Source organism: Lolium perenne, chromosome 1 (assembly GCF_019359855.2).
Source record: "Lolium perenne isolate Kyuss_39 chromosome 1, Kyuss_2.0, whole genome shotgun sequence".
NCBI lineage: Eukaryota > Viridiplantae > Streptophyta > Magnoliopsida > Poales > Poaceae > Lolium > Lolium perenne.
Genome location: NC_067244.2, coordinates 73634504 through 73706592, shown reverse-complemented (window position 1 = coordinate 73706592; position 72089 = coordinate 73634504). Strand labels below are relative to the sequence as shown.

Genomic DNA, 72089 nt, shown 5'->3' with positions numbered 1-72089 from the left:
CTTGCCACCACATGTATGGAAATTCATATCGCGGTTGCGCGTAGTAGACATGCTAGAACCACTTGTACTTGCAGCAGGTTCGGGCTTATTTGTGTTGGACACATTGGAGACCGGCTTGCTAGAGTGAGTAGAATAAGGTGTGGAGCGCGTAGATGGAGCCGGCGCCATGGATGGAGGCGCCCTAGGCATGTAGCGCCCAGCTCCCGTAGAACGACCTTTAACTTGTGCTTCTTCAGCCAGATGTGATTCAGCTTCTCTTGCATGATGTAGCAACTCATTCATAGTGGTGTAACTGTGATGACGAACAGTGCCTTTGATATCAAACTTTAACCCATGTAGAAAGCGAATCATTGTCATCTCAAGTGGCTCACGGACACGGCCACGCTGCATAAGCATCTCCATCTCCATGAAATAAGTGTCAACAGTCTTCACACCTTGTCGCAATAGGGTCAACTTATCATATATAGATCGCAAATAATTAGTGGGCACAAAACAAGCTTGCATAAGAGCCTTCATCTTTCGCCATGTACGAACGGGCAGCTCGTTATCTTCTTGACGAGTGTGTGTCACTCCATCCCACCAACGCAATGCATAACCATCAAATTATGAAGAAGCAAGGTTGACCTTCCTATCTTCAGTATAAGTATGTAAGCGACATAACTTCTCAATCTTCAGCTCCCAAGTGAGGTATTTTTCAACATCAGCACCTCCTTCAAATTTGGGTATCGAGAACTTTGGCTTACCCAATCCGTCTTCTTACTCAAACCCACGACCTTGACGTCGGAGTTCAACAAACTCACGAGCGCGGTTACCACGCTCAGCACCACGACCAGCGTCAGGTGCTTCATCTTGAAGCTCAGGGTCTTCTTCTTCTTGTTGTTGTTGGGTGAGAATATCAACACCTAGTTGCAAAACTTAAAGACTGCGCAGGATATCCGTCATTTGATCTTTCATTGTAGTGACGGTCGCACTAGTAGTATCCAGCTTTTGGGAGATTCCCTGAACAGTCCCCCTAAGTTCATCGTCCTGAGTGCGTAATTCATGTCGCATCTCATTACGAAGAGCTTCATACTCCCTCCATGTCATCACATCAGCGGCATCCTTGTTTTTCTGGTTAACAATTTTCTCATCACTAGAAGACATGGTTAGTAGGTTAGTGCACTAAAACAAATATATATGGTGGTACTCTCACAACTCACTCAAAACTGATAAGAAAAGGAAATCTTACCGCTCCAAAGTGAATTAATATTGCTTACCACTTGTAGTGAAGACTAGTACACGGATGTAGCGAAGCAAATATCAAGGGTATAAGAACAATCACACGACAAAGCAGGGTATATGTGGGGTTGTAGGTGGGCTACCTATTTGCACCAATAACAAGCTCTAGCGCTGACCGTAGACAACCAATGATACTCACACAAGGCAATAAATGTGGGAATGCAACTATATGGATGAAAAGGTTGCAATGCACTCGAGAGACGCTAGCAAAGCTCAACGGGACAGACACAAGATTGCTCAACTATGGGTGCAGTTAAAGAAAAACTTAGGCCTTCACTTGATTCTACTAGCACTTCACTTTTCTTTTTGGAATTTCCTTTTTATCACACGCAGCTATGTAGCTCCTTTTGCTTCTTTTCAATTTTCTCCTTTTTTTTTGATTTTATGACTCAACTCCTTGATAACACAGCCAACAGATAATGCAAAGCACCAAAACCCTAATGAGCAGCCTGTCGAGCGGTAAAACTAGTCTCTTCTGGGGAAGTTCCTAGTCACTTATATCGAAAGGATGTGGCTATGGTTTGGACAAACACACTGTATGCTATGTGGACTCGGAGCAACAAAAACCGACTCTAGATGAAAGCGGAAACAAAAACCCTAACAATAATAGATGGAAGAAAAAAGATACGCAAAAACAACTACGAAAAGCAACTAAAAATCGAAATTAGTGCAATCTAAGGCTATGGCAAACCCTAACCCTAATATTTTTAGCTTTTTCTGGATAGGAAAACACTCAAAACTCAACTATGGGGTGGATTGTGGATGGCTTACCGAGGAAACACTGAAAATCTGATACCAAGATGATAAGGGGTGGCCCGATCTTCTCAGTAAGCAACGATGGTGATGATGATCATGGGGCGAACACAGCAGAGATAACTTGATGATGAGTGGATGATAACTTGTATGACGCAACGAGATCTATCGATTGGTCCCTGTCGCCAATGCAACATCTCTCAACCCTGCAAGATATTCGCAACTCTACACACTTGCGCACGTAGTCGCCGATCACGAAGCGGTAAGTTGCAACCTTCTAATTCCCAATAGAACAACAGATCACACAAGACTTTCAGATTTACACCAAATCAAGGCAATATGGTGTAGGGATTCAATAGAGTTGCAAAGCAATCAACTATGAACTAGGGTTTATCTTAAACGTGGTCTAAAGCTATTGTGGGGGCGTCCTTGGCACTTATATAAGGGTTCAGGACGACCTCAGGTTGAAAAGATACAAAAATAACCGACCCAGAATAGATCTGGTCGAGACATACTCGGACACGGCCGGCCTGGGGGCCGATCGACCGGGCCTGGGACCAGCCGGTCCGGTTTGGACCGGGCCAGGGACCGGGTGGCAACTGGGCGGGGCGTCCAGACTTACTGGGCATGGCCCGGTTGGCTCAAGTGGGGCACCCGGTTCAGCTTGAGAATTGGATGATCCTGCATTTCCTTCAAAATAGTTCTCTCGATTGATCTTCGTTGCCACCAACATTCTATAAGCTGACCTCACAAACAAAACATCCTTGCGATCGTAATTCCATGCCTAGAAATTGAATGTCTACGGGTACACAAAGGGATACTTATGATAGCCAGTGCATCGGTAGGAAAAAATCTCGCCGATCAGGACTTCCTTCCATGCAGCTATGGTCTCATCGTTCAGCTCGCAAACAAGTTCAAACGGATTCATCAATCTCAAGATCCATCAGATCAGTTTTTTAGACTCATCTCTTGGAGTTGCTTATACATGTAGGGCATGCATGTATAGGGATAAGTATATGTATATACTACTACTATGTACAGCAGCGCATAATGTAGAATGAGATGCAATACTCGATATATTGATCGGATGCATATGGCGGTACATATATAGGCTACGTCCTCGACTATACAAGGAAGGAGGCAGGTCCAATAATAAATACAAAGATATGTATCGCTATACATTACTACACAAGATACACATCCAGATATACAAATATATGTATCTCAACACCCCCCCGCAGGTCGAACGCATAGACTGGACCGGAACTCCTCAAATGATGCCGTAGGGAGACCCTTGGTCATGATATCTGATACGTCTCCGACGTATCGATAATTTCTTATGTTCCATGCCACATTATTGATGTTATCTACATGTTTTATGCACACTTTATGTCATATTCGTGCATTTTCTGGAACTAACCTATTAACAAGATGCCGAAGTGCCGATTCTGTTTTCTGCTGTTTTTGGTTTCAGAAATCCTAGTAACAAAATATTCTCGGAATTGGACGAAATCAACGCCAGTGGTCCTATTTTGCCACGAAGCTTCCGGAAGTCCGAAGACGAGACGAAGAGGGGCCACGAGGCAGCCGAGCATAGGCGGCGCGGCCCCCTGCCCGGCCGCGCGGCCCTATGGTCTGGGGCCCCTCGTGCCGCCTCTTGACCTACCCTTCCGCCTACTTAAAGCCTCCGTGACGAAACCCCCAGTACCGAGAGCCACGATACGGAAAACCTTCCAGAGACGCCGCCGCCGCCGATCCCATCTCGGGGGATCCAGGAGATCGCCTCCGGCACCCTGCCGGAGAGGGGAATCATCTCCCGGAGGACTCTACGCCGCCATGGTCGCCTCCGGAGTGATGTGTGAGTAGTCTACCCCTGGACTATGGGTCCATAGCAGTAGCTAGATGGTTGTCTTCTCCCCATTGTGCTATCATTGTCGGATCTTGTGAGCTGCCTAACATGATCAAGATCATCTATCTGTAATTCTATATGTTGCGTTTGTTGGGATCCGATGAATAGAGAATACTTGTTATGTTGATTATCAAAGCTATGTCTATGTGTTGTTTATGAATTTGCATGCTCTCCGTTATTAGTAGATGCTCTGGCCAAGTTGATGCTAGTAACTCCAAGAGGGAGTATTTATGCTCGATAGTGGGTTCATGTCTCCGTGAATCTGGAGGGGTGACAAGAACCTCTAAGGTTATGGATGTGCTGTTGCCACTAGGGATAAAACATTGGTGCTATGTTCAAGGATGTAGTCACTAGTTACATTACGCGCAATACTTAATGCAATTGTCTGTTGTTAGCAACTTAATACTGGAGGGGGGTTCGGATGATAACCTGAAGGTGGACTTTTTAGGCATAGATGCATGCTGGATGGCGGTCTATGTACTTTGTCGTAATGCCCAATTAAATCTCACTATACTCATCATAATATGTATGTGCATGGTCATGCCCTCTTTATTTGTCAATTGCCCAACTGTAATTTGTTCACCCAACATGCTGTTTGTCTTATGGGAGAGACACCTCTAGTGAACTGTGGACCCCGGTCCAATTCTCTTTACTGAAATACAATCTACTGCAATCGTTGTTCTCTTGTTTTTCTGTAAACAATCATCTTCCACACAATACGGTTAATCCTTTGTTACAGCAAGCCGGTGAGATTGACAACCTCACTGTTTCGTTGGGACAAAGTACTTTGGTTGTGTTGTGCAGGTTCCACGTTGGCGCCGGAATCCCTGGTGTTGCGTCGCACTACATCCCGCCGCCATCAACCTTCAACGTGCTTCTTGGCTCCTCCTGGTTCGATAAACCTTGGTTTCTTTCTGAGGGAAAACTTGCTGCTGTGCGCATCATACCTTCCTCTTGGGGTTCCCAACGAACGTGTGAGTTACACGCCATCAATATCTGCAAATTGTTGGGAGGTGGGCACATGAAGTACTCGAATGTGTCCAAGGGCCACCTGTTCCCGAACAAAGTGGATGTCCAGCTCAATATGCTTGGTGCGGCGTTGGTGGACCGGGTTGGCGGAGAGGTAGACGACGGAGACGTTGTCGCAATAGACCATGGTGGCTTTGGCAACAGGACATGAGAGCTCAACGAGGAGTTGCCGCAACCAGGAGACCTCGGCAACCACGTTAGCAACAACTCGGTACTTCGCTTCGGCGCTGGAGCGAAAGACTGTGGGTTGTCGCTTATACGACCAGGAGATGAGCGAAGGTCCGAAGTAGACGTAGTAGCCAGACGTGGAGCGACGCGTGTCGGGGCAGCCTGCCCAATCGGCGTCCGAGTAGGCGACGATGTCCGTGGTGGTGGAGGCGTGGAGGGAGAGGCCGAAGTCCATGGTGCCACGAATGTAGCGGAGGATCCGCTTGACTGCAGCCCAATGAGGATCCCGTGGAGCGTGCATGTGAAGGCACACCTGCTGGACAACATACTGTAGCTCGGGGCGGGTCAAGGTGAGGTACTGCAGGGCACTGACGATGGAGCGATAAGATGACGCGTCCGTGGCCAACCAACCATCCGTGGCGGAGAGCTTGGACTTCGTGTCGACAGGCGTGGCCGCGGGTTTGCAATTAAGCATACCAGCGCGGTCCAGGAGCTCGTGGGCGTACTTGCGCTGATGAAGGAAGAAGTCATCGGTGCTACGTATGACCTCGATGCCGAGGAAGTAGTGCAAGGGCCCCAAGTACTTGAGGGCAAACTCAGCGCGAAGACGCTCGGTGATTTGTCGCAGTAGGTCCGTGTGGCCGTCAAGATGATGTCGTTGACGTAGAGCAGCAGGTACGCGGTGGTGGAGCCATTGTTGTACACAAACAGCGAGGCATCGAAGCGGGTGGAGCGGAAGCCAAGTTGGTGAAGAAACGCTGTGATGCGCTGGTACCAGACGCATGGGGCCTGCTTGAGCCCGTATAATGAGCGCGAGAGCATGCACACATGGTCGGGGTGGGCGCTGTCGATGAAACCCGTGGGCTGCTGGCAGAAGACCTGCTCCTCGAGATGGTCGTGAAGGAAGGCGTTGGAGACGTCCATCTGGTGCACGGGCCATGCACGGGAGACCGCGAGCTGAAGGACGGTGCGGATAGTCCCGGGCTTGACAACCGGGGCGAAGGTTTCGGTGAAGTCGATGCCGGCACGCTGGCGAAAGCCACGAACCACCCACCGTGCCTTGTGACGGTCGAGAGTACCGTTCGGATGGAACTTTTGCTTGAAGACCCACTTCCTGATGATGATGTTGGCGTGAGGGGGTCGGGGAACAAGCGTCCATGTCTGGTTCCGCTGCAGGGCGTCGAACTCGTCCTGCATGGCCGCAAGCCACTGCGGGTCGCGGAGAGCAGCCCAGGCAGAGGCGGGGCAGGGGCGACGGCGTGGATGGTGAAGACGCGGAAGTCGACGCGGTGCAGACGTACTCATCCGAGGGGTACCGCGTTCTCGGGACGCGAATTCCTGCACGGGTGCGCGTGAATGACCTCGGTGCAGGGGTAGTAGCCGAAGGGGTTGCTGGAGTGAGTAGAAGACATCGCGGCGGCCAGCTGGAGGGGGGCGGCGCGGCGGGCAGGAGAAGGACCGGCCGCGGCGCCGCCAAGGGGAGAGGCGGTGGCCGGTTTTGGGAGGTTAGGATCGTGGGGAATCTGATACCATGTAGAATGAGATGCAATACTCGATATATTGAGAGCATCTCCAGTCGCGTCCCCCAAAGCGTCCCCCAAAGCAATTTGGGGCGCGCCGAACCAAAAAACGGTTCCAGCCGCGTCCCCCAAAACCCATTTTTGTCCGGCGCCCCCCGATACGGCGTCCGGCGCCCCGAGGCCGTCCCCGTCCCACTGGGGACGCTCCGGGCACGCCGGATGATACGCGTACAACACGCGTCCGTTGGGAACCCCAAGAGGAAGGTGTGATGCGTACAGCGGCAAGTTTTCCCTCAGTATGAAACCAAGGTTTATCGAACCAGTAGGAGCCAAGAAGCACGTTGAAGGTTGATGGCGGCGGGATGTAGTGCGGCGCAACACCAGGGATTCCGGCGCCAACGTGGAACCTGCACAACACAACCAAAGTACTTTGCCCCAACGTAACAGTGAGGTTGTCAATCTCACCGGCTTGCTGTAACAAAGGATTAGATGTATAGTGTGGATGATGATTGTTTGCAGAAAACAGTAGAACAGTATTGCAGTAGATTGTATTTCAGTATAGAGAATTGGACCGGGGTCCACAGTTCACTAGAGGTGTCTCTCCCATAAGATAAACAGCATGTTGGGTGAACAAATTACAGTTGGGCAATTGACAAATAAAGAGGGCATGACCATGCACATACATATTATGACGAGTATTGTGAGATTTAATTGGGAATTACGACAAAGTACATAGACCGCTATCCAGCATGCATCTATGCCTAAAAAATCCACCTTCAGGTTATCATCCGAACCCCCTCCAGTATTAAGTTGCTAACAACAGACAATTGCATTAAGTATTGCGCGTAATGTAATCAGTGACTATATCCTCGAACATAGCACTAATGTTTTATCCCTAGTGGCAACAGCACATCCATAATCTTAGAGATTTCTCGTCACTTCCCTGCATTCACGGAGACATGAACCCACTATCGAGCATAAATACTCCCTCTTGGAGTTACAAGCATCTACTTGCCAGAGCATCTACGAGTAACGGAGAGCATGCAAGATCATAAACAACACATAGACATAACTTTGATAATCAACATAACAAGTATTCTCTATTCATCGGATCCCAACAAACGCAACATATAGAATTACAGATAGATGATCTTGATCATGTTAGGCAGCTCACAAGATCCGACAATAAAGCACAATGGGGAGAAGACAACCATCTAGCTACTGCTATGGACCCATAGTCCAGGGGTAGACTACTCACACATCACTCCGGAGGCGACCATGGCGGCGTAGAGTCCTCCGGGAGATGATTCCCTCTCCCGGCAGGTGCCGGAGGCGATCTCCTGAATCCCCGAGATGGGATTGGCGGCGGCGGCGTCTCCGGAAGGTTTTCCGTATCGTGGCTCTCGGTACTGGGGGTTTCGCGACGGAGGCTTTAAGTAGGCGGAAGGGCAGGTCAGGAGGCGGCACGAGGGGCCCACACCACAGGGCCACGTGGCCAAGGGGGGCCGCGCCGCCCTAGGGTGTGGCCACCTCGTGGCCCCACTTCGTCTCCTCTTCGGTCTTCTGGAAGCTTCGTGGCAAAATAGGACCCTGGGCGTTGATTTCGTCCAATTCCGAGAATATTTCGTTACTAGGATTTACGAAACCAAAAACAATGAAAACAACAACTGGCACTTCGGCATCTTGTTAATAGGTTAGTTCCAGAAAATGCACGAATATGACATAAAGTGTGCATAAAACATGTAGATAACATCAATAATGTGGCATGGAACATAAGAAATTATCGATACGTCGGAGACGTATCAGCTTCCCCAAGCTTAGTTCTGCTCGTCCCGAGCAGGTAAAACGATAACAAAGATAATTTCTGGAGTGACATGCCATCATAACCTTGATCATACTATTTGTAAAGCATATGTAGTGAATGCAGCGATCAAAACAATGTATATGACATGAGTAAACAAGTGAATCATATAGCAAAGACTTTTCATGAATAGTACTTCAAGACAAGCATCAATAAGTCTTGCATAAGAGTTAACTCATAAAGCAATAATTCAAAGTAAAAGCATTGAAGCAACACAAAGGAAGATTAAGTTTCAGCGGTTGCTTTCAACTTGTAACATGTATATCTCATGGATATTGTCAACATAGAGTAATATAATAAGTGCAATATGCAAATATGTAGGAATCAATGCACAGTTCACACAAGTGTTTGCTTCTTGAGGTGGAGAGAAATAGGTGAACTGACTCAACAATAAAAGTAAAAGAATGGTCCTCCATAGAGGAAAAGCATCGATTGCTATATTTGTGCTAGAGCTTTGATTTTGAAAACATGAAACAATTTTGTCAACGGTAGTAATAAAGCATATGTATCATGTAAATTATATCTTACAAGTTGCAAGCCTCATGCATAGTATACTAATAGTGCCCGCACCTTGTCCTAATTAGCTTGGACTACCGGATCATCACAAGGCACATGTTTTAACCAAGTGTCACAAAGGGGTACCTCTATGCCGCCTGTACAAAGGTCTAAGGAGAAAGCTCGCATTGGATTTCTCGCTATTGATTATTCTCAACTTAGACATCCATACCGGGACAACATAGACAACAGATAATGGACTCCTCTTTTATGCATAAGCATGTAACAACAATTAATAATTTTCTCATATGAGATTGAGGATATATGTCCAAAACTGAAACTTCCACCATGGATCATGGCTTTAGTTAGTGGCCCAATGTTCTTCTCTAACAATATGCATGCTTAACCATAAGGTGGTAGATCTCTCTTACTTCAGACAAGACGAACATGCATAGCAACTCACATGAAATTTAACAAAGAGTAGTTGATGGCGTCCCCAGTGAACATGGTTATCGCACAACAAGCAACTTAATAAGAGATAAAGTGCATAAGTACATATTCAATACCACAATAGTTTTTAGGCTATTTGTCCCATGAGCTATATATTGCAAAGGTGAATGATGGAATTTTAAAGGTAGCACTCAAGCAATTTACTTTGGAATGGCGGAAAATACCATGTAGTAGGTAAGTATGGTGGACACAAATGGCATAGTGGTTGGCTCAAGGATTTTGGATGCATGAGAAGTATTCCCTCTCGATACAAGGTTTAGGCTAGCAAGGTTATTTTGAAACAAACACAAGGATGAACCGGTGCAGCAAAACTCACATAAAAGACATATTGTAAACATTATAAGACTCTACACCGTCTTCCTTGCTGTTCAAACTCAATACTAGAAATTATCTAGACCTTAGAGAGACCAAATATGCAAACCAAATTTTAGCATGCTCTATGTATTTCTTCATTAATGGGTGCAAAGCATATGATGCAAGAGCTTAAACATGAGCACAACAATTGCCAAGTATCACATTACCCAAGACATTTATAGCAATTACTACATGTATCATTTTCCAATTCCAACCATATAACAATTTAACGAAGAAGAAACTTCGCCATGAATACTATGAGTAGAGCCTAAGGACATACTTGTCCATATGCTACAGCGGAGCGTGTCTCTCTTCCATAAAGTGAATGCTAGGATCCATTTTATTCAAACAAAACAAAAACAAAAACAAACCGACGCTCCAAGCAAAGCACATAAGATGTGATGGAATAAAAATATAGTTTCAGGGGAGGAACCTGATAATGTTGTCGATGAAGAAGGGGATGCCTTGGGCATCCCCAAGCTTAGACGCTTGAGTCTTCTTAGAATATGCAGGGGTGAACCACCGGGGCATCCCCAAGCTTAGAGCTTTCACTCTCCTTGATCATGTTGCATCATACTCCTCTCTTGATCCTTGAAAACTTCCTCCACACCAAACTTAGAACAACTCATTAGAGGGTTAGTGACAATAAAAATTAACATGTTCAGAGGTGACACAATCATTCTTAACACTTCTGGACATTGCATAAAGCTACTGGACATTAATGGATCAAAGAAATTCATCCAACATAGCAAAAGAGGCAATGCGAAATAAAAGGCAGAATCTGTCAAAACAGAACAGTTCATATTGATGAATTTTATCGAGGCACCAGACTTGCTCAAATGAAAATTCTCAAATTGAATGAAAGTTGCGTACATATCTGAGGATCACTCACGTAAATTGGCATAATTTTCTGAGTTACCTACAGAGAAAACAGCCCAGATTTGTGACAGCAAAGAAATCTGTTTCTGCGCAGTAATCCAAATCTAGTATGAACTTTTCTATCAACGACTTTACTTGGCACAACAAAACACTAAACTAAGATAAGGAGAGGTTGCTACAGTAGTAAACAACTTCCAAGACACAAAAATAAAAACAAAGTACTGTAGGTAAAAACATGGGTTGTCTCCCATAAGCGCTTTTCTTTAACGCCTTTCAGCTAGGCGCAGAAAGTGTGTATCAAGTATTATCAAGAGACGAAGTGTCAACATCATAATTTGTTCTAATAATAGAATCAAAAGGTAACTTCATTCTCTTTCTAGGGAAGTGTTCCATACCTTTCTTGAGAGGAAATTGATATTTTATATTACCTTCCTTCATATCAATGATAGCACCAACAATTCGAAGAAAAGGTCTTCCCAATATGATGGGACAAGATGCATTGCATTCAATATCCAAGACAACAAAATCAACGGGGACAAGTTTATTGTTAACGGTAATGCGAACATTATCAACTTTCCCCAAAGGTTTCTTTGTAGAATGATCAGCAAGATTAACATCCAAATAACAGTTTTTCAGCGGTGGCAAGTCAAGCATATTATAGATTTTCTTAGGCATAACAGAAATACTTGCACCAGGATCACATAAAGCATTACAATCAAAATCTTTAACCTTCATCTTAATGATGGGCTCCCAACCATCCTCTAGCTTTCTAGGAATAGAGGCTTCGCGCTCTAGTTTCTCTTCTCTAGCTTTTATGAGAGCATTTGTAATATGTTGCGTGAAAGCCAAATTTATAGCACTAGCATTAGGACTTTTAGCAAGTTTTTGCAAGAACTTTATAACTTCAGAGATGTGGCAATCATCAAAATTCAAACCATTATAATCTAAAGCAATGGGATCATCATCCCCAATGTTGGAAAAAATTTCAGCAGTTTTATCACAGGCAGTTTCAGCAGTTTTAGCAATTTCAGGCAGTTTCTCGCGCTTTGCATTAGAAGTGGAAACATTGCTAACACCAATTCTTTTATTATTAATAGTAGGAGGTGCAGCAACATGTGTAGCATTAGCATTACTAGTGGTGGTAATAGTCCAAACTTTAGCTACATTCTTCTCTTTAGCTAGTTTTTCATTTTCTTCTCTATCCCACCTAGCACACAGTTCAGCCATTAATCTTATATTCTCATTAATTCTAACTTGGATGGTATTTGCTGTAGTAGTAATTTTATTTTCAATATCCCTATTAGGCATAACTTTCGATTTCAAAAGATCTACATCAGCAGCAAGACTATCGACTTTAGAAGCAAGTATATCAATTTTCCCAAGCTTTTCTTCAACAGATTTGTTAAAAGCAGTTTGTGTACTAATAAATTCTTTAAGCATGGCTTCAAGTCCAGGGGGTGTGTTCCTATTATTGTTGTAAGAATTCCCATAAGAATTATCATAACCGTTACCATTATTATAAGGATATGGCCTATAGTTGTTACTAGAATTGTTCCGGTAAGCATTGTTGTTGAAATTATTATTTTTAATGAAGTTTACATCAACATGTTCTTATTGTGCAACCAATGAGGCTAACGGAACATTATTAGGATCAACATTAGTCCTATCATTCACAAGCATAGACATAATAGCATCAATCTTATCACTCAAGGAAGAGGTTTCTTCGACAGAATTTACCTTCTTACCTTGTGGAGCTCTTTCCGTGTGCCATTTAGAGTAATTGATCATCATATTATCAAGAAGCTTTGTTGCTTCACCAAGAGTGATAGACATAAAGGTACCTCCAGCAGCTGAATCCAATAAATTCCGTGAAGAAAAATTTAGTCCTACATAGAAGGTTTGGATGATCATCCAAGTAGTCAGTCCATGGGTTGGGCAATTTTTAACCAGAGATTTCATTCTTTCCCATGCTTGTGCAACATGTTCAGTATCTAATTGTTTAAAATTCATTATGCTACTCCTCAAGGATATAATTTTAGCAGGGGGATAATATCTACCAGTAAAAGCATCCTTGCATTTAGTCCATGAATCAATACTATTCTTAGGCAGAGATAGCAACCAATCTTTAGCTCTTCCTCTTAATGAGAAAAGGAACAATTTTAATTTTATAATGTCACCATCTACATCTTTATACTTTTGCATCTCACACAATTCAACAAAATTATTAAGATGGGCAGCAGCATCATCAGAACTAACACCAGAAAATTGCTCTCGCATAACAAGATTCAGTAAAGCAGGTTTAATTTCAAAGAATTCTGCTGTAGTAGCAGGTGGAGCAATAGGTGTGCATAAGAAATCATTATTATTTGTGGTTGTGAAGTCACACAACTTAGTATTTTCAGGGGTGGCCATTTTAGCAACAGTAAATAAAGCAAACTAGATAAAGTAAATGCAAGTAACTATTTTTTTGTGTGTTTTTGATATAGCAAACAAGATAACAAATAAAGTAAAACTAGCAACCAATTTTTTTGTATTTTGATTTAGTGCAGCAAACAAAGTAGTAAATAAAACTAAGCAAGACAAAAACAAAGTAAAGAGATTGAGAAGTGGAGACTCCCCTTGCAGCGTGTCTTGATCTCCCCGGCAACGGCGCCAGAAAAAGAGCTTGATACGCGTACAACACGCGTCCGTTGGGAACCCCAAGAGGAAGGTGTGATGCGTACAGCGGCAAGTTTTCCCTCAGTATGAAACCAAGGTTTATCGAACCAGTAGGAGCCAAGAAGCACGTTGAAGGTTGATGGCGGCGGGATGTAGTGCGGCACAACACCAGGGATTCCGGCGCCAACGTGGAACCTGCACAACACAACCAAAGTACTTTGCCCTAACGTAATAGTGAGGTTGTCAATCTCACCGGCTTGCTGTAACAAAGGATTAGATGTATAGTGTGGATGATGATTGTTTGCAGAAAACAGTAGAACAGTATTGCAGTAGATTGTATTTCAGTATAGAGAATTGGACCGGGGTCCACAGTTCACTAGAGGTGTCTCTCCCATAAGATAAACAGCATGTTGGGTGAACAAATTACAGTTGGGCAATTGACAAATAAAGAGGGCATGACCATGCACATACATATTATGACGAGTATTGTGAGATTTAATTGGGCATTACGACAAAGTACATAGACCGCTATCCAGCATGCATCTATGCCTAAAAAATCCACCTTCAGGTTATCATCCGAACCCCCTCCAGTATTAAGTTGCTAACAACAGACAATTGCATTAAGTATTGCGCGTAATGTAATCAGTGACTATATCCTCGAACATAGCACTAATGTTTTATCCCTAGTGGCAACAGCACATCCATAATCTTAGAGATTTCTGTCACTTCCCCAGATTCACGGAGACATGAACCCACTATCGAGCATAAATACTCCCTCTTGGAGTTACAAGCATCTACTTGCCAGAGCATCTACGAGTAACGGAGAGCATGCAAGATCATAAACAACACATAGACATAACTTTGATAATCAACATAACAAGTATTCTCTATTCATCGGATCCCAACAAACGCAACATATAGAATTACAGATAGATGATCTTGATCATGTTAGGCAGCTCACAAGATCCGACAATAAAGCACAATGGGGAGAAGACAACCATCTAGCTACTGCTATGGACCCATAGTCCAGGGGTAGACTACTCACACATCACTCCGGAGGCGACCATGGCGGCGTAGAGTCCTCCGGGAGATGATTCCCCTCTCCGGCAGGGTGCCGGATGCGATCTCCTGAATCCCCCGAGATGGGATTGGCGGCGGCGGCGTCTCTGGAAGGTTTTCCGTATCGTGGCTCTCGGTACTGGGGGTTTCGCGACGGAGGCTTTAAGTAGGCGGAAGGGCAGGTCAGGAGGCGGCACGAGGGGCCCACACCACAGGGCCGCGCGGCCAAGGGGGGGGGCCGCGCCGCCCTAGGGTGTGGCCACCTCGTGGCCCCACTTCGTCTCCTCTTCGATCTTCTGGAAGCTTCGTGGCAAAATAGGACCCTGGGCGTTGATTTCGTCCAATTCCGAGAATATTTCGTTACTAGGATTTCTGAAACCAAAAAGCAGAAACAAAGAATCGGCACTTCGGCATCTTGTTAATAGGTTAGTTCCAGAAAATGCACGAATATGACATAAAGTGTGCATAAAACATGTAGATAACATCAATAATGTGGCATGGAACATAAGAAATTATCGATACGTCGGAGACGTATCACCGGACACAACGAAAAGCGACGCGGGCTCCCACATGTCGGCGATGTGTTGCATAAACCGTTGATTCGCGCCTTTTTTCTCGTCGCTCCTTCCTTCCCGCGCCTCACACCCCTCCGCCGCCGCTGGATTTGCCGGCCATTTGAGCATCTGATCTCTTCTGAGAGTCGGCGCCGTCGCCGCGGCTGGCGCTCCCGCCGGTCTTTTCGCCGCTGCCGCTTGGCCATCGCGTCCTAGAACGCGGCGTCAAATCCGGCCCACCTCCCCACGCACAAGGTGCTCGACGACTTGCCAGGTATGCGCGATTGGCCGTTGTTCGTTGCGTCGTCTACCTCGGCGCAATTTTAACCATTGATTTTGCTTTTAGACATGGATAGCGACGATGAGATGGTTGCCCTGCTGCTGGAGGACGAGCAAGCCTTCGACGACGACCTCCGGGAGAATTTGCTGATCATCGCGTCCCTCCAGGACATGCTTGACGCCGAGACACAGAAGAGGAAGAGGCCGCGCCGCGGAGGATCAAGGCCGGGGAGAAGGAAGTCCAAGCCCCGGCAGAGGATGGAGGGGCATGCCATGCTGCACAATGACTACTTCGCCGACGATGCAACACATGCCGACAATTTTCGGCGGTGGTACAGGATGAGCAAGGGGCTGTTCATGAATATCCTCCACGGCGTTCGAGAGTTTGACCCCTACTTCAAGCTCAAGCTCGACGCTGTAGGCGTTGTCGGGTTCTCGTCGATTCAGAAGTGCACCGCCACCATGAGGATGATTGCATACGGAGCACCTGCCGATACACAAGATGACTACCTTCGCATGAGTGAGTCTACTGCCATTGAGTGCATGTATAAGTTTGTCGAGCTGTGGTGGGAAAGCTTGGCAAATACTAATTGAGAGGGCCAACTGAGGAAGAGACTGCAAGGATCATGGCACAAAATGCTGCCAGAGGATTTCCTGAAATGCTTGGAAGTATCGATTGCATGTACTGGGCATGGAAGAACTGCCCGTTTGCTTGACAAGGTATATACAAAGGGCGTCATGGATATTGAAGTGTGGTGCTTGAAGTTGTGGCAGATTATGACATGTGGATTTGGCATTCTTTCTTTGGCATGACGGGATCACACAATGACATCAACATGTTGCAGCTGTCTCCGATGTTCAGCAGACTAGTGGAAGGGCATGCTCCACCATGCAACTACGAGATCAATGGCCACGAATATACCAAAGGCTATTATCTAGCCGATGGTATATATCCAAAATGGGTCACTTTTGTCAAAACAATCTCGAATCCATCAGGTCTGAAGAATTCCCACTTTGCTACGCGACAGGAGGCTTGCAGGAAGGATGTCGAGCGGGCATTTGGTGTGCTTCAAGCTCAATTTGCCATTGTCTGGTACCCTGCTCTAAGCTGGTCTCACGACCAACTGTGGGAGGTGATGCAGGCTTGTGTGATCATGCACAACATGATCATAGAGGATGACCGCAAGAATCATGCCAGGACACATGTTGGTCCCTATGAGTGTGAGGGCCCTTTTGCGGAGGTTGATCATGAGTTGCTTGCAGTTTGCTGATTTCCTCACCATGCACGCAGAGATCCATGACAGGAATATTCATGAACAACTTTAAGCTGATCTCGTTGAGCATTTGAGGAGGATCAAAGGAAATACCGTGGCACCCTGATGTAGCATCTATCCCTATTTGTTCTATTTATTTACTTGTTTTATTGTTTGTTGTATTTTAATTTGAAAACAATCCCCGTAAACATTTTTTATTCATATGCTATATTTGATAAATGGTTTTATGTTAAAAAAATAAGTATTTTTAATGTTTGGGGTTGCGTTTGGGGGATGCGCTGGGGAGCAACCTCCTCCAAACGCGGCACGAACAAAACACATTCCCAAACGCTCAATCCGGCGCGGTTTGGTGAACGCGACTGGAGATGCTCTGATCGAATGCATATGACGGTACATATATAAACTACGTCCTCGACTATACAAGGAAAGAGGCGGGCCCAATAATAAATATAAAGATATGTATCGCTATACATAGCTACAGAAGATACACATCCGGATATATAAGGATATGTATCCCAACACATTTATACCGAGTTTTGAGAAAAAAAAGATGATGTCATGTCGTGCACAGGCCGGGGTCAGCTCCGACCCGGCTCCCGAGTGCGCATTCCCGGGGCGACCCTAGTCTCCTCGATTCCCGCAGCCTTGCCGCTCCTCCACAACCATAAAGCCCCACTCTTTCTTTCTGGCGCCAAATCCCCATCTCACACGCGCGCTCGCCGCTCGCCTCTCCCGCTAAAACCCCCAACTTTTCCCGTCGCCCGCCCGCGCACACATTCCGCCGAGCACCTCGTCTGCACCACCACCCCTCCCTCTCCCGGCGGCGTTCGGGGCCCATATGGACGGCGACGACTTCCTGCCGGAGGGGGGCAAGCTCCCGGAGCTCAAGCTAGGTGCGTGCGCTCGCGCTCGCTCTCTTGCTTTGTTCCGTATTTTCTGTCCGCGTTAGGGTTTGGCTTCCCCTTTTTCTGACTGGTTCCGTGGTTGGGTAGATGCGAGGCAAGCGCAGGGTTTCATCTCCTTCTTCAAGAAGTTGCCCAAGGTGCCTCTCTTCCCGACCCCCATTTATCTTACCCTTTTCTGGATTTCTAGCGACTGTTTGGGGGGATTTTTTTCTGATTTTTTTTTGCCGCTGTAGGATCCTCGGGCCATTCGTCTCTTCGACCGCCGGGTAAGTGCTTCGACATCAATGTTGCGGCTGTTTTCTTGTAGCACTACGTGTAGATGTGGGCCGGTATTTGTTTGTTGCTGATTGATTCCGCAAACAAAACCAGCGAGTAGTGGAAATGTGACATAATACTTCCATAGCTGATATGAGAGAATACCTATTACGGATGTTCGTTATATAAGGCTCTTGGTGTTAGTTTAATTTGTTCGATATTTAGGTAAATCATCTCTGTGAAATAATTTAGGTATCATGTCCAAATTTTGGTCTTACCTTGACCAAAGTTTGTGAAGCTCATAGTAGTTCCAGTTGCTATGCTATGTTGACGTGTTATCAAAAAATTCCATTCACTACAAAAGTGGGCCACTAATTGAGGCTGCAATTTTAGTCCCTGTTTGGCATAAATGCAGTTCTAGATTTTTGCGGAGCTAGATATTTAGTAAAAAAAGTTCCTGTGGGATACCATTTCTAGTTTGTTGAAATGCAATTAAGTAGGGCTGAATATTCAGAAATGTTCCATCTTACGAGTTTTTAGGGGATTACAGTAATGCTACAGAGAGCCTTAGGAAAGGCTTTGGCTTCTACCTTTATGTGCATGCCCTTAGGTAGTTCATGCAAATGTACGGGTCTTTCTTGACAAACAATTTTAATCTATATATGTTGTTCCAGATTTTTTTTAAACACTTGTTATGAGTCCCTATATCGCAAGAAAGTTGTCTTTATTGTGTAGAAGTTACAACTCTTGAGATATACCATCCTCACACAGGGCTAAATCTTTACTGTTTGATCTTAAGAATATTTAAACTTTGCTTACTCATATGCATCAAAGTGCTGGGGATACTGTAAACTAAAGCTTAATTGTTTCACCAGGATTATTACACCGCCCATGGTGAAAATGCTACGTTTATTGCAAAGGCGTACTATCACACAATGACCGCCTTACGCCAACTAGGCAGTAACTCTGATGGAATCTCAAGTGTCAGTGTGAGCAGGGCTATGTTTGAAACCATTGCACGCAACCTTTTGCTTGAGAGGACAGACCATACACTGGAGCTCTATGAGGGAAGTGGGTCAAGTTGGAGGTTAACAAAATCTGGAACACCTGGAAACATTGGCAGTTTTGAAGATATTCTGTTTGCAAACAATGACATGCAAGATTCTCCGGTTACTGTTGCATTGTTTCCTGTCGTCCGTGAAAGTCAGCTATATGTAGGGCTTAGTTTTGTGGATATGACCAACCGGAAGCTTGGGTTGGCTGAGTTCCCTGAAGATAGTCGATTCACAAATGTTGAATCAGCCCTGGTTGCATTAGGCTGCAAGGAGTGTCTTCTTCCAGCAGATTTTGACAAATCAATAGATTTGCAGCCTCTTCAGGATGCTATTAGTAACTGCAGTGTTCTACTGACCGAAAGGAAGAAGGCTGAATTTAAATCAAGAGATCTTGTGCAGGATCTTGGTAGAATAATCAGGGGTTCTGTTGAGCCAGTTCGTGACCTCCTATCTCAGTTTGACTTTGCTTTGGGTGCCCTTGGAGCTCTAGTATCATATGCTGAGTTGCTAGCAGATGATACTAACTATGGAAATTACACAATTGAGAAATACAATTTGGACCGCTACATGCGACTTGATTCTGCCGCGGTGCGAGCATTGAATATCGCTGAAGGGAAAACTGATGTAAACAAGAATTTTAGTTTGTTTGGTTTGATGAACAGAACTTGCACTGCTGGAATGGGAAAGCGGTTACTTAACAGCTGGCTGAAACAACCTTTGCTAGATGTAAACGAAATTAATAACAGATTAGATATGGTTCAGGCTTTTGCAGAAGACCCGGAGCTTCGTCAGGGTCTTAGGCAACAACTTAAAAGGATATCTGATATTGACCGCCTAACACATGCTCTCCGGAGAAAATCAGCCAACCTGCAGCCTGTTGTTAAGCTCTACCAGGTATTCGCTTGTACCTACAGTTATTTTGTTGCAAAGATGGTTGCTTGGCTAAAATGTGTACACAGATAAACTTATCACAATGTCATATTGGCTTCTTAGCAGTTAGTATAAGGTTCCTATAACATATTTTTGAAAGAAGGCATTGAACCTTTCTAGTGCTTGTGTTGCTGCATCTTTGCGGTATATCTGTATGTGCTTCTAGTAAAATACAACCCCCTTTAACACATATGAAATCAAAAGCTGTTTATCTATTTACGTAGATGTGTGTCCTTTGTCATTTTTTTCCTTTTTGAATCTACTTGCTCAAGTAAAATTTCAATATTTTTAATCACATTTTTGCAGTCCTGCCATAGGATCTCATATATCAAGAATGTTCTTCAACAATACAATGGACAATTTTCTACATTGGTAAATACAAGGTTCCTTAGCTCTTTAGAAGAGTGGCTGGCAGAGAATCGGTATGGCAAGTTTGCTACTCTTGTCGAGACAGCTATTGACCTCGAGCAAGTTGACAATGGCGAGTACAGGATATCTCCCCTATATTCTTCTGATCTTGCTGTGCTGAAGAATGAGCTTTCTGATGTTGAAAATCATATAAGCAACTTGCACAAGCATACCGCCACTGATCTAGATCTTTCCGTTGATAAGTTGAAGATAGAGAAAGGGCCATTTGGACATGTGTTCAGAATCTCAAAAAAAGATGAGCAGAAAGTCAGGAAAAAGCTCACGAGCAACTACATTATCATAGAAACTCGTAAAGATGGTGTGAAGTTTACAAGCACCAAGCTTAAAAAGCTAGGTGACCAATACCAGACACTGTTCAGTGAATACGCCAGTTGCCAGAAAACGATTGTCGATGATGTAGTGCAAGTTTCATGCACCTTCTCAGAGGTACATTTAGACAAATTTTTTGTAGTTACCTTTTTGTTTGTTTGTCACTGTGATTCTAACAGATCTTAAATTCTTTATGCAGGTATTTGAGAATTTTTCTGCAATCATATCCGAGTTGGATGTTTTGCAAAGTTTTGCTGATTTGGCAACAAGTTGCCCAGTTCCTTACGTAAGACCAGACATCACAACATCTGTAAGGAATATTATCTAACACCCTTCTAAAAGGAGCAATTTCACTTTGATGTTTGCGCTACAGTTCTAATCCTGCAAACTTAATACAGGAGGAAGGAGATATTATTCTACAAGGTAGTCGACATCCTTGCTTGGAGGCCCAAGATGGTGTTAACTTTATACCAAATGATTGCACTTTGGTAAGCATATCTTAAATTACATTCATCATGGCATAACTTAGTTACTGAGGTTTGTGATGCTTCAAATGCTTGTTAATAGGTGAGAGGGAAAAGTTGGTTTCAGATCATCACCGGGCCAAACATGGGCGGAAAATCAACCTTTATACGACAGGTCAGATTTGCACTTTTATAAGAACATCAAGGGCAATTTATTGAAGGCATCTGTTTGACATGCATGCATGTTTTTTATTTTTTTACTATTTGCTGAAAAGTTTTTGGTACTTTGGATGATAAATAAGTTTATTGGTGTCATTGATAGCAGGCCAGTATAGTGCATTATGCATACTAGTAATTATGAGTGGTCGCATTGCATGCTGATATAAGCACATAATACTCTGTAATAAGTAATAAGGGTAAGGCTGCAACCATGAGATGCAGCTGCAGAAAATTATTTGATCCATTTCTACAAATTTAGTGAAACTGAAGAATTGGCCAATAAAGGATATGGGGAGGTTTTTACAAATCAACTGTAATCTACATAGTGAGACTGAGAGGGTTGTCATGTAGGCTGCTCATCAATATTTGGTGGTTGGGTCATCAAGGTCTTTGTACTTGGCCCTAGCAGACAGCTTGAGGTAGAGCTGTGTCACGAAGAGGGGTGTTATGTTATCATGTGGGCTGCCACATGCATATATCTGACAGCACACACAGAAAGATAGGATTACCTTCATCTTAGTTACCAATTGCATGCAATTTAGGCGTTAGGTAGGATAAAGTAAGATCACCTTAGATAAAAATTGTTAAGATTTGGGTTCTTTCTCTCATGGAGATACATTGACCCTAGATCCTTAATAGGTGTAGTTTTAGATTCTAGCAACAAAAGGATCCATCTAAAACAGATCTTGATTAGTATTTTTGACAAGTCAAAGCAAACCATATTTACTCAGGTCGCTCCCATATGATTCTAAAACCAAAGACTTGCTGACCTGCTTTCTTGATCCTTTTATATTTTTCTTAAATCTCTTGTTTTATTTATTTCATAGCATAGTAGTTGACAACTTGACATAACACATGTTGCCTTTAGCTACAAATGTTCTCTTGTAATTCTTCATTTTATCATCTTATCTGAAGCCCTTTTCATTTTGGAACCAGGTTGGCGTAAATATCTTGATGGCACAAGTTGGCTCCTTTGTTCCTTGTGATCAGGCAAGCATCAGTGTGAGAGATTGTATTTTTGCTCGTGTTGGTGCCGGTGATTGCCAAGTAAGTTGGTTCAATTGTCAAGCTATTTTATTCTGAAGTTTTTGTTGGAAATTGCTTTTGGTTGTAAGTTTCTTTTATGCTTCTGTTAGAATCAAGTAAACTGCAGCATATTTGCTCTTTTAGATGTTGGTTCATAGTTTGCTAGCTACAGAGGCATGCACACTGGACAAACTGGACTGAAAAACACGATTAGATGAGTCACACATTTGCAATATTGGTTAAGGGTTCCTGGAAGAAGATATAATTTATTTTAATTCCTGTTTTAGAGGAAATCGTGTTAAAATAATGGTTCTAATTCCATCACAATGAAACAACATGTGTTGAGGGAAATCACACCAAAAGAGTTTGGTACACACTAAAACCATCCAAAGTGGCAGTGGCAGTGCCTAGATGCAGTTTTAGGTTGAGATATAGCATTGATAGCTGGCAACACTGTGTGGGGGACGTGACAGGGCTCTAGGAGGGATCAGCAAGGGGAGATCTAGTGTCAGTGAGGGGAAGCAATGGTGGTGCCTTGGCAGTGGCACACATGACATGCCTCTTTTTTGTTTTGTTTGGTAAGAGTTGTAACTACAATTAACACATCAAACACATGAGAGGGCAAAACTGTCTTGTTGACGCAAATGTTTGCTTTAATTGATGAAGTGGGTACAACCTATAAGGCTTCCAATCTTATTGAAGTGCACTAAATTTTTTTGGAATGATTTTTCTAAATACATGATATCAGTGAGGTGTGGCATGAAGGGGTATTCTTGTAAGATTAGCATAAAAAGTGGGAGCTATAAACTGGAACCGAGAGAGTATTATAAATGGCCACATTTTTTTGCGGCTCGCAAATCTTACTGTGTACGCACATATATACACATGCAGTTTGTTTTGGAATTTTGGGAACTCAACCGTTCACTTTTTTGACTTTTCCAAAGCAAAGGGATCATTGGAGCTTGAGAGCCAAAAGCAATTGCCGAGCTTTGTTTCCTTTTCTTTTTGAATAATACGACTGTCACATGGAGGGGGATTTGGAGGGAGGGTAATCCTCATACTTGTGGTTTGGATATTTTCCAAAGGGATGCTGAAATTTGCTGTTTTGAACAGGCTTCGGCCTATGACGTGAGACATGTACAGACACAATTGGCAGAGTAACCTAGTAGAGGAGTGAAAAGGGGATCTCATATGTCAAATTGTCAATGACTGTTGTCTGTATAGATGTTACCCATCTAGTTTTAGTCAATAACTGGTGCTGGGGATGTTTTAGGTCGAAACTTGTGTTACTTTTGAACAGGCTTCGGTCTAGGTAGTTTGGCATAATCTTGAAGTTAGAAAATATTGCCTGCCTCATTCAGGATATCCTCAGAACCAGAAAAAAAAGGAACAAAATACTCAGGATCTTCTTAGTTCAGTCTTGGTAAAGGAGAAGGGAGGGCTAAGACAGTTCGACAATTTTATGGCCACATAAATGGCAGAGTAACCTAGTAGTAGTGCAGGGAGAGAGTAGTTCACATGTCAAATTGTCAATGACATGTAAATCTTCATAAATGTTACCTATTTAAATTTAACCAATTACTGATGCTGGGGATATTGTAGGTCAAAAATTGTCACTTCTTGAACAGGCTGTCTATGTAGTTCTGCCAAACCTTAAATTTATAACTAATTTGTTTTGTATTTTGTTGGCAGCTCCGTGGTGTTTCCACCTTTATGCAAGAAATGCTTGAAACAGCGTCCATCTTGAAAGGTGCATCTGAGAAGTCCCTTATAATTATCGATGAATTGGGACGTGGAACTTCCACATATGATGGATTTGGTTCGTCTCGAACATTTCTTGATTTCTGTCTTCCTACTTCGTTAAAATGTTTGGACCTAAGATTAGATGAGCATCTGCAGTTTGCATCTTTGTTTCCTACTATAGTTTTGCAATATTAGTTTCTAGAATCATATTTGCTGCAACTTGATTTGAACTAAATATCTTACGTTTGGTATTCTACAGTTTTATTAACTTCTAAAATGATATTTACTGCATCTTGCTTTAAACTAAGCATTCTCCATTTAAACGTTTTATTCTACTGACAATGCATATTTTACACTCTGCAATTGCTTAGATTTATGTGTTGGACTATTCAGTGTATGCACCCTTGGCACAAGTATTTTCACATATGATGGATTTGGTTCGACTTGAACATTTCTTGATTTCTGTCTTCCTACTTCTTTAACATGTTTGGACCTAAGATTAGATGAGCATCTGCAGTTTGCATCTTTGTTTCCTACTATAGTTTTGAAATATTAATTTTTAGAATCATATTTGCTGCAACTTGATTTGAACTAAATATTTTACGTTATGTATTTTACAGTTTTATTAACTTCTGAAATGATATTTACTGCATCTTGCTTTAAACTAAGCATTCTCCATTTTGAACTTTTTATTCTACTGACAATGCATATTTTACACTCTGCAATTTCTTAGATTTATGTGTTGGACTATTCAGTGTATGCACCCTTGGCACAAGTATTTTCGTCTTCCGTTTTCTTGACAGTTATACTAGTCAGCGAACCTTGGTTAATAATTAAGCTGCATCATTTTGACAGTTGCTTTGTGGTTACCACCAGTACTACAGTATAATATTTTATTGTAACTGGAAATCTAACTCATATTTTGGACTGTTGCATTTAATTAATCAGGTCTTGCATGGGCTATCTGTGAGCATCTTGTGGAAGTGACGAAGGCACCTGCATTATTTGCCACCCATTTTCATGAATTAACTGCATTAGCAAATAGAAATGGTGATCAGAACCAACATCTTCCAGATTTGGGAATTGCAAATTATCATGTGGGTGCACATATAGACCCATCAAGTCGGAAGTTGACTATGCTTTATAAGGTACCCTGCGCTGTGAAATTCTGACCCACATTCTGAATTATCAGTTTACTAAATGCCTCCCTCCCTTCCTTTTTGCAGGTTGAACCTGGTGCCTGTGACCAAAGTTTTGGTATCCATGTTGCGGAATTTGCTAATTTTCCAGAAGCTGTCATTGCTCTTGCGAAAAGCAAAGCAGAAGAGTTAGAAGACTTCTCTACTGCACCAAACTTGAGCGATGAACGCAGTGATGAGGTATCTGCAATTTAGTTAGTGTTGACATACATGACGTATCTTCTTTTCAATAAGAATTAAAATGTGTATTGTTTCTTCCTCCTTTCCCATTTCATGACTGTTTCCTAGGTGAACCCAATAGAGGGTGCATTTATGTTAAAATTCTGTGTGATTAGGAATCATCATCAGAAAGATAGCCCATGGATTGAGCAGTCCTAATGGCATTTCTGGAACTAGTACGCTCTTCCTGATTGAGTGTCATCTCTTGCAGGTTGGATCGAAGCGCAAAAGGGTGTTTAGCCCAGATGATGTGACCAGGGGAGCTGCTCGGGCTCGGCTTCTGTTGGAGGATTTTGCTGCACTGCCTCTAGATGAGATGGATGGGAGCAAGGCCATGGAGATAGTCGCCAAATTGAAATCCGAGTTCGAGAAAGATGCAGCCAGTAATCCATGGCTTCAACAGTTCCTCTGAAGGAAATGAATCTCTGTTTGGATGATGAATGTGTTATTTGCAGTTAGAATCACTCAGAATACTACGTGTCTACGCCGGCTAATGTGGTCATCCTGAATCCTGATCCTTTTGTTAGTACTATGCATCAGATTAGGCCAACTGGGGGTTATTCGAAGCGAGCCTTTAATTAGTGCAAGCAAACAGAAACCATGTACTCCCTCCGTACCATAAAACATGTCTCAACTGTTCCTAAATTTGGATGTATCTAGACGCAATTTATTGTATAGATGCATCAAAATTTAGATGAAGTTGAGACATCTTTTGTGGGACAGAGGGAGTACATATGTTGGCACAGTGCTGCTCTGGTTGGCTGCTGATATTCCCTTTTACCTGATCTGACCTCACGTCATTGAACTGCTGTGTGACTCATAAGCTTAACTGTGATACTTCTCGATGGCCACATGATCCTTGATGTAGAGATGTTGTAGTGTTGTGTGTGCAGCAGACGGCTTAATCTCAACATCAAAATTTATCGATGGCTGAGGTAACATGGGCATGTTGGATTGCACTCATGCCTGGGTAAAATTGTTGTATACCCTGGCTGGAGCAGCAGTAGGTTGCTACGGCTGTGTTTGGTTGCTCGCAGCGATTTTGGGCATATGGGGAGCTTGTCTCTGGCCAAGTTGAATGGGAGAATGCAAGCTCCAAGGTTTACCACTAGTTCGGTTCATGTTTTGCCACTGGTTTGGTTGCCAAATTTTTTCTCATCATATCAGAAGCCAATCTCAAAGCCGTTTGTCGTTTGGTTACATGCAGTTTCTCTGATACGGTGTGGTGAGCTTACCTAGCTTGGAGAAGATGACAGAAAATGTGTTTCAGACAATTGCAATTCAAGAACAACTAATATATCACATAATTAGTAGAACTAATATAGTAGTAGCAGTGAAACACAGTCACGACGTTAGTGTTGCACCATGAGTTCGTGAGCAATTGCTCGTGATGCAACACAAGTTCATTAACCGAGAGGTACATATCACCTCACAAAATGTATAGACATGGCATTAGTTTTCATCAAGCTTAGCTACTCCTAAAATGTGCATTATCATCACCACCAACACCAGCCTGTAAGCAATTAGAGGTGCTGCTGATCTCAAATGGTGGCTCCTGGACTGCTTTTGCAACTTGGGCTCAACAGATATGGAACTTATGTGCATGATGATGTACCAACTCTGGTTGGCGCGTAATGAAGCTAGAGATGGGGCAATGATCGAAGGGTCAGTGGCTAGAAAAACTATCTTGCTGACCAAGGAGTGGCATCAGGTGCATGCTAAACCGCAGGCCGTACCCATCCCCCGTCCAAGGGAATGCTGGTGCCCTTCAGGAGATGGAATATGCAAGATTAATACTGATGGGTCCTTTTCTTCCTCTGAAAAATGTGGCGGTGGTGGTGCGGTTGTGAAAAGCCACGATGGAGCTTTTTTTGCAGGGGCATCACATTTTTTCCCCAATGTCATTGATCCAGAGGGTGCCGAAGTTCTAGCATGCAAGCGTGCGGTGGAGCTGGCCAAAGAAGTGGGTTGTCGACAGTTTGAACTCGAGCTAGACTGTGCCAATGTGGTGAAGAAGTTGAAGGAGGATGGAAGGGACAGATCGATACATGGGCCATTGATAGAAGAACTGAAGCTTGCTCTTCGAGATTTCGATCAGGTCAAGATCAGAGCTGTGCGCCGCATAGCTAATGTAGTGGCTAATAAGTTAGCTAAGGTAGGCTGCGGTAATAAGTTGTGTAAGACTTGGTTTAGTCAGGCGCTGGACTTTATTGTAGCTGCGCTTGCTGATGATCTGTGTGACGATGTTTAAATAAAATGCAGCCTATTCCTCTAAAAAAAAACCCCAGCCTGTAAGCTGGCTCCTCACAGGTAGTGCTCCTCAGGAAGTTCGTAAACGAACGCATTCTCCACTTAGCGGTCATCGCAAGATACCTAGTGACATGTGTTTTGTGCTCCATGAGGTGGTTGAGAGCATAATGTACCACAATTGAAAGATTGGCGCTTTGGAAATATGACCAACAGAGATGATATTCATCCGAGCATAGTTTTCAATGGGCTTGTTGGTGAAATCAATGTCATTTGTTTTATCCTAGGTTAGAAGTTCTTGGTCATTTGAGCTAAGGAAGAAATGAATGTTCCAACCTTGATGTGACCAAAGTGCACATGGTCGTCCATCGTGATTGTTGTTGTCTCCTCCACCCAATGCACATCCTCAAGTCTTCCGAGCTTGATTACCTGAACCCACCTTGCTCTCCAATAGCTCAAATGCTTATACTGCTCCGCTGAAAATCAACGGCCACCAATTTGAAAACATCCTCTACAACAACTTTAAGGTCCTTCAGCCTGAACTTATCCATTTGGACCCCATTCTTGATGAACTGACATACCCTATTGAGGATGAATGTCAACAGAGCAGATGACCATGTCATGATGTTCTTCTTCCGAATTGGGTAGTACCTATCAGACACCGGAAAATATCAAAGCGGCAACACAAACAACATTGAGTTTACCGATAGATGATGCGAGTTTTCCTTCTCATGTAGCACAAATTAGGGTACCATAGTATAAGAACAATGGTAATCATGCAACTTCCAACAAACTATTGAACTCCTAACACAGCCAACACATTTAAAAATTTAACAAGCTCTATGAAGAAGAAGAACGCAAAACGTTCAAGCCTATTAATTGCTCTTTGTTGCTTGTTGGCATGTATAAGCGGATTGGTGGCACAAGGAGAAGAACTATACATGTCAGAACCAACCCTCGTACCAACTCACGCTTATACATGGACTCCACACAATAAATATCAGACAATGCAACCAACAATACCACAAAACATCAATCTACCCCTTCCACACACACTACATCTTCAAGAAAGAGTTGCAAAATCTACTACAAAAGCTAACATTATCTAAACTACCAAAGCTAAGAAATCTTAACTACCGTATGCTCATAGATCTAAGGCACCAGATCTAGGGTTCGATGCTACTCACAACACTCAGACCATCAGATGAGTAAGATGACATCACAGGGAAGTGGAGGAAGAAAACTTGCCGCAAGGGAGCTCTACCGGCTAGACTAGATGGTGTCTCTTACCTGCTCGTCGGTAAGTTTTCCATGGACACACGTGACCTCCCGCCATCCCCCCTCGCACGAGCTCGAGACAACATTTCCACACCTAGCGCAAAAACAATTTGGCTCACTAGAATGCCCGATCTGAGGTACAACCTCTGGCTGATTGAAGAAGCATGCGATGTAGAGAAACAATTTTCCATGGGTAACGAAATGCCATGTTTTCCCAAGTAAATACGGGAAACATCCGCGAAACAACCAAACGCGCACTCTCCAGCGGCCCCGACGAATTGCGAACACCTAATGTATCTTTTATTGTCCATTCAGGTCGGCCCACAAACACCAGAATGGCGTCCGGTCATGTTCGCCTGTTTGGGTCGGGAGGGGGTAACCCAAGTGGCCCGACACATTTTGGTATAGCCGGGCCATTTTGATTTATTTCATCCCATTTTCAACACAATCTCCTCAAACATTTCAATCAGATAAACTTAAATAGCCTTCTTACATCCAAATAAACGACATAGTTCACATGCAATGTAGTGCAGGAAAATAAAGAACATAGCTCATAATTAAAATATAAAAATAAGATGGGATGACTACTCCTCATTCGCCTCATGGCCTGCCATTGCCCATTAATGCTTAACAATGTCCGTTTGAAGGCCTTCGTGAATATGGATATCACAGAGCTCGACATATATAGGGAGGAACTCATGGAACGATGAATGCCCTAGGTTGCGACTCAACCAAAGTCGCCCTGAAATTGCCATCCTTGGTCATGGAGACTCTCATCACTCTCTTGCTCAACGATCATGTTGTGCATGATCACATGACATGTCATCACCTCCCACATGATCTGAAGGTTCCATGTTCTAGTAGGGTGACGAACAATAGCCCACCGAATTTGAAGCACACCAAATGCCCGCTCCACATCTATACTGCATGTATCTCTTGGTACTTGGCAAACCTCTTCGTTTTCTCCAGTTGAGGATCACGAATCATCGTCACTAGATGAAAGAGAAACACAAATCTTGTTATGATTCTTGGCTAGCCTCTATAGTGTAGTTTTTGTTTCTTTCTTCTTTTTTTTCTCTCCTTTTTTTTGTAAATATGCTTGTACAGTTTAACTTATATATATAAAAATTGCAGTGGGAGCCTTTCCCACTGTTTTACCTTAAAAAAAATCATCGTCACTAGTGTGGCTCAGTTTGGATAGATGTCATCAGCTAGATAATATATGTCTTATCATATGCGTTGCCATTGATCTCATAGTGAACCATTGGAGCTAGCCTTCAACAAGCCTGGAGAATACATGAGAGTGATGGATCATGTTGATGTCGTTGTAGGAACCATTCATGCCAAAGAAAGAGTGCCAAATCCTCAGATCCTTTGATGCAACTGCCTCAAGAATGACAATGCATCCCTCTGCATGCCCGCTATACTGCCCGTGCCATTCAAATGGATAGTTGTTCCTCCCCGGAAATCATCTTGACTCATTGATTGACAATAGCCGAGAAGTGTCTGCATCAATTGGCTGTCTAAAGTAAACCTCGAGAAACACCGTAATCATGGCTCGACAGAACTTGTACAACGTGTCAGGACATGTGGTCTCGCTCATTCGTAAATACTCATCGATGAGATCACCTGACAATCCATATTCAATCATACGAATAGTTGCAGAACACTTATAGTAAGAGGTGAAGCCTATCTTACTAGTGGCATTGGGCTTGCATCTGACGTAGAGCCCCTGGAACGATGCCGACAAGTGCACTCTAGGACGCTGGCACCAAATGCGGCTTCCGGCGATCTACGTCCCGACCAGCCGATGTCGACAATGGTGAGGGGTAGGGCAGGCGGCGGCATCACTCTAGGGTTGCAAGGGGAGGGAGGAACACCATTTGGTGGGTATTGCGTTCGGTGTCCATGGCGGGCCTTAGGTTAGTTGAGGGGGACACACACGAACGCACCTTGTGTCCAGGCCGACACATTGCCAGCCCAAATTTGAACTGAAAATGCGTCGGTATGGACACGCCGGCTACTTTGCGCCGGACCATTGGGCTAGAATTTATCCCTTTTCTATTTGCACGGACCGAAACCAACTCGTTTATGTCAAGCCCCTAAAGATGCCATTATATTTGCTTATACTTTTAGAGCTAATGATAATTGGTCTCTTTATTGTCTGCTTAGTATCCGGAGCCTAGGTGTCCATTACAGAGTGCTCCCTCCGGATCGATTTAACATGCAGATGCAGTTTAAAACAAAGTTTAACTACTAATTTAGTCAACATAATATATATTATACATTTACAAAATTTATACCATTAGGTTCGTATTTTATATTTTATGAATTAAAATAATAGTGAAAGCAGTTTTTTATAGCACGTGCGCGCATGACTTTCTTTCGTCTCACAATTGTTAGGTGACCCTAGTCGGTAGCGGCAGCTGGCGCGGCGGCTTTCCGTTTCTTCGACAGCGCCGGCACATCCAAAAAAGCCTGCGCCGCCGCCGCCATCCTCCCCCAAAATTCTTCCATGTTCCCGATTGCACCCGACACCGCCACTCCCCTAAACCCCTCCAAGGACCTGAAACGGCCACGCGCAGAACCAGGGATGAAGCCCGGCTCTCGCAAGCGAGCCTCGCTGCAGCCGGATCCCGTCCCCGTCACGCTGGCGCTGCCGGGTTTCGTGGCGGACCGGTCGGAGGCGGCGGCCCGCGTCGAGCGCCTTCTCCAGTACCAGTTCCACGACCGCTCCCTGCTCGAGGAGGCGCTCACGCACCAGTCGTTCGCCGACGCCGCCGCCTCCTACCAGCGCCTCGAGTTCGTCGGGGACGCCGTGCTCGGCCTCGCCTTCTCCAACTTCCTCTACCTCACCAACCCCACCCTCGGCCCCGGCGCGCTCTCCTCGCTCCGGGCTGCCAATATCTCCACCGAGAAGCTGGCGCGCGTCGCCGTGCGCCACGATTTCTACCCGCTGCTCCGACGCAACTGTCCTCGCCTCGATCTCATGGTATGCGCTTCAGCCTACCCCTCGATCTCCTGGAGTCATAGACAAATCAGAATTGCTCTGTAACTCTGTTCTTACTGGTTACAATTTTAATTATGCAGGTAGGACAGTTTACCGAATCAGTGAAACAAGAGTTAGAGGATGACCTTGGCACTGCACCCTATGGTGGCAGCGTTGTTAAGGCCCCCAAGGTTCTTGCTGACATAGTTGAGGCCATTGCTGCTGCTGTCTATGTGGATTGCACATTTAATCTTGTCAAGCTCTGGCAGGTTTTTATCGCTTTCTCATGTAATTCTCCATTCATTTTATATTGATTTTGAGGTCTCCAAAAAATAACTTAACTATTAACTTCAGTCATAATATATTGTTAAACATCCATTCATCCTAGGAATAGTCCCAAGCCCGGGCAAAGTAGGATGGCTGTGATAGGCTTGGCGAGCCAACATAAAAACCAGCCATTCCTAGGGCTATGAAACCCAATAGAAAGTTGTTGGGGGCATGTCAAGAGCTATAGGTGGCATGTAAATATTCTTCTTCTAGGAGACTAGATGGGCATGTCAAGAGCTAGGGGAGAATACCGGTTTCAAGCTTTGCTATTTAGGGTCAAGTGTTCGTAGAAACGGCGTAGGGACCTCAACCAAGTTAAATGCATCAAGGATGATGTTGATCAACTTCTAGTGGAAGATGAAGGTAACGAACACGTGGAGAGTTTACTTTGATGGTTTGTTCATTGATGGGAATGGGATACTATGCCCGAGTGGTATGTTTCCTTTGATGACACCAGCATGCGGTTCGTGCGGAGGATCCTAGAGCATGATGTTAAGGAGGCCTTAAAAAGGATGAAATGAGTTAAGGTTCTTGGTCCCGATGATGTTCCCATTGAGGTGTGGAGATGCCTTGGAAATGTGACAATAGGATGGCTAACTAAGCTGTTCAACCATATTTTGTTTGGTAAAAAAAAATGCCTGAAGAGTGGACAACTATATTAGTACCTATCTTCAACAATAAAGGAGATATTCAAAACTGTACTAATTGCTGAAGAATTAAGTTTATGAGCCATACTATGAAGGTTTGGGAGAGAGTGTTTCTTGAGGAGAGTGACAAATGCCACTAAAATCCAATTTGGTTTCATGATCGGGAGATTCTTGCTTCGCCAACTTATGGAGAGATAGGGAGCAAAAGATGGACCTACATATGGTTTTCATCGACTTGGAGAAGGTTTACGAAAAGATACCAATGACGGTCATGCGGTAGGCTCTAGGGAAACATAAAGTCCCAACAAAGTACATTACCCTCATATAAGAGATACGTAGATGTACCGTGACAAGTGTTCGCGTAGGTGATAGTGAGACCGATACCTTTCCGATCATTATAGGACTACAACAGGGGTCAACCCCGAGCCCTTACATTTTTTTTGCCTTAGTGCTGAATGAGATCATAAAGGATATACAAGGAGATATTCCTTGGTGTATGCTCTTTGCTGACGATGTGGTGCTAGTAGATGAAACCATGGTCGACGTCAATAGGACATTAGAGCTATGGAGGCAGACTTTGGAATCCAAGGGGTTTCTACTTAGTAGGACCAAAATCGAGTATAGGGGATGTGTGCGAAAAGGGAAATGATAGTTTAGAAGGACAAATAGTGCCTACGAGGAACAAGTTCTGATACTTGAGGATCATAACTGGACCCTATCGCTCTTCACTGAAACTGTTAGTCCGTGGAACATTTGGAAGATCAGGAACCACGCGTTCTTTGACGGAGTGCAGCCAGACATCGCCACCTGGAAAAGGCAGCTTGCCCAGGATCTAACCATTCTCCAGTGTAGGGTCAAAGAGGATCAGAAGGCCCACTTAAATAACATTGTTGCCTTGGTCTCTTAGTTAGTCAAAACCCTAGTCTAGCAATTACTCTCGGGCTCACATCTGCCTGGTCTTAGGACCTATTAACTTAGGTGAGCCCTCTGTACTTCAAAATTAATGTTATTTGTGGTGTACATCTTGTACCCAGCTCCCCTTTTGAAATGAAAATTAAACAGTAGGAGTTTCTCCTGCTGCTCCTGCTGTAATCCTCAAAAAAATGTTGCAAATCAATGGTAATATCAGCTAGGATCTTTGCCATAGGGCCAATGCATGGTGGATGAACCGTCAGCAAGCATGTAGCATCCTATGTGATAAGAAGGTCCCACAAAAGCTAAAAGGTAAGTTCGACAGACCTGCAATGCTATATAGAGCAGAATGTAAGCTCACTAAAAGACAACACATCCAACAAATGAGTGTCATAGAGGTGCACATGGTAGGGTCGATGTGTGGCCATACAATAAAGGACTGAATTAGGAATCAGGTAATACATGATTGGGTAGGGGTGCACTGATTGAAGAGAAGCTAGTCTAAGACCAACTAATGCGGTTTAGTCATGTCTAGCGGAGGTCTCCAGTGACATCGGTTAATAGTGAGATTCTCAAAGGTAGGGGAAATATGAGGAGGGGCAGAGGGCGACCAATGTTGACATTGGAGGAGGCAGCAAAAAGTGATTTGCGGGATTGGACTGTACCTAGAAATTTGGCTCTTGATGAGATAGGAAATCAGCAATCCATGTGCCAGAATAGTAGTTTACTTGTATTTTGTTACTTCTTTTTCTTTTTCTCTTTCTTTCACCTTTTGGTTTCCATATGTTTCTGTTGGGTTTCATATCTAGCTTACCCAAACTTGCTTCGGATAAAAGGCTTTGTTGTTGTATGACTAATCTAAGATTACTTGTCAAAGTTTAAAAAAGTTTTGACTTCCTATTCTCTGAAATGGCAGATTTATTTATTTATGGAGAATAGTTATTGTGAACAATTGGTGGCAATAATGATATCAGTGTTTATCATGTAGGTAACAAGGTTCCTCTTTGAGCCAATTATCACGGCAGAAACAATAGATGAGCAGCCTGTGTCTACGTTGCATGAACTGTGCCAGAAGCATGGGAAGGTTGCACAGTTCAAGACATGGCAGAAGGGTGGAACAACAGTTGCAAATGTATTTGTTGATGGGACCCTTGTTGGGATGGGCTCCTCTGAGCAAAGGGTAATTGCTAAGCTCAATGCAGCACGAGATGCAGTAGGCAAGCTTCTTGGTGAAGCCAAGCAGCAAGTGTTGACAACTGGGGTTGGTCATGTATCTGGGGTTGAGGTTGGAGAGCTCAGGGAATGCAAGCAAAAGCTTCATGAGCAGTGCATCATGAAGCGTTGGTCAAAACCTATATATAAGTAAGATTCTTGACTACTCTGTTAGTTTTAATATCCCTTTCATTCGTTGAATTACATATCCTGTTTATTCCTTGAATTTTTCCTGCTACACTCCTCAGATCAGACATCTCTTCCTGCACATACACTAGCAATGCTGCACTGTTTATCTTGTTTTTTTTTATTTCTTCACTTCTTGCCATTTATCTTAGTGCTTCTCTTCCTGAAAAGGTGTATAAATTTTGTCCAAAGACAAATGCTGTAAAGTTTCGATAAATTTATAGAAAAAACTATCAACATCTATAATGACAAATCAATATCATTAGATACATCATGAAATATGTAGATATATCATTAATATCATATTCTACATTTTTCATGATGCATCTAATGATATTGATTTGTCATTGTATATCTTGATAGTTTTTTCTATAAACTTGAACAAACTTTACACTATTTGACCTTACACAAATTTATACGCTTTCTTTCAAGGAACATAGGGAGTGTTATATCGCACAACCTTACTAAGTGAGCAGTGCTTTGTTTTCCATATGGCTGGAATAGACTTGTCCAAACCATAACTTAGATGCAATCATGGAAACCACTTTGGTTTGAGCACCAAATCATCATGAAGATCCCACCACCCACCCACCCCCCAAAACATGAATGTGTAGTTCTTAATTAACAATAAGTTTTGAAATTTCAGAATCAATTTGTCTCGCCCTGTTAGGAAATCAAAAAGGGGATAGCCTCTGAAAAACATGAGCTAAAATTAAATGGAAAGGTGAAAGTAAGTATTCAGATCAAACTCATTATTTTTTTGCTCTGAAGTCCAAACTCGCTGGAAATCCAACTTTAAATTGTAAAAAATAATGCCATACTCCATTACTATGTTCTAGTTGCAGAAGTTTTCATGTTGATTTGATGCTCAAACCAAAATGGTTTTCATGATTTCTCCTAAATTGTGATTTGCACTAGATATACCCCCTTGGGAACTCGTAAAATGAATTTAGAATTCTCTGTATATTAATAGTATCTCGCTGTAGTGCCAAGAAATTACTAGAGGAAAATATGTGCATTTGCAAGCTTTGAATTATGGCACGAGTCTGTCTTTTCAGCTTAGAACCCCCAAACCATCTAAAACACTACCTTGAAGTATAAATTGTCCTGCCCTGTTATGTTTCACAAAGTGATTTTGACTTAAGTACTAGGTAGGTGGACATGGTTGTTGTATGCAAGGCTGAACCACCTTGCACTCAGCTATCATCTTTTCCTTGCGGGGTGGTTAACATCTTAACCAATCAGAAAAATAGGGAAGTTGATGGGCCAACATGCCACTTTTTTCTCCCTTTTGTCCCCTCAAAGCAGGGGTCTACCAGCTCATCGCAACTCCTGGCATTGTCCCACTCCCTCCGGTGCTTTCATGCTCCTTCCTGGACGCCAATGCCTGCCTTAGAGGACTTTGCATATCTTTCACCTTCAGTCACTTGGTTCTTGCCTCGTTCTTCTTCAAGAATAACATCACAACATTTGGCCTGCCGCTCCGTTGCCAACCATTTCTCCTGAACGTCTGCTTCGTGAGAGATTAATGTAATGGTATGCTCTCTCTGGCTGCTGGTTAAGGGGCAGCCCGATCCTTCATGATTCTTGTTCAGCACTAGTACTAGATGGTTATTCTCCCTATTAACAAGCAGCAAGGATTCTCTTCAACAGGAGCAAATCCTAGTAGGACAAGACTTACGTTTTTTGCAAGTTCGCAAGTTTAGATACTCCCTCCTTGTGCAGAATTGACCCATGATTAATCACATGTAACCGCAGCAGAAATCTTCCCTGTGATCCACAAGAATTCCATCTTTGCAAGGGCACGGGGTGCAGTGGATCGGGTAGGACTGACATTTGGGCCTTTGAGATGCTGTATTTGGACATTTGATGATGTTACAGACACGTGATAGTGATGTAGCCAGACACTTGGCAGCCAGAACGTCGAAGGCACCAGAATTGCTTGATGGTCGTAAAGTTAATGGTTTTGATACTATCATGACTGTGGCTGTGCTTAACATGGATTCGATGGTCCACATGGATCATGTGGCTGGACCATCGATTAGCACAGGACCCATCCAGCAGACTAAGAGTGGTACAGCTGGCGTAGACTAGAGTGAGTCAAGTGGCCCTGGTGTATGCACCAAGAAGGACCCGTTGGCAGTGAGTGCGTGTGTCATTAAGAGTGGCATTCTCCGATGGAGAGGATATCGTGTATGAACAGAATTCTGAATCGCATCCCAAGCTGCTCCTCTCATGCCCTCTCTTGTTCGTCTGCATCTCACCCCAATTCTCTCTGAATCTCACCTCAATTGCTCTACCTGGAAGGGCACGCTGCTTTGTGGTGGCAAGTGTACAAGCGACGATGCGCCACAGTTGATTGGGGAGCCTTTGCCACAGTGGTGACTTTGGAATTTGGCACTGAGGAGTTTGATGCTCAGATGCAAAGCTGTTGCAATTGCGTTAAACAGGTTCAGTCACGGAGTATCGCATGGCATTCGAAGAGTGTGTGTATCATGTGCTGTCTCTGGATGAAAGTCTGAACACCAATTTTTTTGTCACGCAATTTGTGTTGGGTTTGAAAAATGAACTGTGGACGGCAGTTCAGTTACAAGATCCAACCAATGTGACGCGTGTTGTGGCCCTCGCTCGCATCCAAGAGGAAGGGCTTGAGAACCATGGTCCGGGGGCTCGGCAATTGGGTGGAAACACACTACCACCTCAGCTCCACCTGCACCTGTCACAAATCATGGAGTTCAGCGACAGGATTGGCCCAAGGCAATGATGAGTGCACATGTGAGCAACAGTTGCAGGATTTCAGACACACTAATAGCCTGTGTTTTCGCTGTGGTGAAAAATACAGTAAAGATCACCAATGTAACAAAACCACTGCAGTTGACGATTCATCATTCATGTGGGAGAACATGGTGAATATTCACGGAAGATACATGGCAGGCTCTTGAGCTCATTGAGAAAACCAGTACAAGCTCAACCTGAATGCTATCTGCTGCTCTCAGCTCATGCCAAAGCAGGTTCAGAAGGGGCAGGTATAATGCAATTTCGTACTCTGGTGGGCAATTAGATGTGCTTAATTATGGTTGATTCAGGCAGTTCCACTTCCACCAGTTCCGTCAATGCCAAATTTGTTCAACGTGCTCGTCTTCCCACAACAGCAGCTAATCTAATTTCAGTCAAAGTGGCCAATTGTGAATTTATGCAATCTGATACACAAGTTTCCCAGTTAGCCCGGTGGATGCAGGGATATACGTTTGCACTGACATGCACGGTGCTTGACATGGACTGGCTGGAGGATTGGATCTTAAAACTCATGGATGTTCCATTCCAGGGCAAAATGGTTCGACAACATGGTGTGCTTCCTCAGCAGCATGCCAATCTAGCTTTGATACGGTGGCTTAAGTACATAAAGCTTACAAGGAAAATGACTTATGGATCGTTGCAGTAGTGCATTTCTCTAAACAATTGCCTGCCGCCCATTAAGACACTTCGTCAGTGATCTCGTCCACTAGTGCCTCCCGACTTACAGAATTTGTTAGATGAGTTTCTGAATGTCTTAGATGATCCAAAGGCCCTGCCGCCGCATTGCCGGTATGATCATGCGATTGCCCTCGAGCCGGCTGCTGCACCGGTCAACTCTCGCCCGGACCGCTATTTGTCGTCAAAAAAGACTAAATTGAGCAGCATAGCTGAGATGATCAAGGTGGGAGTCGTGGTACCCACCATGAGCCTGTATGCGAGTTGGCTGGTTCGCAGCTCTTCTCCATGCTCGATTTGCGCGCTGGCTATCATCGGATTTGGATGCGTGAGGGCGGCGAGGGAAAGACATCATTCAAGACACATTTGGAGCATTTGCAACTCCACCTCTTGCCATTTGGCTTGACAAACGTCCCTCATTGGGATGAAAACAGAGCGGAAACAGAGCTGAGAGGTGCCACATTTGTTTTCAGAATTTTTTTTCCAGAGGCAGAAACGAGTAAAGAATCCCCAGAAACAAATACAATAGCAGATATTGTCAAAAGCAGACAGAAAGCGGATATCTGCTGAACCACGAGACCACTTGAATCATGAAGATCTAAAAAAACACAAGAAATCGGCAATTTGATCCCTAACCCTAGCACGACTGCTAGGTATAAGGGGGAATAGGAAAGGATCAAACCGTGAAAGCTTTCTTAACTCACCAAGGAATTACGTGGTCATCTGTTTTGGGATGGGCCACTTTGGCTGATCGGCCTGACAAGGTCACATATTGGGCCTGCTGGATTGGCTCATACACATCAAATCCTAAATTAGAAATTCCATATTAGGCGGAAACGGAATTGCCGCGTCTGTTCCATGAAACATGTCGTTCAGTTTCTGTTTCCATTTTCGCCAAAAGAATTCTGTTTCTGTTCCGCAAAATTCTGTTTCCGTATTTTCATTCCGTTTCCGTATTTCTGCGGAAATGTGTGAAACTCTCCGCTCCATTTTCATCCATACGTGCCTGTGACATTCCAATGCCTGATGAACACTGTCCTCGAATCCTTCATCTGCAAATCAGTATTTGTCTTCCTAGACGTCATCTTAGTTTTACAGTGATTCCTGGTTCCTGGCAGACGCATCTTGAAAATCTTAGACAAGTGCTCATGACGTATAGTGGAGCGTCCTTGGGATGCTATTGCCATGGATTTCACCGAGGGCTTTCCTAAGTTTGAGGGATTTGATGTCATCTTGGTTTTCATGGATCACCTGACCAAATACGCACACTCCGTGCCGTTGCGGCACCCATATACATCAACAAGTCATACAAGTCACTTCTGTCGCAAATTGTTGGCCGCTGTGGGAACCAACTTGAGCTACTCCATAGCTTATCACCCGCAAAAGGATTGTCAATCCGAGTGTGTGAATCAATGTCTGGAGCAAAACTTGCGCTGCACCGCTCATGAGTGCCCTAGCAAGTGGAAGTGCTAGCTCGTAATGGCGGAATTCTGGTATAATTCCTCGTATCACACATCATTTTATTGTTCTCCTTTTCAGGCCTTGTATGGGAACGGGCCCAATTTTGTTGCTCTACCAAATCTGGGCGCGGTGGCAGACTCCGACACTTGCTGAAATGGCAGAGGAGTATGTGGTGTTTTATAGTTACTGTGCTAGCACCCCGAGATCAAGCACTGATCAAGGCCTACGCGGACAATCACGGAAAGAGAATTCCAAGTCAGTGATAACGCTCTCCTGAAGCTACAGCCGTACACATAGATGGTGGTGGTCAACCGCCCATGCGCCAAGCTCGCCTTCAAGTAGTTCCGGCCGTTCAAGATCATCTAGGGTATAGGCTCCGTGGCGTACAAGCTCGCGCTTCCTCCGGGGTGCACCATCCACCCCGTCTTCCATGAATCAAAATTGGAGCCATTCACGCCAAACTACGTGCCAGTCTACGACAAGTTCCCAGCGTCGTCAGACATCACATACGCAACAGCTCAACCGCACCAGATACGTCTCAGTTCCGAGATACGGGTTCAGTGGACACATGTGTGTTCCAATCACTAAACCTTGGAGGATTACCACATGCTACCATTGACCAGCATAGGACCCACCCAGCAGACTGAGAGTGGCACACCTAGCGTGGACTAGAGTGAGTCGAGTGGCCCTGGTGTATGCACCAAGAGGGACCCGTTGTCATGAGTGCTTGTGTCATTTCAAGTGGCATTCTCTGATGAAGAGGGTATCATGTATGAACAGAATTCTAATCGCATCCTAATTCCTAAGCTGCTCCTCTCATTTCCTACACACACGAGCAATGCAGGGAGTTGCACTCATCGAGCGCATAAAGGGGGAGCTATGCCTTTGGGAGCTGGCTCATGCTGGAGGGAGCGCACGAGCATCGAGAGAGTAGGCTTTAGGAAGCCTAGCGCGCATGTGTGGAGAACCTTGCTAGCTAAGATGTTTGCATCTTAGACTAGGTTGCTTGTATATTTTGGTTCCCTATAAAAATTGGTATGCCTTTGGCATGCTTTCTCTCTATCTCAAAAGAAAAAGAGTTCTAGGCTAAAAAAAACAGACTCATGCCTTGGTCCAATTTTGAAAAATGGACCTTATCCTCATAAAACTAAACATATGTTGCAGTTTGGTGTGTTTGGGTGGTGGTTTTAGAGATTTTCTTTCCAAGTAACTTATGGTTGTAAGTTGTAATAATCAACAGTCTAGTGGTGTACTAGGGGTTTGATGCTTACCACTTGTTGCATTGCATAAATTTTACGTGGATCACCTCTACACGGTTGCTTCATTTAATTTTTTCAGGTTAGAGAAGGAAGATGGCCCTGCACATGATAGGAAGTTCCTCTACTCAGTTCAGGTACAGGCCCAAGGCCATACTTACGTAACATTAGGTGAGCCGTTCTCTAGGGTAAAGGATGCAGAGAATTCTGGCGCGCAGGAGATGCTGAAACTTCTGTCGAAACAGGTGGCGATTTCAGGAGAGTAGCCATGGAAACAATCTTCATGTTATAGTTTATTAGGTTTTAGGACTTTGTTCAGAACTATATTCTGAATTCCGTATCCTAAATATTTGCTATAAATTTAGTATGCTCCATCTGCACCTAAGTCGATTGAGTAAAGGTTATGACTCGGTCCGTGGTTCTAGCAACCGTTTGATCTAATTTTTATTTTCTTTGATACCTGGTTTGATCTCAAGGCGGACACATCGAAATGCTCATGGCGTTAATTTAAACATAAGTAGATATGAGCAAAGCACAGTAAAAATTAATATGGACCAGAGAGAGGAGAAGGGTGGCGTCGATGGGCGATCTCTTTGAAGAATCTCTTTGAAGAATCAATGATTTAATATCCGCTCCCCCTAAAATGTAAAATTACTACTTCTGATCTATGTCAGGGCTTTAGTTTACTTTTAAAAAAATTAAACTAAAACCCTGACACTTATTATGGATCGGAGGGAGTAATTTTTATATATATTCCTTCCTCCTAAAATGTAGGACATGTTTGACTTCAGTTTTTAAAGAAAAACTGTTATTATGATTTTAACTCATAACATGTCTACAAAATTGGTGAAATCCAAAAAGTACATAGCCCCCTACTTTGTTATTTGTTAACATACGCACTTCTAATTTTCTCTTTGCTTTATTTTCATTACATGATTTCCGTCGCACTATTCGATTCAGTATCGCATCGTATTACCCACTTCCTGGCTTACACGTAGTGAATAACATAACATGGCATCTTATACTATGAGCATCAATAAATTCCATGACATTCAAGATACACTGATTGCAATACATATTCATATTACTTGTCACTAGTATGGATATATCTAGTGCTAAAATGTATCTAGATATATTCATATTAGAGATAATTAATATGAATCGGAGTAGATTTATCAACTAATAGATAGTACCATGATATCTCAGATTTAGCAAGGCAGGTATAACCTTAACGAGTTGCTTCTAATTTAGCAAACAATTAAATTGGAAAGGAGGTGCATCACATATTCACATTGAACATTTTCTTTGACCCACAAATTTTAAACACTGTTTCCAAACTATATCAGTGAAGGCCGAAAACTACAAACGGAGACCGAGCTATATGTAGCCCTTTGTTTTCAGAAATTCAGAAATCATAGTTTTAAGTTTTTAAAAAATCTGAGAAAAAATCCTGGATGTTGACAATGTTGAAATCTACAAACATGCAAAATCTCAATGTAAAATTCTTTGTATTGTAGACTACACAAAAATGACAAAATCTGACAGATTTTATAGTTTTGAAATGTGCACTATTCACTATTCTCAGATCTACATATTTGTCATTTTTGTGTAGCCTAAAGTACTAATAATTTCACATTGAGATATTGAGATTTTGCATGTTTCTAGATTACATCATTGGCTACATCCAGGATTTTTTTCTTTCAGAATTTTAATTTGAAAATGTTATTTCCGATTTTTTGAAAATAAAGAGCTATAGGTAGCTCGGTATCCATTTATCCACTCTCAGTGAAGACCCATTTCAACACACTTCTACAACTTCTGTTGTACCATGGCCATGTCTCTAAGCTCGGGAGGCACATAAAAACTCCACTATCACACCCCCCCGTGGGGAAAGGCAACAATCTGGCCGTACCTATAAGTGAAGACGTAGCGACTTGGAGGAGGTAGAGGAACAAGAAGCAAGAACGTGGAGGGGGAAGAAGACGCAAGATTGGTCCAAAAAATATTGACTCTCATCTACTCTCTCCATCCCATAATATAAAGATGTTTTTTACGGGATAATGGGGGCACTTTTTTGTACTAGGGTTGAAATTCATGATTTTGAGTGTGTGATACCGGAACCGTTATTTGATCCGTTCACGTGCTTCTTGGGCCTTGGTTGGAGAAGAAGAAGAAGCTGATAGAAGTGATAGAACCGGAGACTCTCATTTGTGGTTAGATGCAAACAGTCCACAAGTAACAACTGATAGCCCCAAGCAAACCTCCTTCTCCTTGTTTCTTCCAAAAATAAATATCCCAACTTTGCAGCTCGGAATACCATAACGTAGTTCATAAAAAAATCATCTCAGAAATATGCAGCTTCTATCAAATACGGTTCGCTATGTGATGCAAATGAATGCACCATGATTAAAATTTCATAGATGTCCATAGACAACATATATTTTCATCTTTTGCGACCCATTTAAGATATGGAATTGAATTAGTTGTTGGATTAGTCTAAGAATAAGTATCCATAGTTCATCTCCCTGGTAACCTACAAAATTATGTAATTTTTCCTATAATTACATTTCTCATGTCCTTGTAGGTGTTTCCAAATTATTTAAGAAGGAATCAACCACATCAACTTCTTTTCCACTAGGAAAGAACTTCATGCACATTGGTGGCTGCACGCTGAATATGCCGAGTACCGCTGATGGCAATGCAAATAGTCCTTCTCCACATATAAGGCCTGCTGCAACAGCTGAGGACAACAAATCTGCACTTCTACTATTCATTCTAGTCCAGATAAACAACACTGCACTACCTAGGCACATATCTATGGTGAAGTCAGGCCCCGCAAAAAATGGCAATGCAACCACCGTCATATTAGGAAGATACTTGTGTATTCTCCAACCTTTTCTCTGAGATACCAATGAAAGCACATTTGTGGCAATTGTTATGCAAAATGAAGCAAAGCACATTGCAAGACAATAATCAGGGAGCTCTTTCACTCCTCCAGTGCCAATCACCCCAATGGCACGAAATAGTCCAGCAAAAGGACATGGGAAGTGTGATTCTGGAGATCCAATAGAAACGTTGGGTTTTTCACCTTTTTGGAAGGCAAGAAAGATGCATGGGTTAACAATAGAACCAATGATTACACCCACAATTTGCCCAATTACCATAGCTCTTTCTGAGGTTAGTGTCATGTAACCTGTCTTGATATCTTGTGTTGCTTGTGAAGAAATATGAAGAGCTGCTATCATTATTCCACAAGCTACAAGGCCAGCAACAACTGCACCCGCCTTGACAATCCATGCCGCGACGACAAATATTGTGAACTTGCCATATGTGTATCCAACCGACCAATCTGTAAGTCCATTTGCATATGTATTTGCGAACGCAATGACCGGCGTAATAATATACAATGTGGCAACATGATAGAATTTTATCTGATCGAATAACCATGGGATAACGATTATAGAGATTGTTGCACTCGCGATGTATCCTCCCACTGATATAGTTAGAGGAATTTTATTTTGAAGAAATACTTCAACCCTTTTGCATTCATCGTAGTTAAGGCTAGGATGCCTTTTCATGTAGCTACTCAACCCTGAATCATTTTCTTCCTGTTTGTGCTTAAGGTCAATATATGATGTGATAATTATTGTAAGGAAGTTGAATAAGCCATCCGTGATGATAATTGTTATGCAAATGAAGACCTGCATAATATTGAAAAGAGTTAGCCCCATGTTTTATTGTTAGCCTCGCCTACTTTATATTTTTATAATTATAAAAAACATTGAAGATTAAGCATTCTCACACGTGAAAAGCTAGTAGAATTTAGTATTGATTATAAAATGATTTGTAAAAATAAAATTGATATATGCAATGGAAATTATAATATTGTTTCAAAGTAAATGCTTGAGATGGTAAATAAACCATAATACAAATTTGTTGGATTCTAGCTACTTTTTCTTACTTCTATAGTTAAAGTCTTTTCTTGATGATTTCTAAAAGTTTGGAGCTCATATTTGGGTTAGGTACCATATTGACTAGGTCATTTGAGGCAAAGATTATAAGAAATGAGGAGGGGGAGGGTCTGGGAAGTTAATAGGTGAACGATTTGAAGGTGGGGACATGTTACTTGAAGATCCAATGGCTAACTATTTTTGACTAAAGATCAACTATGCCCATTATGTTTAAGATACACCTCTTTACTGAAACTACAATATATATATCAAGACTTGGCCGGGCGCCATTCTTATATTTATAACATGATCATCACATCTTTTAGTCATCACTACCTAGATGTTCCCATGAGTACACACAAACTTCCGGTTTCTTCACAACCCATGAACAACACCGACAAAAACCACACCTCAACATCTTTTCCATCACCAACATCTTTTCACACCCACTTGATGAATTAAGACCCTTTAGAAGGTTAAGATTTTCCATAGACTTTCATAGGGTTTAATCAAAAGGATTTTCTGACAAGGCCTCCTAGCCATATTATTGAGCACTGAAGTTTATACAAGATGCATTTCTATGCTCTTAATTCTATAGGAAATCAACACGAGCCCAAAACTCATATGGTTTATTGGGAAAACTAATAAACTTTATCCCATGTCTCTCCAGTCAATCTTGTCATTCCTCCAAGCTGATTTATTTTACGGGAACCATCCAAATACTACAACACATCCCTATGTTCCACGATCAAAATAAAAGAACGTCATATGAATCGTGTATGTGCTATATATTTTGTACTCTTAAGTTATCTAGCATGTGATTCAAAATTCTATCCTCTTAGATTATTGAATGTTTCATACGATATTCCATTTCGTTACTTTATTTTTGTCGCGACTTCTCTCGTACCAACACACATTTTTTATTTATTTATTTCTGCACATGTTTTTTTAATTGGTGAAAAATGTTGGATGAATGACGAGTATATTGACATCAAATAATTAAAAATGGTATTACTCTATCCCATTCTTATATACTATGCTACAAGAGATTTGGAAGCAATTAAGGCAAAGTGTTGATCTTATGACCCATATTGTTCAAAAATTATCTCTCTCAGGGAGGAACCCCCTATTTGTAATTTAAATGATCCAATTGATAATGTGACAGCAAAAATATAGAATCATAACCATATTTTTGAATTATGGAGAACACATTGACTTAGGGAAATAACACAACTATATGTGGTAAGACAGAAGAACAAAACTTAGAAAACTATATGATTTTTAACTTTGGTTCCTCTAAGACATTAGTAGTATGGATACATAAGGAAATAACATATATAATAGTGAACTTCATGGAATTTTTATACTACCTCCGTCGAAAAGTACGTGTCTTAGTTTTATCTAGATACATATATATTTAGATACACTTTAATTGTAGATACATGTGTATCTAGAATAAATTGGGAGAATGTATCTAGACACACATTAGTTGTAGATATATCTGTATCTAGAAAAAATTGGGACACATATTTTTGGACGGATGAAGTAGTTAAATAAAATCAAAAAATTAAAACGAGATCTGTATCTAGGCACACTTTAGTTGTAGATACATCCGTATCTAGAAAAATTGGGACAATGTATCTAGACACATTTTATTTGTAGATACATCTGTATTTAGAAAACAAAAATTGGGACACATATTTTTGGACGGATGGAGTAGTTAAATAAAATCAGAAAAAGTAGAACGAGATAAATAAAGATTAACATACCCCAATAAAAGAACTATTGTTGAGCATACTTGGTTACCGTAGGTATGATAACTGGAGACATATCTCATTAGTGAGAAAATTGAGGTTACGAGAAGGTTGTGCAAAGTCCCATCATGAAGAACTTATATTTTTCAGGGTGTAAATGAAAATGGTATTTTAGACAATATCTTAGCAGCAAACATAAATTGTAACATGCGGTTTAATCCCAACTTTTATATCGCCACTTTATTTTCATTTAAGTTGTAAACATATGTTCAATGGAATAAAGTATGTATTAGAGAAATGATGTATAATGTCAAGCTATGAAGCTAACTACTCAAGTCGCATTTCTAAAATTTATTTAATCAAAACCATTGAAAAACCTAAGGACATAATGGAAGCATTCTCCGATTTAAATAATTATCTAGGACTAGATCTATTAAAATATTATTGGACTAAAACATATACATCCTCGATAATTTAGAGAAATTATTGTGAAAAAACTCATCGACACAGGACACCCAACATTAGGATGACACTGATTTTATAACTATTAATATGGACCCGAGGAAGTTAAAAAGTATGTGTTGGGCCCTAAGCATACATTAGTTAGTGAACCGAAGATTGTTTGGCAGATATGATTCCTACCAAATCATTTTACGCCGTTAAATTATAAGTATCATAATATTTAATATTAAAAAGTAGTTGATGATGGTGACTCATACATGGTCTTGTCTCCTAAGCTTGTTTCTTCTGGTGTCTCAAGACAATGCCCCCCTAATGCTGACCCTCTCTTTCCTTATTGTTCATCCATCATCCCTACATATCCTCATAAGATACAGCGCATTACATCAAGAATAACTATTTCTCTTTTCACGTCCCTCCTCGATGTGTAAGGTGCTCCACCACCGCTGCCCCTTCCATTCTCATCTTTACTCACTTCAAGGGCAATGCCCTAGAATCCTGATCAGATTCTAGCTCCACCACTCACGTTTTCCTACTCCATCGTGTCACCACCTATGTCAACGAGACCAGTTTTGATCTGTTTACCTCCGTCCATCGCGTTGCTTGCTACCGATAAAGTTGACGATGCTGTCGAAGATGTTGACGATGCCATCGAGATGAGCTCCTTGTCGCCTCCAATTCCCACAGACGGCGCGAATTGACAAGGGATTAACTTGTCAATGCCTACAAGTTGTAGAGACTAGGGTTTCGCGGAAAGTAGAGGGCAAATATATCTCGAACGTTTCAGCCGAAAAGGTGCTCGACTGCTAAAAACTAGGGTTGTGTTGATAATGAAATCGATCCTTTCTTTACCCCTCGACTCTCCCTTATATAGTAGTCGGAGCCGAGGGTTTCATGCCGTACAAGTTACAAATATCGAGAGACTCTCTGAGTTCGTCCCGTATAGTTACATATCTCTTTATTCGTAATCTATCTCTATTTTCCATACCGACACTTCAATGGGCTTCCGGGCTTCGTATTCTTCGGATCGTGGGCCTTCAGGAAACCCCGGGTAGCTTCTTCGGCAGGCCCATTCGGGATGCCTATGTCAGCGAGGTTCCTAAGTCCTTCGTGCCACGCATCTAGATCTACAATAAATATTACTCCCTTCGTTCCTAGATATAAGTTATATAGTTTTTTGAGAAAAGTCCAGAATATAAGGTGTATTGCATTGCGCCAATTATATGTACAATATTTTTAGAAATTTGATTACGTTTTCTTATCTTATGCAAAGTTTTCTATTAGCTCATGTTAATTGCCTACGGGTAATCCACTCCAAACATGGTGTAATTTTTCTGAAATTTGCATTCTTTAATTTCCGTACCAGTAACTATATGGCTTATAATTAGGAATAGAGGAGTATGTTATACTATTTTCCAGAGGTAAAATCCACCACAAGAAAAATACCTAAGATGAATCTAAAATTCCTATGATTTTTTTTGAATAAAAAGAGGCACTAAATTGCTATTTACACTTCTTGTTTTATGTGGTATTGTCTCTTCGTGTTTTGTTCCATAAACTTTACTAATTTCCTAGTTGGGGAGATGTCGGAGGTGTAACTAATGGATACTTTAATTTTTTAAATTAGATTTGTATTTCTATGTTTTGATCGTTTTTTATTTGCTTGGTTAAATATCCACTTTTTAGTTTCGCTTTATGGGGTGTAGGGAATAAGGTGAATGAACGGAACATAAATGAGGAGATTTTGTTTTATCCTGCAAAAATTCAAAATTAGAGTTAGAGAACATGTTTCGGAAGCCAGAATAGTTGAAGTTGGCTGTGCATGATCCTAGCCAATGTCATCCTTCTTAGGCTGAGCTACCTTCTAAAATAAACATTTATGGTGCTTGTGATGGTTCAACAACAAGTGTTGAATGTGTCTTTATGCTGCGTGATACTACTAGAATTTTTTGTTCACCTGTACATGTATATGCAAGCGTACCCCCCATGACACGTTGTATGTTGAAGCTATGGCGGGGCACACCATGTTTCATGACATTAACAAGAGGGAATTCTATGGTGCTAATTGAAGTGGATGCCCCAAATTCGGCAATTGAATTTAACTCTCATGTTTATGGTTCTTGTATTGCTTGTCCTATATTTTGGGAGATTAAGATCATTCTAGGCAACCGGATCTTAGTTTGTGTGAATTAATCTATAGTCCAAACACTCGTCTCCAGCAAAGAGCTATTTACTTTGGTGCTAGGAGTAATGACCAACACATGCAATTTTCACTGTAAATCTACTCAACAAAAGATAGTTGTTTTCCATTATAAAATTATTTAAAAGTATATGTATCATACCATTTATAATAATTTTCTATCAGATAAATTTATTTAAAGAGTTTTTTTTTTGTTTCTGATCATGTTAAAATATATCTTGAAATGCGAATATTTAATTTTTTCGATCCAAAAGAACACACGAGTTTTAGCTAGTTTATCTTAAAAGCCTAGTTTTGCATAGAATATTTCCTAGTTATGGCGGATATGTAGATGTAGCTAGTTACTCACACAACATCAATCTTCATCAGAAACCAAATATATTTATCTTATATTGTTAAATAAATCTCATTCATGAGATTTTATTATTCGAAGTCTAAAAAAGATATTAGTTGATATGCCAAACAATAAACCTTAAGTAACTAACAAGCTATTTAGATTACATTAGTTCATACGACCTAAAGGTTATGTACTCATATACATGATCCATGTGGTGTTGAAATGGATATAGGCCGAAAAATTTCATATATCTAGCTGAATGTATGATTAATTTATCCCTTTAAACTTTATCCCAATTGGTCATCTTCAATAATAATTTTATTTTGGGACAATTACAATGGTAAATTGTGAAACATATATTAATTGGATCTGAAGGATTTACTAATTTATTTTTCTTATAGCTACCATTTGTAGGTAGAAAAATAGGTAATGTTGTGGAGTAAAGATTCATTAGTGGGACTTAAACACAAGGAACATGTACCCATTTAATTCAAATATTACAATGATAAAATGTAAGTTTATGTTATACCCTTATTATGTAGGCCAAAGGTCTGATTGTTTGCAAGATATCTTCAAATATAAATAAAAATAAAATATGCTAGAGCAAGAAATGTATGTGTTCTTTCATTTTACAATTAGTAAGTACAATATTAACTTCTTGTACATACCTTGTATCCATTCATTCCCTGCAAACTCGAAGGACTCTCAGTATGATACCATTCTCCATGTTTTGTTTCAAGAAAAGGGTATACTAATCCCCAAGATACGATGCCTCCGAAGAGCAGAGCGAGATTTATAACATGTGGGCAAATCATTCCAACGCCGAGAAATGTTGGAGAGAAATCAAATTTGAATCTGTAGACACATCCATCATCATATATTAGTCATTCAACAAATGATTCCAATAAACATTTTTTCATACAACATATTTATTAAAAAATAATATGTAGCTATATATCAAAGTTAAATCAAAATCAAAACAAAGCTCTAGAGCTATCTTAAGAATTTCCAATTGGATGGTGAAACTTTTGAACAAAAAGACGAACTAGTGTTGTATTGTGTGTAAGAATATGTTGTATGTTTGACATGTACCATGCAATCAATAAAAACAAGTATTTCCAATTATATGTCTTATAGTAGGATGAAGCTGGATAAAAAAATAATGTAAACTATGGTCCAATCATATACCTCATCTTTCTTCACGACACTATACATGATTACCCAAGAAAACAATATACTTACTTTGTATATGTGCATGTCCATGCACCAGACAACATAGAAGAAAATAAAAAGTGAAGGAAAAACACTCTATTACGGGTGCTACAAATTCCAGACAAATAATGGATATACCAAGGAATTATGAAAAAACAAATTAAATAATTGAATAAAAGCCATGCTTAATTGACATAGATTCTAATTGACTTCGCTACTTATCAGTGCATCTAAACCTATTTTTTAAGTTTCAATGTGTTCAAATTCAATTATTGTGGTGAAATTCCACATTGATAAATAAACCTAGAAACTCTCATATGAATAACTACATAATTAATATTCATTATGCTTATTTTGTTAGATTTATGTTACAAACATTAGGCTAATATAATGTTTATTTTGATGGACATATCAGATCATAAAGTTCTTGATGAGCTTATTCTAATCACAAGAGATTTTTTAAACCAAGTTACTATTAGATTATAAATAGTCTGAGCGAGCCAAAGATGAAATGTAACTAGCCCTCCAAAAACTTATACCCAACTATACATTTACATTCTTGAGTAATTCCAAGTATCTAGGACAAAGGTGATCATCTTATGATTTTGTTATCTTGTGTGATATTACACAAGGTCGTTACTTTGTATTGTTAGCGACCTATGAACATCTTGGATTCATACCAAGTAGATGATATGTGAAATAGGGATGCTATGTTGACCGAAACCACCATTCTCTCATTGACCGTTGGCTATAGGGAGTAATGAACACCAATTATCTTTATGCCACACACCATGAAAAAACCTTTGATTGCCATCTCATGATAACAAAAGGTGATGTGTATGCTAGTTGTCTGAGGGGCATGATGAGGAGGTCTCGTGGGATGCCTAGCACATGATTCACCCTTTTTCCTACAAAATGTTATTACTTGAGTGACATTTTAGTTTAATGTTGTTTATATGTTTTTGTTATATTATACTTTACCTAAAAGTGTCATGCCACGGTAGAAGATGACAAAAGTAGTGTAACTTTTGAACTTTGGTTTGGGTGTGAGGGAAGCTAAATACCATGAAAAGTGTAGTTGAATGAAAGAGGGAAATAAATCAGCTCCCCAATTTTTATAATTACCTAGAAAATACTTCGGCGAAAGATGCTACATTGATCCATGTGCTTGCAATCATCATAGAGTACTCTTTCTACTAGAGGGAGGTGGCCTTTCATTTTGTGACTAACACCCCTCACGCCATGGATGAATGTTGATTCTCCTTCATTGCATTAGAGTCACAAGTACACACTTAGCGAAATTAAGTTGTAGACAAATACACCGATGTCATGAAGAATCGCCTAAAGTCTCCAACAATTCCATGCAATTACTGAAAAAGGAACATCTTGAAAGTGATATTTTTATTTTGTGTTTATGTTATTTTATTCGTCTCATGTGGTCAAATATTTAGGCAAGTGAGCAGTCAGGTGAACAACTCATGTACACTCCAAGTTCACACTTACCTCTTGTAGGGCATATAGCTAGGTACTATATGGTCTAGGAAGACATGTAGCCTTGTAATAAAGAGAGCAAAAAGAAGGCACCAAAGTAATGAAGACATCGAAAAGAGTTGTATAGAATATCTAACACCATATTTGTTTCTCAAGTTTTCATTGTATATGATGTCTTCATGTTAAATCATTAATTTAGTTTCATATTTTGTTGATAGTTTCATTAGAATGTAAAATAATAGTGATATCATCTTTGTGTTTTAAATGATTTATGTTGATTAGTTAGAAGAACTATCGTTACAATCAGGTGGGTTCACACCCAACATACGTGCTAGAGGTATAATGAGCAATGCACTACCACTCAACTTCTCGATTATACCTAGCTAACATGTGAGCTAGTCCATTTCTTTGTCGATTGATATTTACCCAAGTATGTCTTGGCTGGTGTCTCATCTCAAACCTCACATATGGAATTAGTGCTTACAAATCTATTCGCTCTCTACTCTCTAAGCTGATATTATTTTTGTGAGATCGAACAATTAGTTAAATGATGGATGTGATGATGATGTGAATTATCCATGTGTGCATGTGTGTGTGTGTGTGTGTGTGTGTGTGTGTGTGTGTGTGTGTGTGTGCGTGCGTGTGTGTGCGTGTGTGTGTGTGCAAAAACTTAGTGGTATTTATTCAGAAATTTCAAATTTATGTGCAGGGGATATGGCCACTATTAGGAATTTGCCATATTCACTATAATCATGTGGTAACATATAGATTAGTTTACCCAAAACAACATGTCAACACGACAGTCCATCACCGATTGAGGAATACAAACCAAAAGAGACGAGGCCTATCACACGTGAGTTTGGTTTGACACCCATATCCCATGGACACATGATTATTGATATACACTACAAAAAAGCCACCATACCTGGTAGATTTTTTTTGGACAACACAAGCAGCAGTCGCCTGCAAAAATATTTTTGTCGGCGGATGGGCATTGACGGTGCCTGGCAAAGAAAGCACACAGAATTTTGACATGTTAGATGCCATGCCGACAGAAAATTACGCTGTGGTCGTCGGCAAGAATGCCCGACACCACGTTATGTCGTGGTAGATTAAGGAGGCACACAGTAGCGCGCCGCGGATCGTGAGCAACGTGTTGGCTGGTCAACATCATATCACTGACTGATGTGACCCACCACTTTGAGGTTGTAGGTCTCTGAAATTTATAATATCGTTGTGTGTTTCGTGCATGTTGATAGCTTTATATTATAATAACGTTATCTGTGTTCGAACTAATAATATTTCATGTTACATGGATGATTTGTTTATATTTTGAAAGTTTCAAACTTTGAATAGACATTACCTACGTCATCAAAGTGGCGACCCACAATTATAGAGACGAGCATGTCCTTCATGGGCAATCATATGGATCCTATGTGAAATCATGACCGCCATAGTTGGCAACATTAGTTTTAGGGCCCATAAAACAAACTCTAATCCCACTTCCAGTCTGTATCCTATATAATACAAAACCGTTGACCTAACCCCCACTCCGCACTCGTTTCGCCGCACTCTCCACTTCTCTAGATCCGGTCAAACTAAATAAGGCAAACCCTAGATCTCACACTTCCACACTAATCCCTCAACCCGAAGGAGATGGCCCAAGAGAAAAAACCTCCACGCTGTCCACGATGGCCGTGTAGTCACCAAACCCGTGGTAGTCGCTGAAGACGCGCCGGAGACTTGGTGCACCATTCTTGCAGTGCAATCCTCCCATTCCGTCCATGTGGCACAGTCCCTCGCCGCCCTTCCCGTACCGCTGGTATGTTCAACATGCCGTGTTTTCCTTGTTCTTTCTTCATTCAAAATCAGATGTTGTTTTCAGATCTGGCACCCATTCGCCAACACAAAGCGATTTGAAAGGATTGCTCGGGATCTAACAAGATATCAAAAGGTTGTACTCTTCGGCCGCAAAGACGAGTCGCTACTCCGGATCTATGCATGGAAAACGTCGTGCATAATAGAGAAGATGAAGACCATGAATATGTTTTTTTGTTCTATTAGTTTTCTAATTAGCGTGTTGCATTGTAATATCAATTTATTATATATCGATATTTATATCGTATAATGAAATGGAAATTCTCTTTATGAAATTGAAATTACTCTCCGAATCAACAAATAGATCGTTTGATTATAATTATTGATTGTGATTAGTTTAGGTGTGTCGTAAAAGATGTACCATAGAAGGCATATTTTTTTGCTGTTGTATCTGTCCACGGCACTATATTATCCACTACCTGTTCATGGATCGAGGCATTTCAATTTTAGCGATGCACACGGGAAAATGTAGCCTATCGCGATGTGCCAAGCGAAAAGAAGCATTGGGTTTATAGTTTTCCTGACACAGTTATCACTGGCGCCTTTTTTTTGCTGTGCTAGCGTGAGCAAGGCGATTACAGGCGGGTCTCGCTGTTTAAAGCCACTGCGATCCGCCAGCTGTGTTGTAGTGACAAGTCATCTGATGGCGTTCCTGTTGGAGAATGGTACTCACTCTGCCTTTGAAAAGCATCAGGGCAGGGAAGGACATGTGAGTAACACAAGTACCACTGGGTGACTGGCCAGAGGTTTTCCTACCAATAGACCTGGGTGGTGTTGGTATTATGAACACTAAACTAATGAATTTTTCCATGTTGGTTAAGTGCGTTTGGAGGTTGTTTATGGAGACACCTGACCAAAGACTCCACTAAAAAATTATCAGAGCCAACTATCCTGGGGGTGAATGCCATTTCCAGTTCAAACCCTTTGGGAGGGTCTCCTTTTCGCATAATGTTGACAAGATCAAGGACTATATCAAACTAGAGGCTTGCTTTTAGAAGGCTACGGTAGTCGTGTCCGTTTTTGGATTAATTGGTAGACTAGAGAGGCCCATCTCAATGTGCGCTTCCCTAGACTATTTGATAACTCCTCGGACCTGACATACATGTCAATCATCCTCGCCCTGAAGCCGTGCCGGAGTCTTGTTGCATCATTCCTGCGGTGCAATCCTCCCATTCCGTCTCAGTGGCATAGTCCCCCGGTGCCCCTCCCGTACCCCTGGTATGTTCTTCATCTCGTCAACATGTCGTGTTTTCCTTGTTCTTTCTTTAGTCAAAATCAGTTGTTGTTTTTAGATCTAGCACCTATTCACCAACACGAAGCGCTTTGAAAGGATTGCTCGCATCCAACAAGAGATCAAAAGGTTGTACTCTTCGGTCGCAAAGACGAGTTACTACTCCGGATATGTGCACGGAAAATGTCGTGCAGAATAGAGAAGATGAATACCATGAATATGTTGTTTTGTTTCATTAGTTTTCTAATTAACCCGTTGCATTGTAATATCAATGTATTATATATCAATTTTTATATCATATAATGAAATGGAAATTCTCTTTATGAAATTGAAATTACTCTACGAAACAACAAATATATCATTTGATTATAAATTATTGATTGTGATTAGTTTAAGTGCCGTAAAAGATGTACCATAGAAGACATATTCTTGTGCTGCACTGTATCTGTCCACGACACTAAATTATCCACTACCTGTTTATGGAACAAGGCATTTCAACTTTAGCACTACGAACGAGAATGTGTAGCCTATCTGTGATGTGCCAAGCGAAAAGAAGCATCGGGTTTATAGTTTTCCTGACATCACTGGCGCCTTTTTTTTTTGCTGTGCTAGCGCGAGTGAGGCGATTACAGGCGGGTCTCGGTGTTTAAAGCTGCCGCGATCCGTCTGTCATGTTGTAGTGACAAGTCATCTGATGGCGTCCTCTTCCCGTTGGAGAATGGTACTCACTCTGCCTTTGAAAAGCATCAGGGCATGGAAGGGACATGTGAGTAACACAAGTACCACTGGGTGACTGGCCAGAGGTTCTCCTACCAAGATACCGGGGGGGGGGGGGGTGTTGATAGTATGAACACTAAACTAATGAATATTTCCATGTTGGTTAAGTGCGTTTGGAGGTTGCTTACGGAGACACCTGACCAGAGACTCTAGTTAGGGATTATCAGAGCCAACTACCCTGTGGCGAATGACATTTCCAGTTCAAACCCTTTAGGAGGGTCTCCCTTTTGGCACAATGTTCACAAAATCATGACTATATCAAACTAGAGGCTCGTATTTAGAAGGCTACGGTAGTCGTGTCCGCTTTTGGATTAATTGGTGGACTAGAGAGGCCCATCTCAATGTTGCTTCCGTGGACTATTTGATAACTCCTCGGACCTGACATACGTGTCAATCATCCTCGCCAGGGTGGGAGTTGGCACATTAAATTTTGTTGAAACTTTGGACAAGAGGAAACAACCCAGTGGACCCATTTGCTTCAGGACATTGTGAACCCGACCCCTTCCATGGACCGGGACAACTCCTGGGACCTAGAACCCTCGGGGATGTACTCTCGGCACACTCTCTTTACCGAAAATTAAATCATGAAGTGGTCATAGCACACACAAAGGATATCTGGGGGCTCATCACCCCCCTAAATATTAGAATCTTCCTTTGGCCATTGGCGGAGGGCCTCCTACCATCGAAAGATCATATACATAAGCGCCATGGCCCATCTGACGATATCGATGTGCTGTGCGGCCAGCCCGAAGATGTGTTTTCTTTAACTTACCTTTAGCCTAGTTTGTCTGGTGTGGTGCGCGTTCTATGTTGCAGGTTTCTTGGAACCCCTCCTGTTTGCTGATCTCCTCGCTATTTATTGGAGGTTTAAGGGAAAATCTAGACAATGTTTTTGGATTTTATTTGCGGCCCAAAGCTGGGTGCTTTGGATTACGGGTAACAAATTCACTATCGAGACTAAATTTTCCAGACAACCTGCTAACTGCATCTATAAAACTATGTTGTTGCTGCAGCAGTTGAGGCCTTGTAAACCCAAGGTGTTGCTGCTTCTGGACAAGGTCATCGTGCTCCGATCCTTAAGGATGTTTACATCAAGACCTCTTCGAAGAATGCTGACCCGTAAGGTAGTAATCAATGGAAGCGTTGTGTGCAGTCTGTGTGTACGTTTCTTGGGCCGTTTGGTGAACTTGTCTAAACTGTTGCCTTAGGGCGGGTCTGTAAAACCTTAAGCCGGCTTGACGCTGTGTGTTTTTACCGTTGGCCGAGGGGCTTTATTAATTTAAACCTGGGCACGTGCGCCTTCAGTCTAAAAATCATCCCATGGATGTGGTAAACCGTTAGAGAGGGTTTTTACCCTGTAAAATAAGATCAACCCAATAATAGTGGGATAATTTGTACATGTTCATTAGTGAGCATAGCCAGATGGTCAAATCATGGTTTTCTTTATTTGAGTGTGCCAATGATACTATGCTCTTCATGTAATATTGTCTTGAAAAGGACAATAACTTTTGTTTTGTGCTTTCAAGTAATTCCCTAGACTGAATATTAGTTGTATCAGTTAACCTTATTTTAAACTTTGGTGATAAACAAACACCAATCCCGTGTATAAAATTGCCTCGTTGTGAGATGGGACAACTCTAACTCTGCAATATATAAATTTCAACACGTTTTTTGAAAATAAAATAACACAAAAGGGGTAGAAGAAAATTGGAAAGAGACTCAACAATTTGGGAAATAAATTTTCTACTGGTGGTAGGCTTCCTTATTAATCAACTTGTTGCTCAGTAAGGATTCTCTAATTTTTTTGCGAAAATTCCGCCGATCTATTAATAGTCATTCAGTAGAAACAACCCTAAAAGTAATAAAAAATATAAATAGGTCTTTGTACCACCTAGCGACGACTAAAAACACTAGCGCGAGCCGAAGACGCGCCACCATCCTCACCCCTCCATCACTGGAGCCGGGCAAAGCTTGTCGTAGTACTTAACGTGGCATGGAGGAGTAGTGCTCTATACTTGCGCTTGTTTTGGCTCAAAGGCCCCTCGGAATGAACAATAGACGAATGTGTGTTGTTTAGGATCCTCCCTAAGCTTAAGAGGATCCTCATTTCCAGTGATTGCTTTGATAGTGGCACTATGCATTGATTTGTAGACCCAATACGCCGGTCAGATTTTATTTTATTACAAAGCGGTGAACAACAAAAGATATATTAGTGCGTGAAGCGTATTATCCTATGACCGCCCAAATTTGTTTAATGCAGTGCGGAATAAGCATGGCATGCATGATTGTAGAGGTGTCGGTATCATTTCTCCTAATGTGCCATTTTGCCGTGATCAAGCTGCATACAAGCGTTGCCTGGAATTAGTTGCTCCCAAGACTTGCTAAAACTAACTTATGACAAGATTAAGATGAATACCATTGAAACTTGAATGACAAATGGAAGTTCTCACTCATTTAGAACAAATTTAATAGTGTAGTCGACTACTGGCTATAAGTCATTGTTATATATCTATAGCCAGCTTATAGCCATTAGAGTCCACTCCCCTTAACTTTTCATGTCTCTCTACTCCACGTAGACAAAAATGCCACATAAGCAGGCTATAAGCCTACTATTATACCTACTCTCTATATATGAGGTGCTTGTGCATATATATTGATGTCCATATTGTTAAGCTTCATGCACTAGCCATTTGAACCAAAAGTCCGAACTGATGGAAAGGGCTAGGCAATCCACATATACACTTCACAACACCCCCACTCGCGTGTGACGGGAGAAGAGAAAGTCAACACGTGAAAGAAGAAGAGCACACCGAAACAGCGGTGGCTAAAGAGGGGGGCAACAACAATTTTTAGGCTTAATTGCGAAAACCATGTGAAAGCCAGGATTTGAACTCGAGACCTAGGGCTCTGATACCATGTTAAGCTTCATGCACTAGCCACTTGAACAAAAAGTCCGAACTGATGGAAAGGGCTAGGCAATCCACATATACACTTCACAACACATATCATGAACAAACAACTTCCGAAACTAAAGTCCCCCCTGAAAATTAAATATTTTTTGGTACTTGCGCAGAAGGATTGGTGTTATAAATGACAATTTTCTTTCAAAATAGTTTTGTTTAAAAAATACTAGTGAATATATATGAGATATATATTATTACAATAAACTATACTGAGACAAACTTGAAACTGTACCATGCATATGTAATATCTTGTAGAAACCTTGGTTTTTATTTTTACGATACCTGTGCTTGTATAATTCTAGTCCAAACATTGGAAAGTTGGCAAATCCACAGTTGTCGCCTGCACTATATAGCCATGAGAATACAGTCCAAGAAAAGCTACCCAGGAAAAATCTGAATATAGTCGAAACCTGCAACCTAAATTAATGACGAAAATTAGTTCAAAGAATCCAGGATGAACACAGTTGACCTGTGGTTTGGAGTTTTGCATGGAGGAAAGGTAGAACTTTGATTTACTTTGCTACGTGAGCTCCTTGAGGGGTGTGAAAACTATTTATTAGGTGAGCTTGGACAGTTCCTGTTGGGAAAAGTAACCTGTAGTCAACAATCATGACCTATATATAGCGAGGAAGAAATCCATTAGTGGAGAGACATCTTGACTTTTGCTTAAAAGAAAAACGATTTCAAGTTTTTTCCTAAATTTAATTTCAAGTGTATATTTTGCATTTCACATATGTTTATGAAGAAGAAAATAACATATTGCTATCTACCTGGGGCAAAGACCACATGTGGCCCTGCGTTGCAGGTTTTAAGTACACATTCGTTGTTGTGCAATTATGATCATTATTGTTACTTCCTCCATTCATAATTACCTCATGTTTTAGGATTACCAAAATCATACTCTGTAAAGTTTGACCAAATACTTAGGAAAAAATATCAACACCTACAGTATAGAATTTATTGTACTGGAATCATCATAAAGTAAATTTAAATTATACCCCCTGAGTTCCTAAATATAAACCATATAGTTTTTTGAAGTTTTTCCAGAATATAAAGTATGTTGCATTGCATCACTTGTCTCAACAATTTTTTAAGGGGTTAGTTTACATTTCTTTATCTTATGTGAAGTTCTCTATTTTCTCACAACATTTGTTCAGTAGTAAACACGCCCAAACTTAGTGTAATTTTTCCTCAATGTGCGTTCTTTAATTTCCATGCCTATGCTTATATTAAGGAACATATGGAGTATGCACTTAGTATTAGAATGTTGATATTTTTTTCGTATGTTCTTGGTTAAAATTTACAAATTTCGACTCTGACTAAACCTAGAACGCAAGATGATTCTGAATGGAGGGAGTACTATTATGGAAAAAAAATATAATATCATTATTATGCTGAAATAATCTCGGAACTTGTCCATCTTTAAATATTTATGGTAAATGTTCAGGAAATTTGATTGCTCTCATATCGTGGGACGCTATCTATTAGCGAACTGATCCGAGCACATTTTCCTAAACTTGGAGGCAATATGGAAAAATACTACAATGGGTGGATGCACCAATGGTTCTTACTTCGTCTGCCGTTATTCAATTCCTTTTATCCATGGAGACTAAAAGCTTCTGTCTTTTCATGAGCATCGTCTACTCTCCAAGTCTTGGACCATGTGTCTTCTTGTCTGGTTGATACATTCTAGGAATGCCGTTATTTTCAATATATCTTAATTAGTGAGTCGGTAATCTTGCGATGGTAGAAATAGCTCTACAGGAAAGCAAGTTCACTTGGATCAATATATAGAAAATTCCCCTTTTGCAACGATTAGACTAATTTTTACCTCCTATGCGTGGACTCCCACCTATTATACATAGTTGCGCAATCTTTGGCAATGCCAACTTCTTGTCATACTCCATGTATAACTAAAATTCATACTTGGTAATCTCCAATCTTTATATTTTGAGAACTTGTGGATGGAATATGGAGAGCTCTTACCGACGACGCAATATGTTTGGACTCAATCCTTATTATGGGGATGGTGTGGAAGGAATTTCAGCCTAACTTAAACCCCTAATAAATTCTCCAAAAAATGGACTGCTAGACATAATTATATGGGAGAGTTGACTCAGTTAAATAATATAATTTCATAATTACCCTCAAGGAGCACTTAACAAAGCTTCGTCAGAAACTAAGGGGAAACATTAAATGGGTAATGTTAGGATATGAGAACACCAAATTCTTTTGTTCACTAGCAAACAATCAACATAGGAGAAACCAAATTTCAAGCCTAGAAATTGGGCAAGGAGTCTGATTCTCCGATTATGAAAATAAGGCCATCTTTCTCCCATAGTCATATTAATTTTTTTGATCCGTCAGAACACCATGATTTTTTTTGATTTGTCTTAACTTCTTCACCGTAATCCCAAATTCTGAGTCTTATATCTCTCCTTTACTCACCCGTAAGTTGAAAGATTATTTCAAAAACTGCCAGCTAACAAATGTCTTGGATCAGATGGTTTTACTGCTGATCTCTTCAAAAAAAGTGCTGTCATATAATCCACCAAGATTTGAATGTTCTTGATCAGTTTCACCCATGCAATCTTTCTATCAAATCATTAATGGGTCTTTTGTCACTTGTATCCTAAGAAGGATTCTGCAATAATAGTTAAGGACTTTACGCCTATTTCTCTTCTGAATGACACTAAAATTGTCGACAACGCTTCTGACTATGGAGCTTTGGATCTCAATTCTTCAACTTGTTCATCATAAGAAATATTGCTTGATAAACTACAAAAAACCAAGATTTGGTATCCATCGCTGTCCTATGTACATAATCACCCTAAACCTTGATTATTAAAAGGGACTTTACAAGGTTGAGCTCCTAGCAATATTGTACATCCTCAGACACAAGTGCTTGAGAGATAAGTTGTGTTCCTAGATTGAAAAGTTGTTTAGCTACAGTAGTTAAACATTTCTTGTTAATGGAGTCCCAATCAAACCATTTAAGCGCATGAGATGGGTCAAACAAGGGGATCTTTTCTATCCTCTGTTTTTTGTGCTAGCTGCTGACTTCCTACAGTGTGTGCTAAAGAATACCATGAATGATTTTTTTGGCAGAGAGTTGTTTCCCTCCCACATCATGTAGTAACTTTCCAATGATCTTGTATGATGAGGAAACTCTTACTGTAATGCCACTAGCTATCAATCATTTTCATCATATGAAATATATTTTGGATGAACTTCTGCATCAATGGTCTCGAAGTCAATTGTCAGAAATCAAACTTTTTCTCTGAGTAAAATATTACCACTCATACCTCTACTTCGCAATGTAATCAAGGAATATTGTCTTGCACTTATCTTTTAAATCAGTGTGACCTGCTAAACAAGAATGCAACACTTTTGATACGGGTTGTTGGCCCGATCTTTCACGGTGCACCTCCTTGATCCATTGGATCCGATAACTCTCCCAACCACGTGCGTGATACACGCGGCCTGAAGATGGGGAACGCCAATCCGGCGAGCAACTCGATGAAGAACGCCGAACCTCAAGCTGAATAGACGTGTCAAGCTCGATAACCCTCGATAGTTTGAGGACCTTCTCGCACGCATGATCACCCTTGGCAGACTCAAGAACTATCACACCTTTATTGATGGATAACTTGACGAACGTCCGAGACGCCGTCACACACGCCGATCCCATAGGAACGGTGATAACTTGAACTCGTGGTTCTACATTATTCTGATTTAACTTGTTCTACTAAACCCTAGCCGCACCACCTCCTTATATGAGGGGGATGGTGGCCGGCCAGCCCCTATTGGGCTGGGGCACCCCACTATGGGCCTAGCCCTAGTTGGGTTGGACAGGCCCAAACCCAACAGACACACTAAAAACACTAAATGGCCCACCACATGACCTGGCTACATTATTTCCTAGTAATAATACTACGATAAAATGCTGGTACAACCTTAGACTTAATCATCGTATCACGAGCTGTCCAAGTGTACCAAGCTGCCTGGATGTCCTCATCATCCCCCCTTCAAGAAGCGTTGTCCCCAACGCGTGAGGGTCTGCTGGAAAAAGGGTGGCGTCAGATAAGCAACATCGCCGGTCTTCATCCGCAAGCCTCGCCAGTCTTCCACACCTCATCCTCCCTCTCGACTAGCTTGACTTGACCTTGGCGCCCCTTTGGTCTTCGACGCCATCAACCTGATTGAGACACAAGCATCCTTCCAAGTGCAACTGACAGCGCACCATGCATATCACCCAAAACAAACAGAACAAATTCATGTCCACCTTAGATCCAAATAAACTGAAACACCTGAGTATGCACCCTTCCGAGAAACTAGTGCCTTCCTCCTTGAAAATTTTGTTCTCCTCCATGACGAACAAGCAGCAGCAACAGCAGCAAGAAGCAGCTGATGGCCTGGACGTCGAATCTGATGGCCTGGGCGCCGGTTTGGCTGGCCAGGGGTCCAGTTCTGCCGGCCTGGGGCCCGGTGGGCCGGCCTGGGCGCCGAGTGAGTCGTCCATGCTCCCTGGAGGTTGGCCCGGCGGGCACCAGTGCTGGGCCCAGTTTTGGCCGGTCCACCCAGTCTAGAAGCCGGCCATGCCGGCCATAGCACCTAAGCACCTGGTCTGTGGGCCGGTCTGCCGGCCGTGGTGCCGGCCCGGTCGGTGGTAGGGCCGGTCGTGGCGCCGGCCGCCTGACGGATCTAGCTTCTCCTTCCTCGCGAATTTTCTGTTCTTCGCAATTTCTTCCTCTTCCTTGCTGTCGCCACGTCCTCCGCATGAACGAAGGCTTCCTCGATCTTCACCAACAGTTTGGCGACAGATTACCCAATGGTATCCACTCCAAATCGAGAAAAACAACAGCGAGCAACAATGAAATTGCACCATGATCAACCTAGCGCTCTGATACCAAGTTGATACGGGTCATTGGCCCGATCTTTCACGGTGCACCTCCTTGATCTATTGGATCCGATAACTCTCCCAACCACGTGTGCGATACACGTGGCCTGAAGATGGGGAACGCCAATCCGACAAGCAACTCGAAGAAGAATGCCAAACCTCAAGCTGAATAGACATGCCAAGCTCGATAACCCTCGATAGTTCGAGGACCTTCTCGCACGCACGATCACCCTTGACAGACTCAAGAACTATCACGCCTTTATTGATGGATAACTTGACGAACGTCCGAGATGTCGTCACACACGCCGATCCCATAGGAACGGTGATAACTTGAACTCGTGGTTCTACATTATTCTGATTTAACCTGATCTACTAACCCTAGCTGCACCACCTCCTTATATGAGGGGGATGGTGGCCGGCCTGCCCCTATTGGGCTGGGGCGCCCCACTATGGGCCTAGCCCTAGTTGGGTTGGACAGGCCCAAACCCACAGGCACTAAAAATCCTAAATGGCCCACCACATGATCTGGCTACATTATTTCCTAGTAATAATACTACGATAAAATACTGGTACAACCTTAGACTTAATCATCGTATCACGGGCTGTCCTAGTGTACCAAGCTGCCTGGATGTCCTCATCAACTTTGTTACTCAAGTTAAAAAAAATTGAGATGGGACTTTAGAGTTGTTCTCATTGTCTAAACAGGGAAATACTTCAAATGGTTAATTTGATTCCGCCATCCATGCACACATTATCTCTGAACTCCTTAACGGTCCTAAAATATAATTTTGGAATCTCAATAAATTTAGAGAGATTGCAGTTGTAGAGGGAAGATATAATAAAACATATCCCACTTGTTGCATGGAGCATGGTCTGTAGGTCAAAGGAAAATGGATGATTTGGTTGAATTGATTTTGAGTTGCAGAACTGGCCCTTCTAAAAAATATACTCTATTTTATTGAGGTTGTTCTCCCATGGGCTAAATTAATTTATGAAGTTTATTATTAGATTCATCTTCCTCCTGCAAGGCAAAATGAATGTTCTTTCTAGTGGAGAGATTGCCTCAGATTTCTATAAAACATTAGCATCATGTACTATACATTCCAAATAGACAATTAAGCTACAAAATGATTCTTGGATTCATGGATCTCTTATGCACCCCTATTCACACCTATTATTATTTTTGAATGACCCAAGAATATCCATCAGATTTTTGATGCAGCAACAAAGGTTATTTTATATCTCGCGTTAGCCTCTTTAGTCCTAGGCCTATGAGCAATTCCATCTCCTACATGATCAAACTGACAAAATGAAGAGCTCCCATCTTAAGGATAGTTGGATCTTTCTCTGTCGCCAAGGCATATCGTTTTTCTGTGATCACTCTAAAATTCACACTGCTTTCAAGGGGATATGGACATCTTGTTATCAAATGAAGCATAAAGTTTTATTTTGTTTTTTTACTAAAAGACATACTTAACAAAATGTATATGCTACAGAGAAAAACTATTTTCCTACAAGATACTCTCATGTATATGTAGATTTCCAGATACTCATGCATGGAGATTCACTCCTTGAAACAAGGGATCACATGTTTTACGTTAATTGTTTGCTAAACTATGTTGCCACCCTGAGTGGAATCCACAATTGAATGCTGATGCTTTGACTTGCATGGCTGATCTCAGAAACGCTACTGTGAACTGTGTATATGGAATTGATCCTCTGGGTTCCTGGAGCATTTGGGTTATCAGAAATGACAATAGTCTGGAAATAATTTGTCCCAATATTTATAGATGCAATAACTTCAAACAGGATCTATGCATGGTTCTTCAAGGGCAAAGTACAAGCGCTACTCCCAATTTGAAAATTGGATACCAAACTTTGTATACTGTTGTAACTTTAGTTTTTCTAGCTATTTATATATATATATATATATTTAATCACAAACTATTAACGTATATATAATAAAGTGCTACTGCTCCTTAAACATACACGTTGTTTTTCTCTCATGTAGGTTATCTACCGGTATAAAGCTTTGCTCCGTTTATGATCATCGCTACGTAGAGAACCGAGACCTGTTTATGAAGACGTCTACTCGGTTGGAGGACACGGCGAGGAATGTTTTTATTCAACATGGATTTCCGCGCTGTCTTCGGATTGGACCTCCATCACCATGCATAGGTGCTACGAAGTATCTCTCATTATTACTTGTAATGAACCTTGTTATTTTATTTTGGTTGTCAATACTTTGGATCTGCGTGGATGTGTGCATTCTAATTATATGCAGAGACCGGGTGTGATCTCTTAAACCTTTTAAGTAATAAAGTGTTCTTTATTGAACTTTTTTCCTTGTAGCCAGGCGCGTTGAAGCACCAAAAACGATGATATGCAAGTTCTCTCCGAAAAAGCTATGTGCGACACACCTCTAAGGAGTTTGGTAACTGATCATGCAAGTGACCCGTACATGCCAAGGTGACACCTACAACGTTTGGTACCATATTAAGATTGCAAGCGAGAGGATTTGTGGTATTGCAGCACCAACAATCATATTCCCTCTATTTTCCATTTCGAAGTTTTATTAGCAAGCAGCGAGCTGAGGATAATGGAGGTGGTGAAAAAATCCTTATATTTAAGCTGTACTCTTAATTTGAAACATTTCCACTTTCAAGCTGAGAAATTGAGTGTGCTTGAAAATCATGTTTCATGCGGGGAAAGTTCTTTTCTTCTTCCCGAATGCTAACTGATGTTATTTTGGTGGTTGAAGATTGTTCAATTGGTGAGAACCAGATTAAATTACCTAGGTCGCACATGATGTGCATGTGATTACATAAATGCGCCAATATAGAAGGTGGATTCTCAACAATAAAAATTTGAAAGATGGATTACCTTGTTCAATGGCACGCTAGTCATAATACCCACCATACTAATAACGAAAAGGAACAACATCCATCGTCCCGTCGGAAAGTTGTCAACAACATCTCTTGGGTCTGGATTTTCTACTCCAAGTGATTTGGCCACAAGAGAAGTCATTCCGACCACATAATTCGCAAAGCCACCTAGAAAAGAAAAGAAAGGTAACATAAAATTGCCAACATTAGTGCTTATTAAACTCAAAAGTTGGCTGGAAGTGTGTTAGGAGAGTAATTATTGGTCAAAGTCTTGTCCTAATAAAAGGTAATACACTATTTGTATTGAAATGGAGGAATTGCCGTCTTAGATACTGGTAGTTTCAACATGAAACTTTGAGAACTAATTTATACTATAATATAAGTGGAAACTTACAAGATCATAAGATTCTGGAATTACTTTTTGAGTCAAAACTGTACATATGATACTCAAATTTCTAATCTAACTACTCCCTCCGATCCATTTTAACTGTTGCTAATATGAATGTATCTAAACACATTTTACTTCTACATACATTCATAGTAGAGACAAGTAATATGTATTAGAGGGAGTAGATATTTAACATAATATTGGTGGCTGAGCTAGTAAAAGTCTGTCCGAAAACATTTTCGAAAACATTGTCAGAGCTCACTTATTTGTAATTTCTGATCTGAAGGAGTAAGTGAAGATTGAGTATAAGCAGTAACTTGAAGAAGTGAGCCTAGCTCACTTGGTTAGGGAAGTGGATGTACAACCCAGCCACCCAGGTTCAAGTCTCCAGGGACGCAAATTTGGGTTCTTATAATTTCAAAAAAATCACTGTAGGGGCTTCCTCTACAGTATTCCTTTCAAAAAAAAAAAAAAGCAGGAACTTGTTTCAATTTCAACCTTATAGTCCTTGGTCTGATTCTACCTTTCTTTACTCTTGTTTCGAGTATTATTATTATATGGTTCATTTTCAGAATGTACACTTCCCTTTTCAGAATTACCAAGGTATATATGGTTCATTTAAAAAAAAAGAAAACAGAAGATAAAAATTATTTTTTGCTAGAAAGAAAGGTACTCTCTCTGTTCCAAAGTAACTGCGCAACTTTATCTAGATGCAGCTAAATCTACAACTAAAATGGTTCTAGATACATCTGTACATAAAACTAAAATACTTATTTTTGTAACGGATGTAGTATATATGAACAATAATATATGGTAGAGTTCGGGAACTCTGTTACGGGAAACATTTACAGGATGAGGTGGAGCAATTCTGTTGGTGCAAATCTTTTGCCTCCCGTGATTTTAGGAACTAAAATCTTCCCATGATCTCCATGTCTGCCCGTCCTTAACTTATATCATGTAGAAAACAGTTCGTAAGTTTAGCATTGTTGATATATGAGTATGATTCTTACCGGATATTGCTACGTTGAGGCATGTGGTGACGGTGGTGAGGATGAGAACGTTCTCCTGGCGTGAGAAGGGCAGCGTGGTGAAGCCGAAGGCCCGCAGCAGGTTGATGAACCACTTGAGGAAGAAGAAGCTGAGGACGTTGATGGGCAAGTTCAGCGCCTGTATGATGCCGGCCTTCATCATGATGCGTAGGCCAACGAAGCCGAAGACGGTCCCGAGCACCACCGAGATGGCCATCGACCGGAAGGTCACCTGCCCCCATATCCCCGGCAGGAGCTGACTCTCGAACACCCGCTCCACGGACGACGCTACGGTCGGATCTCCGATCGTTGCATCCATGGCGAGGTACCCAGGATGCACGCCCGAGCTCCACCGTGGTCAATTTGGGGATTTGGATTGGTTAATTCTTTGGGGATTTGGGAAGTGACGCTGTGTTCTTGGTTAGTTTCTCCAAGACCATACATGCAGCTGGAAGTGGTGAAAGGTGGAGAGGGAGTGTAGCGCGGACGACGAAAATAGTACTCCGTACGAAGGAACTGAGCCACGGGCCGATCTTGGATTGATGAATGTATCCATGATTGCTAAGTGCTAACCAGGAACTAGAACGATCCATGACACTAGGGAGTGAGGGGGGTTAAGCGCATATGTTTAGTTATGTAAGTTTCATGAAAGGGTAAATATGACTAAATCACTAAAAATCAGGGTTATAAAGGCTAGCATTCTTCACTAAATCAGATCATTGGTCATGGTGAAAAAAAAACGTGTGATTTATTAAAAAAAAATGTGGACGATGAGGCATGCAAGAAATGGACAATGACTTTACCACATCGGCAACAGAGATTAAATTATTAATGGACTATCGATGCCATTGTGCATCACAGTACTTTATACTAAATTACGATGTACTTCAGTATGAATTTTGCTTGCATTTACAACCCCTTTTAAGATAATGTAGTTAAAATTAAATTATACTCCCTCTGTTTTATATTAGGTGTCGCTGATTTAGTGACGATCCGCACCAAGGATACGACCGGGATTGCCAGGCGTAGGAGACGAACAAGCAGCTTGGGTTCGTAGCAATTGACTAATCAGTTCTCTTGTCGCTACTCGCCTAGGCATAGAGAGCCCGAGGACGAAAGGAAGCCGAAGTCATCGCATCACTAGTCACTACACGGTTGTCATTAACATCACTAGTCACTACACGGTTGTCATTAACTTGTTCAACGTGGTAGCACGAAGCGCCTTTGTGAGGCCGATGTCAGCCCAACTCCTTTATGCTCGCGGTAGAGTGGTCTCGGCAAATCCTACATAAGGCATGCACATATACATGTACTATATATTGCTCAACGCGAGCATTGGCACCAACTCGCCCACATGGATTGCTCGTGTGGGCCAGCCCATTTAGTGTTTCCTTTCTTCGCTTTTTATTTTTTTATTTTCTTGGTTTTTTCTTTATTCTTTCGTGGTTTTTTTTGTTCCTTTTCATGTTTTTTTTCGTTTCCATTTTTTCATGTTTTCTTTTTCCTATTTTGATTTTTTGTTTTACTCGATGAAATTGAATATTTTTACATCATGACTTTTTTTAAAATCAGAACAAATTTTCAAATGTGAAATCATGAATAATTTTTTTAAACTGTGGGGACCAAGGTGGGATAATGTGAAGGCAATCATTCTAAGTCTAGATTTTTTTTTAAAATCTGAACCTTTTTTACATAGTATTTTTTTTTCAAACTCTGAGCTTTTAAAAAAATCATGAACAGTATTCAAAATTGAACATTTTTAAATATCATGAACATTTTAAAATCTATAATTTTTTTAAACTATAACTTTTAAAACTTTAACTTTTAAAAATCCAAATATTTTTATAATCATAAAAGTAAAGTAAAAGGGATTAAAATTAAAATAACAAAGCATACCTGTTAATGGGCTGGAAGAATCCGAGCTAGAAAAATAGTTGTTGCTGGGAGCCCCTCCTAGCGCTCGCTAGCAGGGATACATAGGCCAACCTATCAGTTATGACTCAAGGAACATGATGCTTTTAGAAACATCCAATCGTTTTTCCATTCTTAACTTCTTTTATAGTTTTGTTTTTGCTTTTTCTATTCTTTTTATCCACCTTGTTATAAGATTCAGAGCAAGACCTAAAAACTATGTAAATGCACTGATGTCCTGAACAAGACAAAGTAGACTAAGTTTTTAAGCTGGCTCATGGCCAAGTCTATTACATACCGAAACTCCAGCAAAAGCGCTTCTTTCTCAACCCAAACGCTGCAGGATCTCTGCCCTAGACACTAATGCAACAAGTTCCACTCTTCTTGCAAAATCGGCCAATGATGACATGAATTGCATCCGCCTCCTCCGGTTGCGCTTTCATGTAAGCTTCTGTAGCACGGCTAGCATATGGGAAGAGGAGTTGGTCTTCCAGGTTGAACCCAGCTAAAAGGTAGTGCAGTTCAATCTTAATTTAGCGTCAAGAGCACCGTCTTTCTGATCATCGGAGCCATGAGTTGATCCGCTAGAGCCCGGTCCTGATCTTTGAAGAGAATCCTCCATTTTCTCAGATATGACAGAACCAGATGCCAAGCCTGCTTGATATTAATCTAAATCTTTCGGTTAAACATAATGTTGTTCCTGTTATTTCAAATGCTCCACAATACAACAATAAAACTACATTAAGTTGCACGTATGTTTTGTTCATAGCTATTTCGAAGCTAGGGAAATGAAGTCAGTAATTAAAACTCCAAAAACCTCAAAGACATCAGACCAAACCAATCTAGATACAATGCATTCAAATAACAAATGCGTAACTATAAACTTAATAACGAAGACAGCGGATGAATGACTGGCTCACAGTTTGTCTGTTTTAATGGTTTGTCTTGTGCTTCCGGCTAAGTACGATGAATCGTAAGATCTGGGCGTGGTTGAAACTCTACGATCTCCTCCTGTCCTATGCGATATGAGGGCACCGCCTTGTCTTTGAGCCAGCCACGTAAGAGGTTCATGCTTCACTTTCACTGGTAGAAAAACGGCCTTTGGTCGAGGTTCGCAACTGCCATTAATCGCGGTTGCGCAACCGTGACCAAGTCGCGGTTTTTACGAACCGCGACTAAAGGCACGTCCCCGTGGTCGCTAGCAGTCCGTCGGGGCGGAGGACCTTTAGTCGCGGTTCTCCTGGCCAACCGCGACTAAAGGCCGCCACAGGTTTAGGGTTTTAGCCCTCCCCCTAAACCTGGTTTCTTTTTAATTTGTATTGTTTTATTTCTTTTGTGTTTTATTTTAATTTTGAAGGAGTTTCACATATTCTACGGTACTACATACATGCATATGAATGTACAAT

General features: G+C 41.6%; 3 protein-coding genes across 4 annotated transcripts; 2 read left to right on the top strand and 1 right to left on the bottom strand.

Moving 5' to 3' along the window:
- The first annotated feature begins 17172 nt into the window (after nucleotides 1–17172).
- LOC127297377 (DNA mismatch repair protein MSH2) lies at nucleotides 17173–26184 on the top strand. Its single transcript, XM_051327686.2, has 13 exons — nucleotides 17173–17473; nucleotides 17573–17622; nucleotides 17719–17751; nucleotides 18616–19689; nucleotides 20032–20580; nucleotides 20663–20773; nucleotides 20862–20951; nucleotides 21031–21102; nucleotides 22083–22193; nucleotides 23865–23991; nucleotides 24864–25063; nucleotides 25142–25294; nucleotides 25545–26184. The coding sequence occupies exons 1-13, from the start codon at nucleotides 17419–17421 to the stop codon at nucleotides 25743–25745; spliced, it is 2826 nt and encodes a 941-aa protein (XP_051183646.1). The 5' UTR covers nucleotides 17173–17418; the 3' UTR covers nucleotides 25746–26184.
- A 5111-nt stretch (nucleotides 26185–31295) lies between these two features.
- LOC127297375 (ribonuclease 3-like protein 2) lies at nucleotides 31296–41747 on the top strand. 2 transcript variants are annotated; one of them, XM_071828188.1, is made up of 4 exons: nucleotides 31296–31850; nucleotides 31949–32116; nucleotides 34722–35095; nucleotides 40142–41390. In XM_071828188.1, exons 1-4 carry the CDS (start codon nucleotides 31374–31376, stop codon nucleotides 40338–40340), a joined length of 1218 nt encoding a protein of 405 aa, XP_071684289.1. In that variant the 5' UTR covers nucleotides 31296–31373; the 3' UTR covers nucleotides 40341–41390. The 2 variants fall into 2 exon arrangements, with proteins under 2 accessions (XP_071684289.1, XP_051183642.1); XM_051327682.2 differs by lacking the exon at nucleotides 40142–41390 and adding an exon at nucleotides 41402–41747 and having other exon boundaries at nucleotides 31303–31850.
- Nucleotides 41748–43756: 2009 nt separating this feature from the next.
- Nucleotides 43757–69243, bottom strand: LOC127297364 (probable metal-nicotianamine transporter YSL3). Its single transcript, XM_051327676.2, has 6 exons — nucleotides 68755–69243; nucleotides 67355–67524; nucleotides 60088–60185; nucleotides 59854–59988; nucleotides 50688–50874; nucleotides 43757–45020 (listed from the first exon to the last, which is right to left on the bottom strand). Exons 1-6 carry the CDS (start codon nucleotides 69089–69091, stop codon nucleotides 43890–43892), a joined length of 2058 nt encoding a protein of 685 aa, XP_051183636.1. The 5' UTR covers nucleotides 69092–69243; the 3' UTR covers nucleotides 43757–43889.
- Between the last annotated feature and the right edge of the window lie 2846 nt (nucleotides 69244–72089).

Coding starts and splice junctions, on each gene's coding strand:
- LOC127297377 (XM_051327686.2), top strand. CDS start 17,419: ATGGACGGCGACGACTTCCTGCCGGAGGGGGGCAAGCTCCCGGAGCTC. Junction 17,752..18,615: donor TTCGTCTCTTCGACCGCCGG/GTAAGTGCTTCG, acceptor TTGTTTCACCAG/GATTATTACACCGCCCATGG. Junction 19,690..20,031: donor CTGTTGTTAAGCTCTACCAG/GTATTCGCTTGT, acceptor ACATTTTTGCAG/TCCTGCCATAGGATCTCATA.
- LOC127297375 (XM_071828188.1), top strand. CDS start 31,374: ATGTTCCCGATTGCACCCGACACCGCCACTCCCCTAAACCCCTCCAAG. Junction 31,851..31,948: donor GTCCTCGCCTCGATCTCATG/GTATGCGCTTCA, acceptor TTAATTATGCAG/GTAGGACAGTTTACCGAATC. Junction 32,117..34,721: donor ATCTTGTCAAGCTCTGGCAG/GTTTTTATCGCT, acceptor TTTATCATGTAG/GTAACAAGGTTCCTCTTTGA.
- LOC127297364 (XM_051327676.2), bottom strand. CDS start 69,091: ATGGATGCAACGATCGGAGATCCGACCGTAGCGTCGTCCGTGGAGCGG. Junction 60,186..67,354: donor CTAGCGTGCCATTGAACAAG/GTAATCCATCTT, acceptor CGCTATATATAG/GTCATGATTGTTGACTACAG. Junction 50,875..59,853: donor CTAGAATTATACAAGCACAG/GTATCGTAAAAA, acceptor ATGTGTCTACAG/ATTCAAATTTGATTTCTCTC.